This window comes from Helianthus annuus, chromosome 15, assembly GCF_002127325.2.
Source record: "Helianthus annuus cultivar XRQ/B chromosome 15, HanXRQr2.0-SUNRISE, whole genome shotgun sequence".
Classification (NCBI taxonomy): Eukaryota; Viridiplantae; Streptophyta; class Magnoliopsida; order Asterales; family Asteraceae; genus Helianthus; species Helianthus annuus.
Genome location: NC_035447.2, coordinates 45,993,551 through 46,065,639, shown reverse-complemented (window position 1 = coordinate 46,065,639; position 72,089 = coordinate 45,993,551). Strand labels below are relative to the sequence as shown.

The window sequence follows — 72,089 nt, the reverse complement described above, 5'->3', positions numbered from 1 at the left end:
ACGTACAAGAATATAGTATATAAGCAAGTCCATGTTTAAGTATGTGTGGGACCCATGCAAGCGAATCCCTCAGGTTACGCTCGCGTATAGGTACGAATGTATGAACCATGAGTAAGGATGAAAGTATGAGCATAAGTTTAAGTATGAATACGCATGTATGTATGAGCATAAACATAAAACGTGTAAGTAGTATGTGTATAAGCAGAAGCGTAAAACGTATAAGTAGTATGCGTATAAGTACAAGCATAAAACGTATGAACATAGGTGTAGTTATAAAAAAATAAATATTGCGTATATAGTGTACGTTGAGGCATTGCGGATTAGAAAGGCTAAGTATGTAGATACGAACGATATAAATGGTGTTATCGCGAGATATCGACTAAAACGTGTATGACGATGTGCATGTATAGTTGTTCCAACAAAACGTTGAGTTTATCGAATCAAAATTAGATTGAGCCTGGTTTGAAAGGTAGAATATAGTTTGTATATGTAAAGGAACATAAAGTACTCGTTGGTTATGCAAAACGTATTTTGTAACAAATAGAAATGCTAATTTTGTTTAAAAGGGTTTACGTAATCCGGAAAAAAATGGTCGGTCCCTATGAAGTCTTCTTGCGCACGTGTTTTGTAAATTGGTGTAGGAAAAAGGTTTTCGTTAAAAAGTAAGTTCGTTTCATCAAAGAAGAAATTATGAATTTAGGAGGTTCTTGTGAAAACTAGGATCCTTAGAAGAGAAATTTAGCAAAAGGACTTAGTGATTAAAAAAAATTAACAAATGATTTGTTGATGTTGAAAAGGGTATTTGGTAAAACAATCATATAACTTCTATAAGATCTTATAAGTATTTGAGAAAGGTTGGTTGGATTTTGATTAAAAGTAGAAGGTGAGCATGTTTTAGTGATTAAGTCGAATATGAAGTTCATGGGCAAGAGTTTCATTGAGCCGATTAAATTGATAGGTAGCATTTCGTAAGGTTTTGAAGTTCGAGCAATAAAACGTTTTAAGACATGATTATGAATTTCGCGTATATGAGTTGAGTGAAAATAGATTGTAGAATAAGAAGTACGTTTGATAAAACAATGCATTTTGAAATCGGTATGAGTGGGTATTTTGAATAATCATAAACAATTTGGGTATAAAATATGATCGAGTTTGCATAATAAGATATTTTTGAAGAGATGTTTTGGTAACGATCACCTAGGTAAGGGAATCACCCCTAACTCGTTGGTGAGGTCGTTTTAAGGGAAGAGGGGTGGAGTCAATCGTCAAGGTAAGGAAGTCACTCCAATCTCGATGATACCTCTCCACTAGTTGTTACAAGGAATATGAATTTAAATTATATGAAAATCATGCATATATAAATGTATCGAAAAGGTTCGATATGTTGTGCGTGTGAAAAGAGAAATCAAAGGTAAACTCGAGGTTGAAAGATTGCATCGTATAAAATGAACAATAGAAACACATGTTTGACCAAAGTTTGGAGTGTTCCAAATGGAACTTTGACTAACCAAAGTGGTCGAAAAGTCTTTTGAATTTGAGAAGCATGCTTTGGCCTAATAGGTAAAATACTCTCGCCGACAAGTCGGTTAACGGTATTTACCCTTCCGGTTACTACATGTCCCAAATCAATCGAAGTTTCGAGACTTGGCGGGATTTATAAAAGAAAAATACCAAGGAGTGGAACTAGTCGACAAGGTGCGGGTTTCACCCCTAACTTGACGATTTCGTATCCTAAGTGTGGTTGGTACTCGTCGGGTCAAAATTTAATTTCGACATGTTGACGAGGGTCCACTAGAATTTGAAATTTGAGTTTTACCATTAAGATGTGGATTTCACTCCTAGCTTAATGGCGATATCTCGTGTAAAAAAAGAATATGTAGATTGAGAGTCGTTCACCAAATTGTGGGTTTCACGCCTATTTTGGTGAATTCGTCTCGAGTGTTTACGGATTTAGAATAGTCGAGTAAAATGCATGAGGGAAAGAGTATGTTAAAGGAATAAACAACAAATATAAACTCACAATGAAGCATATTAAGAATAGCACATAATGAGTGGGACAATAAAACATGTATTAGCACATAATAAAGCAAGTATAACATGTCAAGTGTTAACACATAAGCGACATATATGCTTAAAAGATCAAAAGAGAATAAATAAGAGCAAATAAGGTAGCATGCAAGTAGTTTCAAGTAAAACATAAGAATAAGGCTCTAAAACTATAGACTAGGCTAAAGCATTCCTACTTTTCCTAATTCCCTATAGTTATGGCTCTGATACCAATCTGTCACACCCCAACCAATGGCGGAAACATCGGGATGAGACGAAGTGTGAAGATTGCTCGAGACATCATAACGCTATTTGTGACAATAATTTAATAATCCAAATTTCATTTCCAAAATAAATTGTCAAAACATTACAAGAAAAGCAAATAACAACATTGTTCAACATAACATAAACAAAATTGATACAACACTTTAAACCTAAACGTCTAAGTGAGTATCTAGGCATCTTTGCTATCCGTTTTCATTTCATCATCATCAACCTGTAACATGTTTAAAAATACAATTCAATGCAAAAGCAAAGGCGAGTATACAAGTTTGGTACGTACATAGCATAAGATAAAAAGTGTGAACAATTCCTCATGGCAAGCATATGATTCAAGATAACATTAAATATGGCATGTGTCTAACATATCAAACCAAGAAAACGCAATATGCTCAAGACATAACCTCAAGTTTACGGGCGGGTCGTTAATCCTATAGCTCTAAAATTCGCAAATGTTACACTTGTGTCCTTCTTTTTCGAGATATTCACTAAGTCGATTGTACCACATACGACTAGATTGTTTGAGAGCATATAAAGATCTCTGGAGCTTTATAGAACACATATCTCGAGGTGTTGATTTTAATGCTTCAGGCAATTTTAATCCTTTAGGGATTTTCATGTAGATGTCATTTTCAAGTGTCCCGTATAAGTATGCGGTGACGACATCCATTAGTCTCATATGAAGTCCTTCAGAGATTGTGAGGCTGATTAGGAACCTAAGGGTTATCGCATCCACTACAGGGGAATACGTTTCCTCATAATCAACTCTTGGGATTTGGGAAAACCCTTGTGCTACAAGTCGAGCCTTATATCGTACAATCTCATTCTTTTCATTTCTCTTTATTGCAAACACCCATTTATAAACCTACTGGTTTGACGTCTATGGGCGTTCGGACTACAGGTCCGAAAACATGTCGCTTTTCGAGCGAATTCAATTCGGCGTTTATGGCTTCTTGCCATCTTGGCCAATCATTTCTGTGCATGCACTCTTCTAAAGTTTTAGGTACGTAATCATTTTCTTTGATTACGTCCGTTGCTATAGCATATGCGAATATATCATCAACACGTGTTTTATTCCGGTTCCACATTGTACTATCTTGTACATAATTAATAGAGATCTCATTTTCGTTCGGTACCGGTGTTTCTTTTGAAATTTCATTTTCCTCTGGATTCATAGTTGTCTCTTCTGGGACATTTACCTTTACCGGGGTTTCACTTATAATCTTTTGTGAGTTTTCACCAACTGCGTTACTTTGCTCTTTTCGTTTTCGTGGGTTTTTGTCTTTGGAACCGATTGGTCTACCACGCTTTCGTTGTATAGTAATCGCTTCTGGGATTACTTCAATTCGAGCAGGTGCATTTGATGCTGGTACATGTGACTTTGTCACTCTATTCGTGTCTGTGAATGCATCTGGTAATTCATTCGCTATTCTTTGCAAATGTATGATCTTTTGGACTTCATATTCACATTGACCACTTCGGGGGTCAAGATTTGATAGCGATGATGCATTCCACGTTATTTCTTGTGTTACCAGTCTTTATTTGTCCTTATCTCCCCCTAAGACTGGGAACATTGTTTCATCAAAATGACAGTCAGCATACCGTGCTGTAAACATGTCTCCTGTCATTGGTTCTAAATATCTAATTATGGACGGGGAGTTAAAACCAATATAGATACCCAGTCTTCTTTGGGGACCCATTGTAGTACGTTGTGGTGGCGGTATTGGTACATATACCGCACAACCAAAAATTCTAAGGTGGGACAAACTTGGTTCTCATCTGGAGACCAGTTGCAATGGGGAGTATTCGTGATCAGCAGTTGGTCTCAATATAATCAGTGCAGCGGCATGCAGAATAGCATGACCCCATGCAGAAGATGATACTTTACATCTCATTAAGAGCGGTCTAGCGATTATTTGTAAATGTTTAATCAGAGATTCAACTAAACCGTTTTGTGTGTGAACATGAGGTACTGAATGTTCAACATTGATCCCAATTGACATACAATAGTCATTAAAAGCTTGAGATGTGAACTCTCCCACATTATCCATCCGGATGTTTTTAATTTGATTATCCGGGAAATTTGCTCTCAATTGTATGATTTGAGTAAAAGTCGGGCAAATGCTACATTTCGAGTAGGTAAAAGGCTCACGTGTGACCACCTTGAGGATGCGTCAATTAAGACCAAGAAATAGCGGAATGGTCCACATGGTGGATGAATGGTCCCACAAATATCCCCTTGGATTCTTTCTAAAAATGATGGGGTTTCATGTATCAATTTAGTTTGTGAGGGCCGAGTTATAAGTTTGCCGAGAGAGCATGCTGCACATGATAAGTCTTGTGGTAGCAAAACATTTAAGTTTTTGAGAGGGTGCCCGGTTGCACTTTTGATTATTTGTAACATTTGTGCTTGTAATCATTATGAACAGTTCTATTATCAATAAAACAATGTTATTTGATCCCAATGTTTGTTTGGTTGTGTTTTACATTTTTCATGTTTTGACTTTTGTTCAATTTCAAACTCTACATCACTTTCTGGAGAGTTATACGCAAACTGATGCGTAAACGTACTCAGTTTACTGCGACAAATGCTCCGGAACATCAACATATACTCAACATACCTTAAATAACCTTTACATAACTTAGAAATAAGTTTTGAAGACTTTGGTATAGAAAAAACAAGTTAAACCGCTTACAGGGACTAAACTTGGCAAACTGCGAAAGTATGCCAATTTGAACTGTAACGAACATTCCGGAACATGTCCATAAGTTAAACATACCATAAATATCCTTTACATAGCTTAGAAATAGGCTTTGAGGGGTTTGGTATGCTAAAATAAACTTTTGGATCATTCAGGAACTAAAAGTGTCAAAAAGTGCACAAGTTTGCACTTTGGCGCATAACTTAAGTTCTGAATACATCCAGACATCCAAAAATTTATGTAAGCATTATAATATTATGCCTTAGTGTATGGCATGAGAAAAATCCATTCGTCGCGTCATTTGGATCATTTTTCGCGCTTATGCGCATTCCGTCGTAATTAACCGAACATCGCGATCGTACGACCAAACGACCGACATCCGAGATATTTTTGAGCACATTTTAAGTTCCCTATACTTTAACTTCATTTTAGAGCTTTGAAATGGGGTTAACGGGGCTTAAACGTGTCAAAAATGCATCAAATACCAAGTTTTGGGGCTGCAGGGACCAAAACTGTAAATCTGCCAAACTAAGGGCTTACGGACCGTAAGCCATCACCCATACGGTCCGTAAGGCATCCCCAGTACAGCAGATTCAGCATTTAATGTTGTTGCCTCTTCATGAAGTGAAAGGCCAATCTTGCCCTTGTCTCTTCCAGCCAATAAGGGGCAAGATCAGATGTACCACAACAATTCGACAAGTGTACGGGCGAGATCGTGGCACGATATTCAAGAAACGATCCTAACGGCTCTACTTTTCCTATAAATACCCCCCCTTTTGTGTAAAATTCACAAGAATCTGATCTAAAATTCTAAGTTGGAGCCATTGCTTCATACCTGAGTTCCATGGATCGAGATTAGCATTCGGGGACCCTTTGTAAGTGTTCTTTCGTTCTTTATTCGCTTTTCGAGTCCGAAAGTCGAAGTTTTGTTTGACTTTCTGTGTGACCAGCCTATGGTTAACACGAAGTTCATGGAACTTCATAACGTGAGCGTGATCACGATGGTTATAGTCCGTAGTGACTATACCTACTGATTACCACGTTATCTAGGCTCAGTGACGAGTCGTAGTTTCGGCCAAAATGCGCATTCTTGCGTATTTTGTAACCAAACTACTCGTGAGCATCAAAGCCATTTGTTTTGATGCCAAACCTGTTTTCTAAACTTAGTTAAGCATGTTCTAACATGCTTAGCTCGTCACTTTTAATATAGTGCTTATATAGGGTCGTAAGGTAAGCGATCTAAACCATCGCTTATACTTTCGAACCCGACCCATTTGGTCGATCATTCGGATCCGACCAAACACATTAGGTAACCATAGCTATAACCTTCCGAGGTTATACCTTATGGCCACGATGTTAGGCGTTCCAAACGCGTTCTACGCGAACAACGCGTTAAGGTAGCATAAGCTACCTAAGCGGGTCGTAATGGATCGCAAGCACTTAGGTTAGGTTTCATCTTAGTATGTAGGCTTTGTTAAACCATATTTCACGAATCTCCATACTCGTTTGGTTTACGAACCCGCATACTATCCGATCCTTCCGATTTTGGTCCGGTATATTAATATAGCTACCTATTAGGTGTCGTTTGATATCCCGTGATCTCTAGCATTGTGTGATTTTTGCACAAGGAATTCAAAGCAATCTCAGGTGAGTACATTGAACCCCTCTTTTACTGTTTTCCAAACTGTTTTGGGGTGAAACACATGTGCCTACTTGTTACTTTCATGCTTTCCCTGTTTTCACATCATATGCCTGCTATATTCGTTAGTACATTATAGTACATTGTTTTACATTACATTTCATGCTATGTATGCCCATTGTGTGCGTACTTAGTACATTGCTTTACATTACATTTCATGCTATGTATGCCCATTGTGTGCGTACTTAGTACATTGCTTTACATCACATTTCATGCTATGTATGCCCATTGTGTGGTGGAGTGACTTGGGTTCTCCAATGGAGACCCAAGTTCAATTCCCATTAGTGCCACTTTGGTGGCCACCGACACCCGCTTTAAAGTCGGACCGAGGACACTCGAGGTCTCGGGTTCGAAACATGTTTCTTACCCCTCTTTGATGGCTATGGGTATTTGCCGCCAGGGATCCTTGTCGGGTGGTGAACTGGGAAGGGAGATCCCTTCCGCGGTCAGGGGTACCGTGCAACTACCCTTTTTTAGTACATTGCTTTACATCACATTTCATGCTATGTATGCCCATTGTGTGCATACTCAGTACAATGGTTCACATTACATTTCATGCTATATATGCCCATTGTGTGCATACTTAGTACAATTGCTTACATCACATGCTTTCATTTTGTTATGACATTTGGTTTGTTTAACATGGAACAATACATTCATTAACATTAGCTACGCCGTTCGTTAGTAGGTAGTGGTACCATAGGAATTGACAACTCCCGTTCCTGAAATCCTGGGTTTGTTTGGATTGGAAGGAATGACCGAATTCGATATACATAACTTAGATAAACCATTAATTTGTTTAAGGGTTTATCGCCACAGTCTCAAGGCTTGGATGTATGCATATTTCACAATACCGCATAAATGTTAATATCAGTAGATCATGCATTGTTCCACAAAACATAACGTTGATTTAAACCATGTTTTACTTCAACACCTTGTTTTGTGCATTTTACATATGGTTTAGTTGATACATCTCACTTACCATACAAGATATATTTTGGGTACACATTACATGATCTACATTAAATATAAACATTTTGACATTGATATACATACTTGGTGGTTTACATTGAACATAGACATTTCGATATGGTTTACACAATAACACTTGACAATTGATTTATACATGAACAATTTACATGGTGGTTGGTTTGGGTAAATGGTTGGAGTAACGTGGCGTATGTAATATGATACAAACATGGTGGATACGCCACTGGTACTTCCTATATATAAATGCTTGTATAATATTACATATCGTAGCGTTATCTAAGTCATTTCAGTTTAGACACATTACATTTTACACAAATAACACATTCTTCACAAGACGTTATTTTTACAAACAACTTATCTTATTCAACTCATTTTACTTGGTTACTCGTTTAACCTTACACTTATCTATACATATCATCTGATATTATCGTTTTTCAAATGGTTTACAAAGCAAGACAAATTACAAGGTTCATGACTGACTGTTATTAAACATTTCTTTAAACTCAAGTCATGAATCTCATTTTCACAAAACCTATGTATCTCACAGGCATTTTTATGCTGACGTACCTACTTTCACATGTGTTTTCAGGAGCTATTCCATAGGATGATGATCATGACACTAGGGCGGACCTGTGCCTTAGAGACTAAAAATGAAGATAGACTTAGTTAATTATGTTATAAACTCTTTGTTTTCCTGTTTAAGACAATGTATTACGCTTGTTTAATAAATAAAATGTAACTTTGATTTCCATGGTTATGAAACAATTAATTCTGTCCACAACACTCCCCGGCGTTTCCGCCGCGGTTGCACGTTACACGCGGCCGGGGTGTGACAGAAGAGTTGGTATCAGAGCCAATGGTTATAGGGAATTAGGTTATTAGTAATGCTTTGACCTAGACTATAACTTTCTAGAACCCTAACACAAGTTATCTTGTGTTTAGATTTTTAAAACATGCACTTCACCTATCCTTAGGTGATAACCACAACGGGAACTTCGATTCCGAATCCACTTTGAAAATTAATCATCTGTTCTAGGATGATTGATTACTAGGTTTTGAACCATCTGTTATAAGGTTTTGAACCCCTTTGGATTCTCAAAAATCTCGTCAAGGTTTTCGGGTTTTAATAGTGTGAACACGTGCGAACTGGAAGAGTGAATGCCTGTACCCTGAGTTTTCTGTCTAAGGCTAGAGTGTTTGTACAAATCCACATAATCGGACCAGTCACTCTTACCTGGGAACCCTTGGGGTGAGTGTTCACTTATAGGCGAACATGTCTTCGATACATTATTTTGACCCACTTACTTTGACTAGACATTTCGTGTCACTTGTTTGCTTTGCGATGCGTAACCACCATCTTTGCTTTTGTTGATTCTATTTCATCTCATTCTCTCATCCGATCATCTCACTCATTTTCCTTTCGGATCGAGCTGGCAGAAATTATTGCGCAGCAGATGGCTGCTCAATTCCCAAATCTCTTTGCTCAATGGGACCAAGCCAACAACAACAACAATGGCACATGCAATTTCAAGAATTTTAACTCGGCTAAACCACTCAAGTTTAGTGGTTCTGAGGGAGCAACTGGGCTTCTTCAATGGTTCGAGAGCATCGAGAATACTTTTCGCCACGTGCAGTGTCCGGATAATCGGAAGGTCGAGTTTTCTTCAAGTGTGTTTCAGAAGAGGGCTCTTACATGGTGGAATGGGGTAACGAGAGACCGTGGTGCAGAAGTTGCTCTAGCACAGACGTGGGCTGAACTAAGAGCTCTTATGATGAGGGAGTTTTGTCCTCGTCATGAACAACGAGCGTTGGAGAAGGAGTTTGATTATTTGAAACAAGATAGTGGCGAACACAGGGCATATACTGATAGGTTTAAGGAGTTGAGTCTGCTTTGCCCGACTATGGTTGCCCCACTCGACAAGGCTATCGAAAGGTACATCGACGGCCTGCCTGACTCGGTACAAGACATTATCACTGGTAGTAACCCTACCACACTCCGTCAGGCAATCGAGTTATCAGCGACACTGACTGAGTCGCAGATTCGGAAGAATAAATTACACAGGTAGGGTGACAAGGGAAAGAAACAGTCGTCTGATAAGGAAGATAGCAAGAAAGGTCAAAACAAAAATGGAAGGGATTCTGGTTCATCGAAAAGGGGAAAGAAGCGTAAGGCTTCCCAAAACTATGCTGTTACTGCCCAAGCTAACCAGGCAGCTCCCAACCAACCCGCACAGCCTCCAGCAAAGAAGCCCTATTCAGGAAGTGCACCTTTGTGCAATAGATGCAACAGTCACCATCAGCCGCAACATCAGTGCCGTTTCTGTACTAACTGTGGGAAGTCAGGTCATCTTGCCGATGTTTGTCGGTTTGCTCAAAATCGCGCAGTTCAGAACCCGGCTCAACCAGTTGCTCAGCCTCCTGCTCAGCAACAGGGTCAGGCTGCACGACCAAACTACCTACCAGGTGCTTGTTATAACTGTGGGGATCTGACCCACTACAGGAATCGGTGCCCAAGACTAGCCAACCGGAATCAGAATGCCAATCAGAATCAGGCTCAGGCTCGAGGTCGAGTCTTCAACATGAATGCACAAGAGGCACAAGCTGACAATGAAGTGGTGAACGATACGTTCTTTATTAATAATCAGCCAACATCTGTTCTTTTTTATTCGGGTGCCGACAAGAGTTTTGTGTCATTGTCTTTTGAGCCAATGCTTCGCGTGTCTAGAACGAAACTAGGTAAACCATTGACAGTAGAAGTGGCAAGCGGTGAACCCATTGTTCTTGATTCTGTTCTCCGCAACTGCCAGTTGAACCTTAACGACCATATTTTTCCTATTGACCTCACGCCAATGCAACTTGGAAGCTTCGACGTTATTGTGGGTATGGATTGGTTATCTAAGCATCGCGCAGAGATAGTTTGTTCTGAGAAGATTGTTCGTGTGCCGCTGTCGACAGGCGAGATCCTACAGGTTCGTGGTGAGAAGCCTGCCGGTGGTCTCAAACTCATGTCTTGTTTTAAAGCACGGAAGTATCTACGGAAGAACTATGTGACTTTCTTAGCACATGTTACACAAGATAAAGGCAAGGGTAAGACTATTTCAGATATTCCTGTCGTTCGGGATTATTCTGAAGTTTTCCCTGACGAGTTACCTGGTCTACCTCCAGCACGCCAAGTCGAGTTCTGTATTGATCTCGTACCTGGTGCAAATCCCATTGCAAGAGCTCCATACCGTCTTGCACCGTCTGAGATGCAAGAGTTATCTAAGCAGCTTCAGGAGCTCTCTGACAAAGGTTTTATCCGTCCTAGCTTTTCACCTTGGGGTGCTCCCGTTCTTTTTGTCAAAAAGAAGGATGGATCTTTCAGGATGTGTATCGATTATCGTGAGCTTAACAAGCTCACCATCAAGAATCGATATCCCCTACCTCGCATTGATGATCTCTTTGATCAATTGCAAGGCGCTTCTTATTTTTCAAAGATTGATCTACGATCTGGATATCATCAGCTTCGTATGCATGAAGAAGACATTCCCAAGACAGCGTTCCGCACTCGCTATGGGCATTATGAGTTTACAGTCATGCCATTCGGTTTGACTAATGCTCCTGTTGTTTTCATGGACTTGATGAATAGGGTCTGCAAGCCTTATTTAGATAAGTTCATCATCGTTTTCATTGATGACATTTTAATATATTCTAAGACGCGAGCTGATCATGAGCAACATCTCCGTCTTACTTTGGAACTCCTAAAGAAAGAGCAACTTTTCGCCAAATTCTCCAAGTGTGAATTCTGGCTTAAAGAGGTTCAATTCTTAGGACACATTGTCAACGAACAAGGTATTCACGTAGATCCCTCCAAGATCAGTGCGATCAAGGATTCGGATACGCCTACTACTCCTACTGAAGTTCGTTCTTTTCTTGGTCTGGCGGGTTATTACCGCCGCTTCATTGAAAACTTCTCAAAGATTGCAGTTCCGCTAACTGCTCTAACTCAGAAGAACAAACCCTTTGATTGGGGATTCAAGCAAGAGGAAGCTTTTCAACACTTGAAGTAGAAACTTTGTGACGCGCCTGTCCTAACTTTGCCCGAGGGCAATGATGATTTCGTCGTTTATTGCGACGCATCTAAATTAGGTCTTGGTTGCGTCCTGATGCAAAGAAACAAAGTCATAGCATACGCATCAAGGCAGTTGAAGATACATGAGAAGAACTACACCACTCATGATCTTGAGTTGGGCGCAGTTGTCTTCGCTCTTAAGATCTGGAGACACTATTTGTACGGTACAAAATGTGTGGTTTTCACGGACCACAAAAGTCTTCAGCATATCTTCAATCAGAAAGAGCTCAACATGAGGCAACGACGCTGGGCGGAGCTTCTAAACGACTATGACTGCAAAATTCGCTACCATCCTGGTAAGGCGAATGTCGTAGCCGATGCTTTGAGTCGCAAGGAACGTACTAAGCTTCATTGTGTACGTGTCCAATCTGTTATTCAAACCGATATCCAAGCATGTATTTCTCAGGCTCAACAATCTTGTGTTTCACAAGGTTTGATGGATAAGGAATTTCCTTATCACATAACTCCTGCTCTAGAACTGAAGGACAATGGATCATATTACTTCATGGACCGTTTGTGGGTCCCAAGCCAAGATAATCTTCGTACCTTGCTTATGGATGAAGCCCATAAGTCTCGTTATTCTATTCATCCTGGCTCAGATAAGATGTATAAGGATCTTCGTATTCAGTATTGGTGGCCTGGTATGAAGAAAGACATTGCCTTATACGTATCCAAATGCCTTACTTGTCTTAAGGTTAAGGCTGAACATCAGTGTCCTTCCGGATTATTGGAACAACCAGAGATCCCAGTTTGGAAATGGGAAAACATTACTATGGATCTCATTACCAAACTCCCGCGCACAAAGAAAGGTCACGATGCCATCTGGGTAGTCGTTGATCGTCTTACCAAGTCAGCGCATTTCTTGCCAATCCGTGAGTATTTTTCGGCTGACAAACTTGCTCAAATCTACGTGGATGAAATTGTAGCTCGACATGGTGTTCCTTTGAACATCATTTCTGACAGAGATGCTAGTTTCACTTCTCATTTTTGGAGAACCATGCAATCTGCTATGGGGTCCCAACTTAATCTGAGCACAGCTTATCATCCGCAAACGGATGGTCAATCTGAAAGAACAATCCAGACACTGGAGGATATGCTTAGAGCTTGTGTGATCGATTTTGGTGGTAGTTGGGATTCACATCTTCCATTGATTGAATTCTCCTACAACAATAGTTATCACTCCAGCATCAACATGGCTCCTTTCGAGGCTCTCTATGGTCGAAAATGTCGTTCACCAGTCTGCTGGAATGAGATCGGTGAGGCTCAGCTTACTGGACCTGCCCTCATTTTAGAGACAACAGATAAGGTAAAGAAAGTTCGTGATAACCTTCAGACAGCTAGAAGCCGTCAAAAGAGTTACGCGGACCTAAAACGCAAGCCCTTGGATTTTCAAGTCGGTGATCGTGTATTACTTAAGGTCTCACCTTGGAAAGGTGTGATCAGATTCGGAAAGAAAGGAAATCTTGCACCTAGATACGTTGGACCATTCAAGATCGTCGAAAGAATCGGTAAGGTAGCCTACAGACTTGAATTACCTCCTGAACTTGGAAATGTTCATCCAACTTTTCACGTGTCCAATCTCAAGAGGTGTTTAGCTGATGAGAACCTCCACATACCGCTTGACGAGATTCGTGTTGATAAAACACTGAAATTTGTTGAGAAACCGGTAGAAATCATGGAACGTGAAGTCAAGTGGCTTAAACGCAAGCGCATTCCTTTGGTCAAGGTTCGCTGGGAATCTAAACGTGGACCCGAGTTTACTTGGGAATGTGAAATCAAATGAAGGCGAAATATCCGCATCTGTTTCCACGAGTTTCCTCTAAATAAATTTCGGGATGAAATTTCCACAAGTAGGGGAGACTGTAACATTTGTGCTTGTAATCATTATGAATAGTTCTATTATCAATAAAACAATGTTATTTGATCCCAATGTTTGTTTGGTTGTGTTTAACATTTTTCATGTTTTGACTTTTGTTCAATTTCAAACTCTACATCACTTTCTGGAGAGTTATACGCAAACTGATGCGTAAACGTACTCAGTTTACTGCGAAAAATGCTCCGGAACATCAACATATACTCAACATACCTTAAATAACCTTTACATAACTTAGAAATAAGTTTTGAAGGCTTTGGTATAGCAAAAACAAGTTAAAGCGCTTACAGGGACTAAACTTGACAAACTGTGAAAGTATGCCAATTTGAACTGTAACGAACATTCCGGAACATGTCCATAAGTTAAACATATTAGAAATAGGCTTTGAGGGGTTTGGTATGCTAAAATAAACTTTTGGATCATTCAGGGACTAAAAGTGTCAAAAAGCGCACAAGTTTGCACTTTCATGCATAACTTACGTTCTGAATACATCCGGACATCCAAAAATTTATGTAAGCATTATAATATTATGCCTTAGTGTATGGCATGAGAAAAATCCATTCGTCGCGTTATTTGGATCATTTTTCGCGCTTATGCGCATTCCGTCGTAATTAACCGAACATCGCGACCGTATGGCCAAATGAACCGACATCCGAGATATTTTTGAGCACATTTTAAGTTCCCTATACTTTAACTTCATTTTAGAGCTTTGAAATGGGGTTAACGGGGCTTAAACGTGTCAAAAATGCATCAAATACCAAGTTTTGGGGCTGCAGGGACCAAAACTGTAAATCTGCCAAACTAAGGGCTTACGGACCGTAAGCCATCACCCATACGGTCCGTAAGGCATCCCCAGTACAGCAGATTCAGCATTTAATGTTGTTGCCTCTTCATGAAGTGAAAGGCCAATCTTGCCCTTGTCTCTTCCAGCCAATAAGGGGCAAGATCAGATGTACCACAACAATTCGACAAGTGTACGGGCGAGATCGTGGCACGATATTCAAGAAACGATCCTAACGGCTCTACTTTTCCTATAAATACCCCCCCCCCCTTTGTGTAAAACTCACAAGAATCTGATCTAAAACTCTAAGTTGGAGCCATTGCTTCATCCTGAGTTCCTTGGATCGAGATTAGCATTCGGGGACCCTTTGTAAGTGTTCTTTCGTTCTTTAGTCGCTTTTCGAGTCCGAAAGTCGAAGTTTTGTTTGACTTTCTGTGTGACCAGCCTATGGTTAACACGAAGTTCATGGAACTTCATAACGTGAGCGTGATCACGATGGTTATAGTCCGTAGTGACTATACCTACTGATTACCACGTTATCTAGGCTCAGTGACGAGTCGTAGTTTCGGCCAAAATGCGCATTCTTGCGTATTTTGTAACCAAACTACTCGTGAGCATCAAAGCCGTTTGTTTTGATGCCAAACCTGTTTTCTAAACTTAGTTAAGCATGTTCTAACATGCTTAGCTCGTCACTTTTAATATAGTGCTTATATAGGGTCGTAAGGTAAGCGATCTAAACCATCGCTTATACTTTCGAACCCAACCCATTTGGTCGATCATTCGGATCCGACCAAACACATTAGGTAACCATAGCTATAACCTTCCGAGGTTATACCTTATGGCCACGATGTTAGGCGTTCCAAACGCGTTCTACGCGAACGACGCGTTAAGGTAGCATAAGCTACCTAAGCGGGTCGTAATGGATCGCAAGCACTTAGGTTTGGTTTCATTTTAGTATGTAGGCTTTGTTAAACCATATTTCACGAGTCTCCATACTCTTTTGGTTTACGAACCCGCATACTATCCGATCCTTCCGATTTTGGTCCGGTATATTAATATAGCTACCTATTAGGTGCCGTTTGATATCCCGTGATCTCTAGCATTGTGTGATTTTTGCACAAGGAATTCAAAGCAATCTCAGGTGAGTACATTGAACCCCTCTTTTACTGTTTTCCAAACTGTTTTGGGGTGAAACACATGTGCCTACTTGTTACTTTCATGCTTTCCCTGTTTTCACATCATATGCCTGCTATGTTCGTTAGTACATTATAGTACATTGCTTTACATTACATTTCATGCTATGTATGCCCATTGTATGCGTACTTAGTACATTGCTTTACATTACATTTCATGCTATGTATGCCCATCGTGTGCGTACTTAGTACATTGCTTTACATCACATTTCATGCTATGTATGCCCATTGTGTGCGTACTTAGTACATTGGTTCACATCACATTTCATGCTATGTATGCCCATTGTGAGCGTACTTAGTACATTGCTTTACATCACATTTCATGCTATGTATGCCCATTGTGTGCATACTTAGTACATTGGTTCACATTACATTTCATGCTATTTATGCCCATTGTGTGCATACTTAGTACAATTGCTTACATCACATGCCTTCATTTTGTTATGACATTTGGTTTGTTTAACATGGAACAATACATTCATTAACATTAGCTACGCCGTTCGTTAGTAGGTAGTGGTACCATAGGAATTGACAACTCCCGTTCCTGAAATCCTGGGTTTGTTTGGATTGGAAGGAATGACCGAATTTGATATACATAACTTAGATCAACCATTAATTTGTTTAAGGGTTTATCGCCACAGTCTCAAGGCTTGGATGTATGCATATTTCACAATACCGCATAAATGTTAATATCAGTAGAGCATGCATTGTTCCACAAAACATAACGTTGATTTAAACCATGTTTTACTTCAACACCTTGTTTTGTGTATTTTACATATGGTTTAGTTGATACATCTCACTTACCATACAAGATATATTTTGGGTACACATTACATGATCTACATTAAACATAAACATTTTGACATTGATATACATACTTGGTGGTTTACATTGAACATAGACATTTCGATATGGTTTACACAATAACACTTGACAATTGATTTATACATGAACAATTTACATGGTGGTTGGTTTGGGTAAATGGTTGGAGTAACGTGGCGTATGTAATATGATACAAACATGGTGGATACGCCGCTGGTACTTCATATATATAAATGCTTGTATAATATTACATATCGTAGCGTTATCTAAGTCATTTCAGTTTAGACACATTACATTTTACACAAATAACACATTCTTCACAAGACATTATTTTTACAAACAACTTATCTTATTCAACTCATTTTACTTGGTTACTCGTTTAACCTTACACTTATCTATACATATCATCTGATATTATCGTTTTTCAAATGGTTTACAAAGCAAGACAAATTACAAGGTTCATGACTGACTGTTATTAAACATTTCTTTAAACTCAAGTCATGAATCTCATTTTCACAAAACCTATGTATCTCACAGGCATTTTTATACTGACGTACCTACTTTCACATGTGTTTTCAGGAGCTATTCCATAGGATGATGATCATGACACTAGGGCGGACCTGTGCCTTAGAGACTAAAAATGAAGATAGACTTAGTTAATTATGTTATAAACTCTTTGTTTTCCTGTTTAAGACAATGTATTACGCTTGTTTAATAAATAAAATGTAACTTTGATTTCCATGGTTATGAAACAATTAATTCTGTCCACAACACTCCCCGGCGTTTCCGCCGCGGTTGCACGTTACACGCGGCCGGGGTGTGACATTATTCGTCTCATCATTATGCTACCAGGGTGACCTAGACGGTCATGCCATATATTGAATGTGTCTTTATCTAACAGCTTTTGGTTACTCACCATGTATGATTCGATAGGATTGATATTAGTACAATATAATCCAGAGGATAAGGCTTCTAATTGTTCAACAATTGTATCTTTGCCATTTTTTGGAAGTAATTTGAAGATATTCAATATTATTTCCAGATATTGTTTTTAGGTGGTAACCGTTTTTTCGAATATCTTTAAAGCTAAGTAAAATTCTTCTGGATTTACAAGAATATAATGCATTATCAATAGTTAATTTGGTACCCGAGGATAATGTTATGTGTGCTCTGCCGGAGCCTTCGATAAGGTTACTGACACCAGATATAGTACTAATCGGTGTCTCTGCCGGAGACAACTCAGAGAAAAATTTCATATCTTTGAGAATAATATTAGTACTACCGCTATCTACCAGACATTCATCACCAATAATAGCTCTACTGGAGCTAGGATACATATTTCTTTAGGAAATAAAAATAAATAAAAGTTAATGCAAAGAAGTAAAATGAAACATTGCAATAGTTTCAAACCAAGCCAAATACAAAGGTCACAGTATGAAAAGTAAAGCATAAATGGTACATTATCCTCAATCAGATTAGTTTCAGTATTCTTTCATTTTTTCTTTCATTATGCGTTGAGATGCCTCTATGAGGTGTTTAAGGGTGCGGCATGTGCGGGACCAATGATTTGACATCCCACATTTATAACAAATGTTGCTTTGGTTCCCGCTACTTTTCCGTTTGAAGGTCGCCCCGTATTATGTCGACTCGATTCACCACTGCTATTTTTAGTGTTCTGGGACTCTCGATGCCATGTATATCCCCGTCGTCGACCACGACCTCCGCTGGGGCCGCGGCCTCTAACTCTACCTCGTCCGCTTTGAGAATTGGCCACATTTGCTTCGGGGAATGGGCTTGCACCGGCGGGTCACGATTGATGGTTTTGGAGTAGGAGCTTGTTGTTTTGCTCCGCGACCAGAAGACATGATATCAATTCAGAATATTTAGTAAATTTACGTTCCCGGTATTGCTACGACAGGAACATGTTTGAGGCATGGAACGTTGAGAAAAATTTTCAAGCATGTATTCATCGGGGTTTTTTTTTTCAACACATAATTTTAACTCAGAGGTAATGTGGAACAAGGCAGAATTATACTCACTGGCGGTCTTAAAATCCTGTAGTCGTAAATAAAGCCATTCATAGCCGGCTTTGGGGAGTAAGACCAACTTCTGGTGGTCAAAATGTTCTTTAATATTTTTTCATAGTTCAAGGGGGTCCTCAACAGTTAGATATTCCCGCTTTAGATCTTCGTGAAGATAATGGCGGAGGAATATCATAGCTTTCGCTTTATCTTGAGGTGAAGTTTGATTACCATCAATAATTGTCTCCCCCAAATTATTTGCCGTCAAATGAATTTTAGCAACAAGAGTCTACAGGGGTAGTTGTTACCCGAGATGTCAATAGCGGTGAATTCAAGCTTTGATAAGTTCGACATATTTTCTACAAAGGAAAGAAATGTATATTGTATGAGAACTTCGGGTTCTCTTTTGTTGGAACTGCAGGTTCTAAACTTTAAATATGTTTATAAAATAGAGAAGGGAAATAAACTCATTAATTGATTTTGTATCCAATATATTAAAATATGTATGAGACCCTTTAATGTGTAGAGTCATTCGATGGAATACGGCTATGATGCATAATAAATTATTTAAAGTATTTTGTTGAGTTTATAATGAATATATACTACGGATGGCGCCAGTGACTGAATTAAAATTACCGTATGAAGTTTGAGCTGCTAAGATACCCATTACAACAAAATAGCATCCATATTTCATTTATTTGCTGTTAGGCAACATCTTATTATGATTCACAAGAGCCTAGATGTCATGGAATATATATACGAGGTATATATTGATACACAGAGGATGCGAATTATAAAAAAAAAAAACATGCTGCTGCCTTTTAATTATTGAGTCCACATTGGGCCACAAAAGACTAGAAGTCCAGAGAGCTTACGTGAAAGTTGACTATAGGCCATGTGAATAAATTAATTTAACACTGTTATGGCTATAAAAGAAACCCTAACCTTGGACAAAAAGGAACTAGAGACATATATATTATACGGCTGGAAGGAGGACGCACAGAGACATTATTCTAATATCACCTGGGACGAATTTGGCTGAAGGATATCACTCGATACCGTGTATTCGATTACATGATATTATTTATTTTGTATTTCAAATAAATTAAATATTGAATTATTAAATAATAATAATAATAATAATATAGTAATGGGATATTACTCGATACTGTGTATTCTGTTAATGGATTGTGATATTTTCGATTTCGTTTCTGTCCTAAAACACAAAGACAGGGCAGTCCTAATTTGTTCTAAAGTTCAAAAGAAAAATTGTAGAAAAATTAATTGGGAAACATTGAACACTGAGTAGAGATTATGAATATGTATACCAGGATATGATGAACAAAAGTGCTGAATCTGTTGAATCTAACGTGTCTGATGGCCAGTAAATCCTAGTGGAGAATCAAAGTGCTGATAACGTGATAAAAACCAAAGAGAAAAAGAGATAAACTGAATTCTCATATTTCATTCTATTCAACATTACAATATATAGATAAACAAAACTATAAACCCTAAAGCCCATAAGTAATGGGTTGGGCCTAAAATGTCTAGTTTATAACATTTTTGATTTTTTTTTATTTTTTAAAAAAATACTCATTCTGACCTATACCTATCCTAACCCAAACCCATCTTGACCCATTACACATCTAACCCTTTTTTTTAAAACCCATCCTGACCTATACCTATCCTAACCCAAACTCATCTTGACCCATTACCCAAACCCATCCAACTTGCCCACTTTGCCCACTTTGCCACCCCTAATGTATACCCTTTTTATTTAATTTTTCAAGATTAGAAAATGAACTGTTCATATTAATTCTCATGGGTATGTTTTATGTGTGCGCATACGCATACGTGGGTGGACATCACTTGAACATTATTTGTGTGTTAACAACTGTGTAAACATTTGTGTGAAACACAAGTTGCATACAAACTACACCTTGTTTCACATGGACAAAGACAACTGGAATTTGTTACAACAAATAAGGATTCCAAAATGACAATCAAGACAACCAAAAACCATTTCAAACCACTTAATTAGCTCCTTCTAAATGTGACAAAAGTTGGTTACCCACAATTGCATCCATCAGAATTTTTTCCTTCTTTAACTAAAAATCCCGATTGCTACCGGGCCCCACCTCATCCGCTTTCCATAGTGTAACAGAAGACAGAAAAACAATAACATGGATCAGTTTTTTTTTTTTTTTTTTTTTTTTTGAAAGGAGCTTCAGCTTCATACGTCACGATGGAAGTTTACTGATTTGCACTTCAACACATCTTTGTTATTCAACTTAGCGCATCAATATTCATCATTTACATAGTGAGCAGCAATACAAACCAAGCACAACATGCATTATGCAAGTGAATACCTTGCTTTACTGACTGTTGGTAACTTGCTTCATCAAGCACTTGATTACAATTGTTCATTATCATCATTATTATATATTTATATTTAGGTGTCCACTTTAAGTGGCAATAATGCATTTTGAGTAACATGGGTTACAAATTATATCTAGGAGTCCCCTTTAAGTTGTGAGTAATGTGGGTACAACTAGAATACAGAAGTTAAATGTAATTTCCCGGCTTCTGGTCAAAAAGTCAACGGTCAGCAACAAACCGTAGCGGGCCAGATTTTACGGATGTATTTTGAGTTTCTGTTCTAAGATTGATATGTGTTTCTTACATTGGGTTTGTAATAAGTGGTGAACTGGTTGTAGGCCACATATAAGAAAATTATGAGAAATGTGTGTCTGTTGATCATTACTTGGGCCGGGTTTTTTACCCAATTGTCTTGGGCTCAAAGACTGAATAAGGAAAGGAAATCTAATATCTAAATTCTCATGAATTTGATTACCACATAATCAAATTTTAGGAACTTCTAAAGGCATCAACTCAAAACTACTTATAATAACCATTTTGAATATAACCACCACCACCAGTTTCATTTACAAACAGATTACCTTATTAGAATAACAAATTCAACAAAGATAAACGAATACGGTTGATATCATATCATATCATACCATATACGTCATCCCGACCTGTATGATATTCATGTGCGGAACCTTCATCGTTGCAGCCCCGCCCCTGCAGTTGTTCCTCAAGAACGAATAAAAGTAATTAATCACAAGTTTCTTCAAGAAAAACGAGTCCTTTTTAGCTCTAACATCACCATGTCCAAGCAAATACGTGAACCCACATTCAGTAGCTTCTCTAAGAGCTGAAAGCTCGTACTCTAAGCTCGGATCATCATCTATGCCACCCATCACACTCGATGGCAGCACTGGATCACTAGGCCCATCCGGTTGTATCAACGGCACGCTAAGCTCACCCGAATTGCTTCGTTGACCCACCGAAACACTCTCGAATTCTGCATCGTTTATTTCGCTCTCCAACGCCAGATCTAGAGCTTCTTTTCTCATGAATTTCTCCAAACTTTCGACCAGAAGCTGCTCAAAAGCGTGGTGATCTTCTTTCCGGACATCCTTGTATAGAATAACGAAAACCCGTAAAGTATTGTGTATTATTAATCAACTATATATAAATGACTAATGGTAATCTAAACTCTAATGGGCTTAATTACCCATATGGGCTAAACCCTAAATTAGGGGTGTGCAGACAACAGAAAACCGAATTAACTGACTCATAACCAAATTAACCGACAAAACCGAACCAAATAAAAAACCGATGGGTCGGTTAATGGTTTTCTCTGAAAACCGAAAGTAGCAGGTCGGTTATGGTTATCAACTCTTCCATACCCACCATAACCGAACTGAACCAACATGTAGTATAATCTTTGTTGGATTTTAGGATTTTCACCAGTTTTTCAATATTTGATGTTTTTTGTTGAACATTTGTTTGAATTTATGGATTATATCATATCATTTTATTTAAATATTCGGTGATAATTGGTGTTAATATTTTAGACTACATGTATTTTTAATGCTATATAATATACTAACATAGAAATACGTAATAACAATTTATTCTATGGTCAAGATTTTCAAGCCCGAATTTTCAGACCCATTTAATGCATAACTATATTGTTTTGAGCTAGGCTAAAATTCACGGTTAACCGACCCATAACCGACCCGCTATAAGCTTCAAAACCGAATAACCGAAAACGCCATAAACGAGCAGCTATGGTTATGATTATCCATTAACCGACATCTCGGTTATGGTTATGGTTTTGGGCCAAAACCGATCCATGCACACCCCTACCCTAAATTACATGCTATATGTATTACCTTGTACCCATATCTTGCTACACATTGAAACATATGGTAGTCTTTCGGGCAGATCCGTCGGAAAAGAAACCGTTCTTCTTGAGCAACCACCGGGACCGGGACATATTTAATGCATACAAACACGAGTGTCGAGTGGATCGCGGGCAGGTCTAGTAGGAACCGGCCCAAAACCGAGGGGACACCATGGACTAACTCATTGTAGAGCAGCCCGATTCCTGGGACCCGAACAGTTCCCAAGGTTGAGCCGAGGTCGTTCATGAAGTCCATTGAGATTTTATTATGGACTTCACTTTGGTATTTTAGTACACTCCCATAGTTCCAAATGTACATGACACAAAGAAAGAATGAAGCGAACACGAGCGGAAGCCAACCGCCCTCGGTGATTTTCGACAGAACTGCGGACATGTATAACAGCTCGATCGATCCGAAAAAGATGAGAAAACCGAATGCTAAGTATATGTTTGTTTGCCATATTAGAAGCATGACAAGAGTTACTAATGTTGTACTAACCATCATTACACCAACTTCTGCTATGCCTGCAAAAAGAACAACATTTTTAGACCAAACCGAAGAAAGTCAACCGATTTGACCAGTTTGAAATATGTACGGTCAGGTTCACCGTTCAGTTTTAACGACCATATAGCCCGGAAACTTTACTGAAAACTGGCCGAACCGGACCGTGAACACACCGCTAGTTAGAAAGATTGTGAAGAAGCCGAACCGTATGCGTTGGCAATGTCTGTTGTGCTTTGAAAAGTGGCTACAACGAGAACACACATGATCATCAAAAACCAGTTAATGACAGGGATGTAAATTTGACCCATGAATTTTCTCGATGTGTGAATGATTTTTAATCTCGGGAAGCATCCGAGCGCCATGGATTGTTTGATGCATGAGAAAGAAGCCGATATCATAGCTTGACTAGCAATTATAGCAGCAAATGTGGCTATCACGAAAACGGGCCAAAAGAGCCCATCTTTTCATATTGATACACAACAGCAAAGACTCAAATGATTAGTAACTACAATGGCGTAACGGTTTTTTTAATTAAACGGTTGATAGAAGTATTACCGGGAATGGAATCGTAGAATATTCTACTTGCGGAATCAGTGTGTGTCGTAAGATATGCAGCTTGACCCATGTAAGCCAAGAGAAGACATGGGAACACAACGAACGAGAAAGCAATCTACAACATGAAGATATGATCATGAACAAGTGAACTTAGATACAACTACTATACAGATTATTACTTATCAGGCAGCTAATATTTGAAAGAGTAACGTACACGGATGGTCCCTGTGGTTTATCAAAATTTTGGATTTGGTCCCTAGCTTTCTAAAAGTACACGGATAGTCCCTGTGGTTTGCATTTGTAAGACGTTTAGTTCCCAACTAGCAAATCTAAAGGTTTTAGCATGTCCAAGTTAGGGACTAAATGCGTTACAAATTGCAAACCACAGGGACCATCCATGTACTTTTAGAAAAAGCTAGGGACTAAATGCATTACAAAGTGCAAACCACAAGGACTATTTGTGTACTTTTAAAAAGCTAGGGACCAAATCCAAAATTTTGGTAAACCACAGGGATCATCCGTGTACTTTACTCTATTTAAAAAGTTTATTCGTTTGTATTTAGAATTGGTTAAAATGGGAACTGGTTGAACGATACCCATTATGGCAAACGGGTCAAATGGGTAAATTTTAAAAAGTTGACCCGTTTGTACTTAGATATGGTTAAAATGGAAACGGATTGAACGTTACCCATTTGACCCATTAAAAACTTAAAATGGAAACCGTTTGAAAGGGTGATATTTAAAGATATGTTTTGGGTTATACTTTGCCTCTAACGGGTCAAACAGGTAAGATATTAAAAATCATAAATTTTAATATAACTAAACCTGTAAATTTCAAGAAAAAAGAATTTTAAAGGAGTCGCTTATAAAATCTCGAACAGAGAAATGTATATGGGTCAGCCCAACCCTGTTTGATTGACCCATTTTAAAAACTACAGCTTTTGACCCATTACCCATCCCGCCTCATCAAGCCCATTTTTTCCACAGTTACTATTTATGTTAACAAAGACGAACCTGTATGGATGGTACAGAGAAATGGCCCAAATCCGCAAACATCGCTTCAGCTCCTGAAATGAAACGGCCACATAATCACGTTAATAGAGTACCAAGAAGAAAAAAGATCGTAACTTTACCACAAGATGTAGACGAATAAACTAACCAGTAATGCATAAAACACAACCACCAAGAGACGACCACGCCTTGAAAGAATTCTTTTTAAAGAACAAATATATATACAGAGGATTAATCGCCTTCACGACAGATACATTATATTTAATAAGGTTGTATAATCCGATAGACCCGAGACTAAAGAACCACAAAGCAAGACAAGGAGCAAATGTCATCCCCACTTTACTGGTTCCAAACCTCTGTATGCCAAACAATCCCACAAGAATGACAACTGATACAGTTACTAAAGCACCTGCAAAACACAAGTCAAACGTCAACAGATTTGACTTTCAACAGTCAACGGTAATCACTAGTTGTCCCGTTCACCTACCTGTGCCGAATCCTTGTATTTTACCTTCCAAACCACTCACAGCAGACATGACTGCAATAACATCAGAGTAAATATAATTGTATAAATGCAAATTTATATAATATAAAATGTTTGTTTTAAAAAAAAACATATGCATTGTACGGTTGAATAAATCTGTGTATACTAATAGAACAAATATAATGTAATTTGTTAACATGTACAGTTATCAAGATATGTATTTAAAAAATGAACATTGACGTGACAGTTATAAATTTTGTTAAGTTAATTTTTAAAATATTATTTCTTTCGGCTGGGTATTAACTATTAACTTTGATTTTTTAATGCCACCTATGTTATTATTATTATTATCATTATTATTATTATTATTATTATTATCATTATTATTATTATTATTATTATTATTATTATTATTATTATTATTATTATTATTTAACATATTTTACTTTTACCATTCTTACCATTCAATCACATTAAATATATGAAAATTTATAGAAATCACCCAAAAACAATTGTCATCATTATCCTTTGTTTTAACATTTTAACCAACAGAATTTTAAACTCGGTGAAGTTTTTAAGTAAAATACATAAGTTTATTCAAAAAATAATAATTAGTTTCATATTAAATTTATTTGGTTGATGATATAACAACTATCTTTAATTGAGTAGGACAGAGAGGCGGGAAAACCAAAAAGCGGATGCCTCCGATGGATGACACGTGTCCCCCATTGTTTTCTTTTATTATACAGTATAGATATAGATAAGCAAAATCGATTTAGTCAAAGTCAACCACTTACCTGATATAGCAGGGGTCAGAATACCGTCGCCGATGATCATAGAAGTTCCCATTAGAACGAGTAACAAAAGCAGAGTTTTATAAAAAGAATTGTGTTCTAATTTTTCTTTGATTTTCAGAGCCCTTTCAAGTTCTGGAGTCGGCAGTTTCAGCCGATAACTCGATATACGTTCATCGGCTTGTTGGCGATTTGGTAGAAGATTGATTTTTGCATATCTGCAGATCAATGAATACAACGCAAATGTTCCTCCTGCAACATTAGATCATGTATCAGCAACAAAATTATCTATCTTCAAAAGGGTCAAAGTCAAACCAAGTTCTTACAAAGTCAACGTGCATTGTATTATTGTAAATCTAATTGTTACCTTCACCATTGTCGTTTGCTTTTAGCACGATAAAAACGTATTTTGCTAAAGGTACGAGAGCAATGGTGTATATAACGAGTGATAAAGCGCCCAACACATCAACGTCTGACTCGATTTGGATCTTGCTGAAAACGTCGGTAAACACATACAAAGGACTTGTCCCCATATCGCCATATACAACTCCAAGTGTCTGAAAAGCCAATCCAAGAGTTTGCCAGATCGATGGATCCTGATATTTTTAAAGAAAAAAAGGTGGCGTTACCAATATGTTTTTTTATAACTGTTAGAACCCGTCACCGGAAAACTAACAGAATACCACCAATACCCTGCTGAACAATGGGATAAAATAAAACACAACTTGCGTTGGGCCCGTGGCCTTCGCGTGGTATTGAAGGTGCATAAAAGACGATTATTGGTCATATCTTTAACGACTAAGTGCATAAAAGAGTAACCTACGTCGGTCCAACATGTATTTTAACCCGGCATTGATACGATGTTGCGTGGATACGATGAGGTTATTCTCAAATGCATTTCAACTTAGTTATCCAACAAGAACCGCAATGTTACATCCATATTGGAAAACCGCATAATGCAATTACATACATATATAGATAACCAATTCAGCAAACTACATTGACCCACAATTATTAATTAGCAAATAACAACCAAATTTAAAAAAAAAATATGTGTGACGATAGAGCTAAAGTAGCTAACCTTGTTATGGTGACCATGGGAGCCAGAGATAGCCATGGCTTCAACATCAAAAGAGTCAACTCTCTTGGCTTTTTTGACCAACCTTCTTCTAGCATATCCATACCCTTCACTTCTATTTTCATCTTCATTAAGTAATGACCATGGTGGTGATTCTGAGTCCACTTCGCTACCATCGACCCATCGCGAACTCGAATCACCACCGCCGCTCCCCCTCCTCCTCAACAATCTAGCACTAATGCTACTAACCTCTTCTATACCATCATCATCCATCCCTAATTTCTTCAACAAAATTAACAATACCCAATAACCCTAATTTAAAATTTTTGACTCAAAGCATCAACTTTTGGAATCTTGAAACTTTTTAGAACCCATGTAGATAAAGGCACCCAATCCACTTAAGAATCAAGTTGGGAATCTTGAAAGAATCCACTTATGACGACTATATAAAGAAAAAGCACCAAACTTTAATGAACTTGAAACACTACTGAACCAACCCTTTAAAGACTGAACCAAATTCACTCAAAACCCCCCCCCCAAAAAAACATGAAAAATGTTAAATTGAAATCCTTAAAACTTGAAAACAATTAATCCCAAAAAAAAAAAAACAGACCACCCAACTATAATCCAGAAAGAATATCTTTTGATGGTTTCTTGCTGCTGTGAAGAAAGATAGTATTGATGCAAGATTCATGAGTGTCGTATGAGATAGCTGAAGGGGTGAATAATAATACTGAAGAGATTTTGTAATCACATGTATTGAGGCGCGTGAACGAGGATAACATGTACTGGTTGTTCAGGACAAAGATTCGTGTTTGGACCCTTGGAAAACGGACCGATGCATATAAACGGGAGCAGACTCATCACCATTGGTTTGGTGTGACACGATAAGGGATTGGTCCATTCTTCTGCAAATATAATAAAATTTAAGTAGCGTTTGGTTTTAGGGTGTAAGAGCATTCACATTCAATCCATCAAATTGTGTGTGTGAAGTTTTTATAATGTAAAGAATATAAAAAGTGGTTGTGAGTGGAGGAGAGAGAAAATGTTACTGTTCATCTGTATATTTGGGAGGACACTGTTCACCCCCTATAATTTTTTAATATATTTTGAAAGTGATTGTGAGTGAAGCAGAGAGAAAAAAGGTAATGATAAAGGTATAAAAAATATTATTTAATTGGAAAGGAGAGAGAAAATGTAGTGTTTTTTAGTGTAATTTAGGGTGAAAATATAGTGGAATGGATGTGAATGCTCTAAGGGGCACTCCCCTAAGAGGGGAGTCCCCTCTCTTACGCATAACCAATCCTCGTGTGCCACGTCAACTCCCCTCTTAAACTCCCCTAACACCCTAAATTGATGGCGGCACTCCCCTCTTAGGTGACTTGGTTTTTTATTAAAAAAAAAAGGAAATTTCTCATTGGTCCAACTCTTCCCTCTCTCCTCCCTCTCTTCGGTGAACTCCCACCGATTTTGGTCCCTCTCTCTACCTCACCGAGATGTTGGCGCCACCTCCCCTAATCGGTACCGGGGTCACCGCAGGTGCCCCGAGTACCCTTACGTATCGAAAGTGGAACTGGAATATATCAATTGTTCGTTTAAACAGAAGAAAGAATTGGAATTGAATCCAAATTGTTAGTTCACCTTCTTCTTACTAGATACATATTGAAACAATGTATATATGTTCCCGATCGGAACCCCCTCCACCTAGACTCCCCGACTGTGTTTCGATTCTACACCCCATCGTCTTATAGGGTTTCAAATTCCTTAAATTCCAATTTCATTACTTTTCACGAAACTAACAATTGCTTAAGTCTTTTAGTATAGATTTTGGGGAAAGTGAAAAAAGATTTACAAAACATATATAAAATATAAAAGAGTTAAATGTCATTTTAGTCCTTGTGATTTGGGTCATTTTGCCAGTTTAGTCCAAAGGTTTCATTTTTCGTTTGTGGGTCCAAAAAGGTTTCACCGTTGCCATTTTAGTTCACTTGGTTAACTTCATCCATTTTTTCTGTTAACGAGAAGGGCAATTCGGTCATTTTATATGGCCAAATTGCCTTTCTATTCTGTTAACTAGAAGGGCAATTTTGCCATATAAAATGACCAAATTGCCCTTCTCGTTAACAGAAAAAATGGATGAATTTAACCAAGTGGACTAAAATGGCAACGATGAAACATTTTTGGACCTGCAGGCAAAAATTAAAACCTTTGGACTAAACTGACAAAATGGTTCAAACCACAGGGACTAAAATCACATTTAACTCAATATAAAAACAAGTTGGAGTTATGTACGCAATCTTTTGGATTAAATAAAAATTCTGATTTAAGTAACAACATGATATTCTAGTTACATGAGAATATGATATTAAAAAATTCAATTATTTAAGGTTGATTTCAAGAATAGTTTAATGGTATAATTATTTAAACATTCATTGTCCCATCCCATAAGAGATAGAAGGGGCCCATGATGTATAATTATTTATGCAATCATTCACAGTTTTTCTTTATTTTATTCATTTCATGTTTGCATAGTCGAAGTAACCATGTGCTACTCGAAATTAGTACGAGTCAAGCCAAGAGTAACCGAGCTTGAGCTTCATACGCCGAGTTGGATTCAAGAGGCTAACTGCTGAATTTCTTTGTCGTCAAAGGGAAATCACAAGTGAAGTGCACGCTCGTTCAAGACTAAGTGGAATTTCAGCGCCAATTAACCTCAAGTTTAAAAGGCCAACACTTAGTAATCTCGGTATTCAACCGCTTAAATTTCAAGTTACTCGAGTTTATCAATTCAGGTTATTCGAATTTCAAATTCGATTTGATACAGCGGATTCTACTTTGGACCAAATTCAAAATTTGATTTGATTCCCAATTCGTAACAGTAAAAAGAAAAGATACGGTTCAATTTAAAAAACCCATATTGGTAAAATATATATAAATAAAATAAAAATAATTCGAAATCTAAATTCACATCGAATGCTAAAATTTGAAAACCGAATTTAAAATTGGAATTCGAATTTCGAGTTCGATTATAAGACCACCCGTAGTGGGGCGTGATTTTTAAAAAAAATTGAAAAAAAAAACGCCCCAAAACGCCCCTACCCCCACTACACCCGGCGTTAGCCGGCGTTATTTTTGAAAAGTTTTGTTGGTGGCGTTTTATTTAAAACGCTCAAATTGGTTTGTACCACCTTTTGACCCACCAATCAAATTGCTTTATGCCTCTGACAACTTTGATATAACCCTACTTTTGCAATAAAAAAATAATATGCACAGTGACCGAAATATGCACAGGGACATGCCCATTTTGTTTGTTTTTTTTCTAATTGGAAGGGGCGTTATTGGATAAGGCCCCACTACGCCACTTTTGCTATAATGCCCAACGATGACTAGGATGCCACGTGTCGGATAATGCCCCATGGTGGGGGCATTATGTTTGTTCACCACTACACATGGTCTAATAGTGAACACTCCTCAGTACTCATGGCATGGGTCTTGTCACTTGTGTGAATATTTGATTAATGTAGTTGAAAGCCATGAAACTTGCTTCTGATCAGTGGTTAGTAGAAACATCAGTAGAAAATGGTTCGTTAATATGAACGGTTTCATTAGTGGAAATGGATCACTGGTCCGTCGGTAGGAGCTATGCGATCAGTATTAACCATACGATCACTAGAAACTTGCATTAATGCTAGCAGCCAACCATCACCAAATGTGTTAGTTTGTTAAAACAAACACTTCAGCATCTATTTAACACTGAATTCCTAATTTTTACTTTTGTTACTACAATTTTCCTATTTCAGGAGGGAGGAGAAAGCCTTGTGAAAATTAGAGATGACCATTTATGAAACACCCCACTAACATGACATGATCCAACACGAAGTTAAATGGATTTGGGTCTGGAATAAACGGGTCAGGGTCACAAACAAATCGACACGTTAATGTCACAGTTAAACACATGCCTAAAAGGGTTCAACCCGTTCTTAACACGCATAAACCATTTATGTAATTGTGTTAAAAGGGTTAAGAGGTCGACACGACAAAATTAAGACACGGTCTTCATAACAACGTAGTTTATAGTTTTATAAATGCTTAAATATACTACTCAAACTATCTAACCCTAGCCGCATCTCCTTGCTAAAAGAATCGAATTGTAAATTTTGGTAGGTTTTATTTTAGTTACTTAGCTAAGTCTTAATATTTAGCAACCAAGTTAAACGAGTCATGTCAATAATCATATTAAATGTGATGTGTCATGCCATTCGTGTTATTGAATTGGTTAAATTTAATCCAGTTAAGTGTCATGTCGTGTAAACCATTTATTGAGCATGTTCTTGTTAGTGTTTAAGTAAATGACACCTTTAGTTAAACTTGCCGTGTCTGTGTTCAATAATTGTGCCAGACACGACCCGTTTAACATGACATCACACGTTTTGTTCTCATAACATTTACCATATACACTTCTCCCAATAGAAGAAATTTTGAGGGGTTGTCTGGGAGGTATTCAAACACAGGCAGGTGGTGGTGTCGTGTAATTCGGCCTGTACACGTGTAGATCTGAAAAGGGAAAAACTGCAGTATTTTTAGAGAGAGACGGTGGCGAAGAGGTGGATGCCACCAGAGAGAGAGGGAAGAGATACTTAAGAGAAAAAAAAGAGGTATGTAGCCTGATATAATAAATGATTGTATATATATGCGTCATACAATGAGATACAATACGGAATAAACAGACCAACAGGCAACAGCCTAAAACTCTAAGACCCGTTTGGATAATGACAAACTTACTACGGGTCGAACATAACTATACAATAGGATAACCTAGAAAACATATCTACATAACTTAATATGTTATTAAAGAAGGATACCTGTATATGATCTCCAGTTTAATACAGTAGCATTTTTGAAAGAATGAGATTTCTTTTCTTTTCTTTTCCCATTTGATATAATCACCCTCAAACATCAAGCTTTATGACGAGGAAAGTGTCATCTGCTCCTCGACGTCTTGAACGAGAGGGGCCTGTTCATCCTCTGTCTTTAAAACCGCCACAATCTTTTCATCTTTGGCTTTTCCCCACATCACACTATAAAACCCGATTACTACAACAATCGATCCCATCAAACTACACACAAATATAACACAGGGTTTCAATTTTCAAATTACTGAAGTGATGTGGAATAAAGGCAAACAAAAGCATCTTCACCTTCCAAGATAGAAACCGTCACCTAAGAAGATAACACCAATCAAAGTTGAAATCACAATTCCCACCGGATGAAACATAGCAACAAAAAACGGGCCCTTCCTTCGTACACACCATGCTTGAACCGTGACTTGAAAAGCAGACCCGAAAATTCCCTATATTTTTCCGCGAACAACACATCAATACAAACAAGTAACAACTCTCCAAGTCCACTAAGATTATGACATCGAACATATCTACTTACTGAGTAGAGGATAGAGAACAGCCTCTTCTTAGGTTGTAAACTATAACTACTCAAGTCATCTTCGACAATCAAAGAAGTTAAACCAGATAAAATGGTGCAGACAAAGCAGTATGCAAACATTACAATCATCTCCGCAGGGTATTTCTTAAGGACGAATGCCTGAAAACATTATAAAAAGATTAAAATGCCATTCTCGTCCCTGAGGTTTGACCAATTTTGCGACTTTCGTCTAAATGTTTGTTTTTCCGCATCTGGATCCAAAAGGTTTGAAATCTTGCCATTTTCTCCGGTAAGTCAGGGGTATTTCCGTCTTTTTTGTTAACTTAATGGGCAATTTGGTCTTTTTCACTTTATGTACAACCATTTAGCATAATGTACAAGTATTCAAAAAACTGAATTGCCCTTTAAGTTAACAAAAAAGACGGAAATACCTCTGACTTAACAGATGAAAATGGCAAGATTTCAAACCTTTTGGATCTAGATGAGAAAAAACAAACCTTTGGACGAAAGTCATAAAACTGGCCAAACCTCTAGGACGAAAATGGCATTTGTCTTAGAAAAAAAAACAAAGAGTTACTAGAATATGCTAATATGCAAATGATTATCAGCTATCGCGGTACCATATTACCTGTGCAATGATATACGCAGAAGAAAAGGCGGCGTCAATTGCTAAAAAGATTCCTCCAAGCACCCAGTTTGATGGTTGCCCGCTTAAATTCTTTACGATTTCTGATTTTAGCGGAGATGATAGGATCGCGGGGCCTTTATAAAGAGTCACCATTATAGCTCCTGCAACCGAGACTACAGTGCCAATGAATTTTGCCCGTGTGGCTGAGCTTCCAAGTTGGAATGTTTCCATCCTAAAACCACCAGGTTAAACCAATTTAAACTAGTTTTTAAGAATTGCATGTAGGGTTGTAAACGAACTAAACGTTCAGCGAACAGTTCGTGAACCGTTCGGCGGGAAGTTCATTTATGTTCGTTTGTTTAATAAATGAACAAACACAAACAAGAAATTTCATTTGATAAGTTAAACAAAGAAACACAAACAGGGGCTGCTTTCGTTCGTTTATGTGTGTGAACGTTCGTAATGTGTTCATTTATTTTCGCTCGTTTATGTTCATTCATTTAAAGGTTTTTTAATGTTATATTTTTATCTATTAGTTTTAGTTTTTAAACATCTGAAACCATAGTTATACTCATAGTTGTTAAAAGCCATCGCCTCTTGCGCCTAGGCCCATTTTTCAAGCGAGGCAAGGCAGTTGCGCTTTAAGTCGAGGAAATTGCGCTTTAATTCTCGAGTTGATGGTTCAGGCACACATTCTGGCCAAGTTCTCTAAATTCCGACAAGATTCTAGCCAGATTTCTACTTTTATCTAAGGAAAACTACTTGTCTACACTAATACACTAATATTTTAGAACTTTTGGTACTAAATAGATGATATAAAGTGTTATATTATAGATTTTTTTTAATTTTATTTGAAGAATAGTATTCTTTTTCTAATACATAATATATTTTTTATTTTTTTTTCATTATGCGCTTAATTTTTCACAGGCCCTCGCTTATTTTGCGCTTGGCGCCTAGGCCCCAGGTGAGGCCTATGCGCCTTAAGTGCGCTTAGCGCCTTTAATAACTATGGTTATACTATACGCCTCCGCTAACACCCCTTATTTGACCATATCAATTTCATTTTCTGTTAAAGCTTGACAAACTTCTTAATTTTCGTGTTAATTATGTTTATGATAAATATGTCAACTATGTTCGGATAATTATGTTAAGTACTTATTTATTTTGGTGGATTCTTTGTAATCAATCTTTCTGATGAAAACGCAGATTTTATTTTAAAATGTATATACAACGTTCGTTTGTGTGCATTTATGTTTATGAGCATTTGTTTGTGCTCGTTTGCATTCGGTAAGTGTTCATATACATGTTCATTTCTTTGATGAACGAACAAGAAATCTCGTTCGGTAAGCGCTCATGAACATGTTGGGGGGGGGGGGGGGGGGGTTATTGCGCTCATGAACATGTTCATTCCTTAATGAACGAAACACGAACAAGACCTTGTTCGTGTTTGTTCGGTTCGTTTGGTATAATTTTAGCAGTGTCATGAGGAGGCCGTACCTGCATATGATGGCGAGTATGAAAGTAAAACCCGGTATGAGGTTGAGCAATGTTGTTGCTAGAGTGGCAGAGGAGTATGAGATACCCGTATAACCAGTTACCTGGGCCAAGAAACTTCAGACATTAACCGGTCAGTGTGTTATGTTGTACAGAAAACTTCACATTATGCATAGAAACACAGTAGACGATGCCATCAAGAGCCTATGTGAAGTTAAAACATTTGTGCATATGCAGAAAGAGAACAATACAATCATCACTGCAGGCTATTTCTTAATTTCAAATGCCTGAAATTTTGAAAATCAACTAGCCTAGATTGCAATTTGTTCATATGCAATTGGTTAGTGAAGTAATCAATTGTTTGTGTTAGGTGTGTGTATGGAGGCTTCGGCGCAGTGGCGAATGCAGAAACTTTTGTTACGGGGGGCAAAATATGGGCCGGGTCCAAAATGGGTCGAGTAAGAGAACAATTTCATTTAATAGTCATTTTAACTTAGTTAAAAAAGTAAATAAAGAAAAATAAACACAAGAAAATAGTACTGATGGTAAACTAGTAAAACAGATTACCCATATTTTGTTATGTATATTATCTGTTGTGTTATTTCTTTTTTATTAAATTGAGACAAGGAAATTGTGTGTTTTAGGTTAGAGCTTTCAAGTTTTTGAAGTAAAAAAAGAAACTACCATTTGTTCTATTAATAGTGGTGCCCCTGCCCCTCACCAAATATGTGGTGCCCCTTAATCCCTTATTTCCAGCATATTTTTTTGAACAGTCAATACCCGAGTGAGTCTTCCTGAGACGGGATGTCAACCATCCATACTGATTTTGACGCTCCAATCACCAAGGAACACCATCAAGGAGGAAACCCACCACTGTGGGAAAACCCCCTTGAGTCAGTCACGTTTCGAACTTGAGACCTCTAGAGATCCCAAGCCTTAACCATCACCCCCCATGCCATTTGACCAGAAGGCCCTTGGCTTATGTCCAGCATATGGCCATGAATTACATAGCAAATGCTCTACAACTTGGGCTAAAATTGGAAAAGGCCATGGAAGATCTATGGGCCTCTGCGCCTTGGTTTTAAAAAGTGTGCCCTAGGCGCAACAAGGCGCAGGGCCTGGGGCTTTTTTGCTTCTTGCCTTGTGTAATTACAGGAAGCGACCAAAAGGCACATTTTTTATGTTTTTTTGTGGGCTTTTTGGCCTGAGGTGCGCGCCTCATGTAACTTAGGCGTTTTACAGCATAAAAATGTTGTACCTTGGGTTTTCTTGACTTGTACATGTAATTAAAATGGTATAAAAGCCTTATTGTAGCTATATTTTGGTTAAAGGAAGCTAAAAACCTATGGGATATGTATGGGATATATAAAAAAATTATATAAACATCTTTCGCCTCGGGTATGAAAAGCCCACCGCTTTTGCGCTTTGCGCCTCAATTTTAGACCTTGTCGCTTTTGTGCGCCTCTCGCTTTTTAAAACCAAGCTCTGCGCCCCCTACTAACACTCTAAATCCAACAATGCATTGGCCTAAAGCAAAAGGGCAGCCGACCCTGGTTCAATTCGCAAAAGAGTAATTTGGCAGGTTACCATATTTACATTATCTTGGTTAGGAAGTTAATCAAGTTATTAACCCTAATTCTAGACACGGGGCTAGCAAGGGGCTATATAATGACCTACCGGACCTCAAAAAGAACACCATTTAGCCCAATCAAATACAAACTCCAAAATACAGACCCACAGCACCAAAACTGGAAACAAACCAACACCAAAAAACAGCTATATAATGACCTACCGGACCTCAAAAGAACACCACTTAGCCCAATCTAACGTTTTCAGCTTGGACCCATTCTTTATCCACACTGACTTTATTCTGCAATGATTTTTGACGGGGATATAATCATCTGATTAAAAAGCTTTTCATTGCGCGCCTTCCAGATGCACCAACAAGAAATGAGAATAACCGAATTCACCGCTTGTTTTTTAGAGTTAGTAATAATATTGAGTCGCTAGTTGCAGCCGGGGGTCCTTAAGGGACGTGGTGTGGTGGTAATGTGTTTTCCCTCTATCCAAAAAAATAAGTTGTAGCCGTGTGGACGTAGGTCAATTTAGACCAAACCACGTAAAGATCCCGTCTTCTATGTGTTTGTGTGCTTCTGCTTTGAACTACAGCAGCCACAAACCGGTCAACCACTAGTCAAACAGCAGTAGCTACTGCATTTATGATCAGTTTTCTATTCAATTAACAGCCATGACACCCTAACAATTTGTGCATAAGTAGAAAATAATAGTCTCCAATTCATAAATTCACACTCTAATTCAATCAAACTAGATTCAAATACGACAAAAATAATAGTACAAACCTAGGGTTTCAAAATTTCAAACTATAATCATTGAACAACAACAACAACAACAAATAGATTCCGAATCACATACCCTAACATGCCAATAAGGAAGAAGCCACAAACAACGATGGTGCTAATTGCAGGACGATTCACAGATCTGCAACGAAAACATCATAACTAACTAAGCACACAATAATAGTGTCACATCGAGTGGAATTTGAAGAGATAACAACCTGTGGAAGATGAGAGAAAGCGGAAGAAGAACGAGTGAAGCGAGTAAGTTGGAGTAGAAGATGAATGAATAGTTTGACATTCCAGCTGCAATGGCGGATTTGCTCACTATCATTAGTAACACTTGTGCTGTTTGTGCTGCTACCATGCCTGCGTATTCCTTCATGTTTCTACACTGGTAATGGTGGAGCTGAAAAGTCAACGGTGTACAACAAAGAAAAAAATGGCGCCTTTTGCTTTTTGGTGGTTTTTAGATATAGCAGCCGCCAGTAGATAGATACTTGTGTGAACAACTATTGCTAGTGCGGCCACGGGTATTTAAGTTCTACCTATAGTGGGTCCGGATGAGTTTTTCTCTCTAGGTTCGAGTCTGGATGATAGGGGTTTTTCATTGAGGGGTTTAAATTAGGGATCTATTGTGCGAGGAGCTCTCTAGCGCGGACCCAGTTAAGACAACGTATGCTAGACCTCCCGACATTCGCAAATAACTCACACCTTTCAAAAAAAAATACTTGTGTGAACCTATCAAAAAACGATATCGTATTGATCCTGGCCCTTTTCGTCTCAACAATCAGATAGAAAAAGGGAGTTATTAAACTAACGTGTGTAAAGGTTGGTGGGATTACGACTCCTGCCCCTTCGAAGCCGATGTTCAGTTTCCTTCGGTAAATCCGCCTTGAGTCGAGTGTGGTTTTCTCTAGGTTTGTTAGTGTGGGGGATTGTTGGTGTCGAGTGGCTTTTGTGTGGCGGTGTCATAGGGCTTATGTGGAGGTTGGTGTGGGTTTTTTATGTGTCTTGTTGTGTTGTTTCTAGCTTCTTGCTAGTTTTGTTGGAATAAAATTTCTTTGGTTGTTCAAAAAAAATGTGGGGAAATAACGAAAATATACATGACTCACGTGAAAAACGAAAATAAACATTGATAGCGGCTTTACATAAAATGAGAGTATGCAAAAGTTGACATGTGGAGGAAAGGACTAGGTGTAGTCGGATCCGTAGTTATGGGAACCACCATTGCACCCATTCAATACATGTCAATTTTCTAAGATAGAGGATAGGTAGTCTCGAAGTTTGAAGTAGAGTCTTAGCCTAATCGTTATCTCTAGCTTTATCTTTGCTTTCTAGCCGTTTCACAGTAACGGCTAGGATTAGATGTACCCCAAACTCGGAGGATATGTAGCCTCTAGGTCTTAAAATATTGTCACCTATCTTATTTTTATCGGTTCGTCAAGTGGAAAATTATAACGTCTACCTTAGATGTTACACGTGTTCTAAAACGCATGGTTTTCCGTTAAGTCCCTAATTCCTGACGTTTTAAATGTTCATTTTCACTTTTTTGCTTTGGTCAATTCCGATTTTTGACTCGGTCTGGTACCACATGAAAAATCAATTTGATCTAAACTGGTGCCAACATGTAGGTTTGTATATATTGATTTGATATTTCATTAGTGAAACCGTTTTGACCCAAACCGATACCCAACTTGTAGGATTTGGGTACCAGATTGGGAGTGAACTGGTTTCAACCCAACCTTCAATAGACTTGAATATGGTTTAATTATTTTCCTATAAACTGGTTTATGTAGAACCACTTTCGCAAGGAAAACCAAAATGTACACCTCTAGCTCATGGCATGTTAGTTGATCCAAATAAATAAATGACTAATTTTTTTTTTTTTTGTTTTTTTGAAAGGCAAACTTCATACCAACAAAAGAGCTAGCAAGACGCTAGAACACACTACATACAAATCAAAAACTGAAATCTCTCCACTGTCGCTCCAACAAAGAAAAGGACTTGGAAGTTGGAACTATTTTTGATCCAGAGGAAACCGAGCGTTTGCACCTCCTCAATTATCCTCAGCTTTGTAGGCTTCTTGCTGACTTGCTGTTAAAAATACATTCATTCCGAGCTCTCCAAACCGCCCAACAAGTAATAAGAAAAACTGAGTAGACTAGGCGTTTAACCTTCTTACATCCGGTAATCGAATGGTGGAAAGAGAGCACATCCCGGATGGAGAAGAAGATCACAGGAGGGACGTGGCACCAGGCTGCAATTCCGGCCCATACCTCATGCGAAAATCTACATCTAGTAAATAATTGATCAGTATTTAATTTCGTATTTAATGTGTTTAGCTCATATTGAAAGTGGAATTGAATTTCATTCTCTCAAATTCCTGTGTAAAGGAATTTCTTCCAATACATGAAGAATTTCAACCAAATTTTATTGGAATATTCAACCAATCATCACATCAACCACCCACCTACACCGCCTCCTGGAACCACTGAGACCCCAACCAGCATCCCCAGCATCCGCATGCGACTTTCGGCAACCCATATCGGCCCCCAAATCAACGGTCATGGACGGACCTACCCTCGGCGCCGGGGGTGGCGGGGGCGCCCCTGAAAAAATGTTAATTATAGGCGAAAATCACAACCGCACCCCCAATTTTTTTTTTCATCCGCAACTGTCCCCCTAAAACTTTTGAAACCGACCCCTAAGAAAAATTATATTATAATTTTATGAAAAGATATTTTAAAAAGTTAATATAAATACTAGTTAATCAACTTGATTTATATAGGGTGGGAGTTGGCTACAAAGTCCATTTTTCCTACAAAGTATACAAAGTTATAAAACACTACAATTTCAGCTATAAAACACACTCAAAACCCACGAATAACAAAGTGGAGATTACTAAAACGCCATATTTGTGGGTTTTGTGTTGTGTTTTGGATGATAAGGCTTTGATTATCGAATGAGTAACATTAGTGTGTTTTATATTGATTATCATGTTGTGTTTTATATTCATAGTTCTACGATGGTGTGTTTGAAGTTTTTATGGACTGATAGGGTTTGGATATTGTGTTTTAGTGATCTTCACTTTGTTATTCGTGGGTTTTGAGTGTGTTTTATGGCTGAAATTGTGGTGTTTTATGACTTTGTACACTTTGTAGAAAAAATAGACTTTATAGCCGAACCCCACCCGATTTATATAAATTACGAATTAACCAAATTCATTGTCCAATTTCCAGTTAAACATGTTCAAGTCCAAGTCCATTACATTAGCCCAACCCACCATATTTTTAAACTCAGTTAAAAAATAGAGTAAACTGTCATTTTGGTCCCTGTGGTTTGGTCACTTTTGCCACTTTAGTCCAAAACTCAAACTTTTTTGCATCTGGGTCCCTGTGGTTTCAGTTTTATTACCATTTTGGTCCAAAAATGAAATCATGTCATATTTGTCTTATAAAATCCTGCTATTTTGTCATTTTCCGCAGGGACAAAATGATCATTTCTTTTTATAAATAAATACCATATTTTATAAAACAAATATGACCTGATTTGCCTCTAAGGAAAATGACAAAATTGCAGGATTTTATAAGACAAATACGATCTGATTTCATTTTTGGACCAAAATGGCAATAAAACTGAAACCACAGGGACCCAGATGCAATAAGTTTGAGTTTTGGACTAAAGTGACAAAAGTGACCAAACCACAGGGACCAAAATGACAGTTTACTCTAAAAAATATATGCACCTTTTGATATTCCAGTTCCTACGTCCCAATTCTCACCCAAACCCTTCTGGTCATGATTGCCCTGTAGCCAAGCCACCGCCCTACTCGCCAAATCCGACCACCCCTGCTCGCCCAGCCAAGCCATCACCCTTGTTCGCCAAGGTTTTATTTTTTTCACCCCAAGCCCATGTTGTTTTATTTTTTGTTTGATTTGATGATTATGGAAATAGGAAGATTTAGAGATTAGTTATTGTTTGAAGACTTTGTTTTTTTTTTATGTGATTAAAACTAAAAATAAAGCATTGTTTGAATAATTGTTTAAGTTGGTGGGTTTGACATTCAAAAAACACAAAGACTAGATGAGATGTGTCCATATGATTTCGATGAAACCGGTAAAAGAAGGCTTCCGGTTCAACTTGCGGCCTACATTGATCATGTGAAAAAGGATACAGAATTTGCCAACTTGGATGGTTTATCAAATCTCGTAGAGTTAATGGTTTCAACAAAGATTCACCTATCATTTACATTGGTGTATCGTTTATTGAAGTTTGTTCTCGTATTACCCATCACAACCGCAACCGTTAAAAGATGTTGTACCACCCCAACCCGGAAGGTCTGACATGTCACAATAGCAGTGGTTTCAGAAACAAAAGTCATAATTCCATTCATTTATTTGTCGAGGGTACAAGCCAAAAAGGCGAACAAAACTAAAGATAAAGTACAACTAACGCAGTCACAAGTTTAACTAACATTTTCTTGATTAAGTTCCTAAATGAATGCATTAAACGTGTCAAAACAGGTTGGTGGTCAACCTATTTGATTAAATAGGTCAACTTGAACATGACACATTTTTTATACAACAAACCAAAACTTGGTTATTTGGTGTTATTTAAGCAATCGTCACCTCTACCTGTAAACATGAAAGATTAGTTTTAAATCATGAGTGTTGTTCTATAGCCAAGAAAATATAAGGAATATAAAGATCAAAATGTCACACCCCGACTTTCCACGTGTCACCGGTGGGCCCGGTGGGGAGTATCATGACGTAGTTGATATCATCATAGTCAAGCAACACAATATATAAATGCACAGCGGAAGCAAAAGGTAAATATATTACAATCCGAATATAAAGTAATATCAAGTATTACAACGGAAAGTAATGGATCCACAGGCGGATCTTAAAATATAAATATTGATCAACAGACTTTAGACGCCTAGAACTTGCAAGATTCCTTATTAACGTCCTGAGCAGCTTCCAGCCTATTATGTCCTTGTACCTGTCACTTAGACTTTTGAAAATACGTCAGTTTTCACTGGTAAATACACTCAACCGACTCATTTGAAAATGTCTATGAAAATTGCTTTAGGTGCACCAGGCACAAAATATTTTGACACTTTGATTAAAATGCACCGAGGCAAAATTAATCTTTTATACTTGGGACAAACTATATTTCATGTTATCAGTTTTACATAACTTGCTCTACATATGGGGTCCGGTTCTATGCCGGTTCATGATTAACCGACACACCACTATTCTCTTATTGGGAATCCCTTATTGGGTATAATTAATTAATAAACATATGGCATCTGTCAGGTGTATGCCTACACCCCGTGCTTAAGTCGTGGCCATTGCATTTAATGAGTCAAGGATATCCAGGACACGGTCGCATTAATCCCCAATGTTTTAGTCAAGCAATACGAATTAAAAACAGGTTATTTGGATTTCCCGACTTATTGGTCTTTGAATCCCATACCTGACCATGCGGTATTTATATTACCGTATCCCAAGCCCGTAATAGGGAAAATAAGTTAAGAGTATTTACCTGAGCTAGCTCCTGTCTTAAGTAGCAAGAATTATAATAACTCAGTCGTATTCACTTAAGTAAGCGTAGGTACAATTTACCGGAAGGCTCTAATCTGAAATTATGGTATAAATAGCCAATTAGAATACTAACGGGTCTTTAATTAAGCCTAAGCTTAGACCGGTTAGTTTTGAAGAAGGATACGGTTCAAACGCACGACAGGGCGAAGACCGTTTTAGAATGTGGTTTTGACCCGGCAAGCTTGTATGCTTGTTTAATATGGGTAATCTAGACACATTCTGAATTTTGGGGTAAAACCGATAAGGTTTGACCCGTTTCGGCAAATTTATGTAAATTAGTTACATAAGCCGAACCGTACGCGCAAGAGGCGTAACGGGAAATTACAAGGGTCCTAACCAGGTTTCCTAAGTTAATATGCCTCAAATATGTTGTGATATCAGTAGGATACCTTCCCTTATGCCCAAAACGAATTTAAACACAAACTATGCCCCGTAGGGGTAATTTGGTCATTTATAATGTTATAAAAGAGTTTAAGTGTTAACCTGAGTTACAGGTCTGGTATAATCAACAAACATACTTAATTTAATAAGTCATAACAGTAGAGTAAAGTATATATGTGAAATTTATCAATTATAATCAAACTATGCACCGTAGGGGTATTTTGGTAATTTCACATAAGCCGAAAAGCTCAAAACTGAAGTCTGAGTTTAACAACCTTTGCTTACTGTTAAAATATTATAATTTGCCTAAAATATCAGTAGGTATCAACCCTTGTATGTTTAAAATAGTTCTAGTACATACTATGCGTTAAAAACGCTTAAAAAGGCGATTAGAAGCCATTTCCGGGTTCGATACATAAAGCTGATATTTTTATTATTCCAGAAGGCTTAAAATAATTTATTTATCATTTAAGATCAGTAGCAAAAGGTTTGGAGTCGATTAGATATGTAAAACTCATTTTATGGCCCGTAAGGGCAAAACCGACAATTACCGGATTAAGCCTACGACTACAAGTTATGCTCAGCCTAAAATTAAGTAAAAATCTTTAAAAATCCCAAAATAATATATTACATCAGTGGGTAATAAGTTTGATATCAAAAAGTAGGCTTAACTGGGCTATACGCTAATTACGCAGTTTAATTAACATAAAGCTTTCAATTTACGCTAATGAGCATAACTCTCAAACTACACCTCAAACTGATGTCAAACTTTGCATACAAGTTTATATATCAGTGACTAAGGTTTCTACTCTTTTACATTTGCAGAAATCACGTTTTAAGGTGAAAAGGGCATAATGGTCAACATATGAGCAATTAACGGAATCATGCGTATTAATTGGTTAACTAATGAACCATGGTGTATAATCACAGAGGGTTATACTAGCATGTAACCTGGTCCAAATAGAGCTCTAAGGTATTTCTAAATCATACCAAAATGGGTCAGAACTGAAGTCAAAGCAAAAGTCAAAGCCTTGCGACTTTCGGTTCCGAACCGGGTCTAAACAGTAAATTGTCGGGTTGAACATGTTTAGACATGTTCTTACATTAATTACCAAGTTATATTAATGATCAAATAGGTTTTATGTGTTCTACATTGCTAATCATGCATAAATTAGAAGTTAAGTATCCTGTTGACTTTTTATTAGCAAGTTTAACCCGACATTTGACCTAGTTAGAGTGGGAATCAGGGGGAACCCTTTTAAGGGTTTATTACCCATATAATTACCTACTTAAAGGTACTTTTAATTCGAGATTTTACTGAGCCATTATTAATTAATCTCGAAGTCAAATCGTAATTGCGACGGTTTGACTTTTAGCTAAATAAATAAGCTAAACTCAATTAAAGAAGGTTAAGTAAACTTACAAGAGTCCTATGAACGAATTATGACCACCTGAGTCTGCTTTGGAGCTCCAAGAATGATCAGAAGTGCAAGAGAAAGGTGTGAAGAATGAGTTGCAACTTAGAGGCCTTTATATAGTGGTTTAATCACCACAAAATGTTGACACACAAGTCTACCACTGACAATAACTCACTAACAAGTGTCCCTAGTGCTTAGGGGTCGTTTAGGGGCCAAGAAAGATGCGGAAAATCGGTTAAAAATCGAATACAAAGGCAAGGTCAGACAAGAAACAAGAAAAATCGTATCAGATAGGCCCTCGCGTGGCGCGAAGACCCCCCCCCCCCCCCTGGGGCTTCGCGTGGCGCGACACCCTTCTGCACAGAATCTGAATTTTTAGATTTATTGCGTTTTGATCCTTGGCTCTTCAAACTTCGATTAGACTTTTGTTTCTTGCACCTTGAACTATCCAAATTGATGTTTATGGGCTTCAAGACATTTACCCATTTTGTTTAGTCCTCGGTTAACTTTATTGTTACCCGAAAAGTCATAACTTTCAACGTTGACGCTTTTAACCCTTCGCATACGAATTTGATCATAACTTTCTCATACGATAATGAAACTTTATGAAATTTATATCGTGCATTCTAGTGAGCATAATTAACCATTACAAAGCTTCGGGTTTGTCAAAAGGTCACTCAGAGGTATAACTTAAACATGTTGACACATTTAACCCCTGCAGTTTGAAATTTCTCACTTTCTTTCATATTTAGCTTCGTATGAACCATGATTTATTCGTTTGAAGGTATGAGCATCATGTAGGGTTAATGTACAATATATTTATTCACTGTTGACATTTAGAACTCGTATATTCACATACTTTTCATGATTGTCAACTTTAGTCCTTTATAACATTCTTTCACATGTTCAAACATATGACACGTGTCTACACATTATAGGACGTGAATTTTCGAGGTGTTACATCTTCACCCCCTTAAAAGAAATCTCGACCTCGAGATTTGTTAAGGTAAAGGAAGTATTTTCTGCCTTATATTGGGCTTAATCTTCCCCAGTACCCTTGAGCCTCTAAGGCACTACAATTGACCTTTATAATAGGCACATGTATCTGTTCGGAGCTTCTAATCCTGTCGATCCCTAATCGACACAGTTTGCTCATATTATCATAGTTCTGCATATCATTACGTGATAGTGCTTTTCGACTTATTGGTGACACGTCGCTAAATCATTAGTGTGGGTCACATTGCGCGTTCCACCAAGCCCCTTAATTAGGTCTTAGCTCGTAAGCTATTTGATCTTGATACATTCGATTTCCTTCGAATGATTCTATATACTCGGAGCTTAACTAGCCTGATAATTTAACAAATTTAGCACACCCTTCCTGGGTGATATCTATTGTTGAACCTTATTCTTTAACAAGAATTTAGGAGGTTTGCTAACTTCATTAATCCTTGCTTTTCTGCCGAAATAATGGCAACTTATAGATAATTAGGGATTTGTATGATCTTATTCTTGTTTCTAATACAACTTTCAGATCCTGATAATTGGACTTACCAATTCTCTATTTAACAATAGATGTTTAACATTTCACCCATACAGGGTCTCCAAAGGAGTAGCCTTGGTACTTACATAATAATTGCTATAGAAAAACTTATTTTATGGTGAGATGGTCATTTCAACCACTGCTTAACTAACCTCAAAGAATAGCTAATCCTTATAGCTAGTCGAACCAATCGACGATCCTGGGCAGGTAATAGCGATTCTTAATTGTCGCCTAAATAGGGTTGCGGTAATCAATGCATAAGCAAGATGATCCGTCTTTCTTATTTATATAAATCGGAGTTCTTAGAACTTCGAATTTTTGGCTTTAGGAAATCTTCTCTAAAAATTTATCGATTTGGCTCTTAGTTCTTCCTATTCCGTTGGTACTAACAGATATAAGGCTTTTACAATAATTGTAGCCCTAAGCGGGATGTTTGTCCTAACATCCACTTGCCTCTCAGAAGGTAAACATGGTAATTCTTATAAAGAAGATAATTATGACACACCGAGATGTTAGAGATATCTGTATTCTCAAGCTTTGGTTCATCTATCGATGTCGGTGTCAGATAAATGACACATTCTCTTTACAAATGTAAGGATGCCCTAAGTAGAGATACTTACAAGGACATTTTATATTGGATATCTTCTTTGAATACTACTAGTCGACTTTAGCACAATATGACCATTGGGATATCTCAGGGGTCCATGCATTAAACCTCCATACTGATCAGGCATGGAAGTAATCTATGGGACACACTAGGATACGCCAATCCTCATATGACACTTTTATCAAACATAGTTTGGCATTCGCAGGTGATAGAAAACAATGGGAAAAATAATAAAATAAGGTAATATATATTGCCGTACTCTTTTTAGGGAAGAGTACTCCAGATTCTTATGGAAGGATTATCTCCGAGGATGGGAGAGAGGGTCATTAAAGATTCCATTGGTAAATTATACCTTATTTTTAATATCAGAAGTTCTTATGAATGTAACCAAAAGTTTGCTAAGTTTATGGTTTACTAAAGGTTTATTATCCCTTGCCTTAACGTAAAATACTTAGCAGATACAATCGATGCAAAAAGGTAAGGACGTACCTAATGCTATTATTGATATGCACTGTCTCTGGCATTCAACCGGTGGTTTAGGCGTTTCCTTTCTTATCCATCCCAGACTCAGTTGCTCCTTCCTTGGCAGCCTCAGGGCAGTTAGTACTGATGTGGCCTTTTTCGCCACAGCTGAAACAGTTTGCATTCTTTATGTCCCTACATTCGTGGGACTGGTGACCAGTTCTTTTGCAGATGCCACATTGCTTTATCTTTTGGTTTGATCGACACTGTCCCCAGTGTCTTCTTTTGCAGGTTTTGCATGTAGGCTTTTTGTTGGAATCCTGTTGGTTATCGTTGAACTCGGATTTGCTCTTCTTAGGATTCTGGGAGTTATCCTCCTCCCTTTTACGCTTCCCATCTTCAGAGGCCTTGGCAGCCTTGTTTCTAACCACATCGAGTGTGAGAGATAGCGACAGATCTGCCGCTGACCTGAATGTAGTAGGTCTCGATGCTTTCACACTTGCCTTTATTTCTGGGGCTAGACCCCCAATAAAGCGAGCTATTCGTTTTGGTTCCGGTGTGATCAAATAAGGAACCAATCGAGACTTGGTATTGAAACTTGTAAGGTATGCTTGACAATCTAAGTTCTCCATGACTAATGTCAAGAATTCAGTCTCGATCTTCTCAACTTCATGTTGAGGACAGTAATTTTCTTTGATAAGAGCAACGAACTGATCCCAAGTCATGTTGTACAAAGGGATCTTCCCGGTGGCTTGAATCAACGATCTCCACCAAGCTAAGGCCTCACCCTTAAATGATTGCGATACAAACTTGACCACATCCCTCTCAGCGCATCCGCTGATATCCACAACTGTATCCATCTCATCTAACCATGTCATACAATCTACAGCTCCCTCTTCCCCAGTGAAATCCCGGGGTTTACATGAAACAAAGTACTTGTAGGAGCAACCCTTAACACGGGGTCCTTGATTCAGTATGATCTGTTGAGGCGGATCACTGTGATGATTAGAAGAGTGACGCTCGTCATCTTCTTTCTTGGGTTCATCCTTCTTGGGAGGTGGCTTTGAGGGCGGTGAAGATAGGGTCCTACTACGAGTCCCACTATACTCTTCATACTGTCATTCTAAGGCCTTTGTAACTGCGTCGTCTACTAACGCTTTTAGTTCAGCACCCGTTAAATTAATTCGGGTGTTATCATTGTTCTCCACTGGGTGGCTATTAATTTCATCTAAGCCAGCCATTTAATTGAACTGTTACATAAAACAAGGACAATAGTTTACTTGGGAGTTTATTATGGAATTGTCTTTTATGGCAATTCATTAACCATGGTAACGGAGACCATATTTGGTTAATTTATTAATCATATTTATTTAGGATTTATATTATAACTTATCCTAATTATAAAAACAATAATAGTTTTACTAGTGGCACGAAAGGCCAAGTCACAAGGACATTTATAAATCTTAAGCTATGATTTCAGAGAATCAAAGCATTGAGGTTTGAATCATAGTTCATTACCTTTTTCTGGACAGAGAGGCAAAGGCTACTACTGTCTTTAGTCCCTTAGGACAATAAGTATGGCCCGTAGGCATATCAATTGACATTACAAAACGATGTTTTAAGAAAAAGAAAAATAATAATCATCGCACTGATGATAGTAGTCATGATAGTATTGATTATATTGACTATTTGGGCATAGCCCACCACCTTAGACAGGGAACCATAATGGTTACCACTGTCATTGTCGTATTGACAATATAATAAAGTATAGCCCGTAGGCACTTCATCACTAAGGATGTTAATAGTATGATCACCGTATTAGATGATATTAGTCATGATCACATTGATCATATAGACTAATAGGCTTGAGCATAGCTCACCACCATAGACAAGGAATCATAACGATTACAATGTCAATGTCTCAAATGGACAATACATTATAGCCCGTAGGCAAAACATCACTAAAGGATGATTATTTCAAATAAGGGAATTTAGATTAATCCCGGTGGCCTGTGTGACTTTAACGATTCACAGTTTGCCAAAAATGTTAACACACTTACAGATTTTAACAGGGATTGGGATCTTTTGGATAGATTTTACCGTCTTGGCCATGTCTGCAATGACATTTAGGCTAGGTTTTACCTTTAAGATTCTTTTAATATTTAACGCAGAGCAATCCTATTTTGAGATGTTAAATTATGGATCTGAACCTAATTATGGAACTACCATCTTGGCTCGGTCTTAAATGACACGTGGCTAGGTTTTTGTCCTTCCTAGATTTTGCCATTTTATTATAATGGTAGATCTTAAAAAGAATGTTATTTTTCATTTATTTCATATTTCATGTTTAGAATGAAAGTTTAAACTTAATCATTCTACCATATAAAAATAAAAGTATACAGTTGCCCTAAGCGGGACTTGAAAGGAATAATGTTGTCCTCGTAGGGACTGAAAGATAATTATGTCCTTATAAGGACTTATTAAGGAAACGATCTTTAGCAAGAGGAGTTTCTTCTTCATTCATTTCCTGAATGCTTTCTCCTTGGTTGCACGTTTCATCCTGGTCGCGGTACGAAGCTCAGCATTTCAAGGCTCCAGATGTGGAGAATTCTTATTACAGCTTCTTCGCTTGGCGACGTATCCAAAAAAACAATTGGAAGCAAAAATTTTCCAGATTAGGATTGAGAATAATCTTACGTTAAGTCTAGACTCAGAAGGTCAAGGAATGTGCTAATGTGTCATTGAGATTAAACAGAAAAAGGCTAGCGTTTAATTCACTCAATGTTGGCTCTGATACCAACCTGTCACACCCCGACTTTCCACGTGTCACCGGTGCGCCCGGTGGGGAGTATCGTGACGTAGTTGATATCATCATAGTCAAGCAACACAATATATAAATGCACAGCGGAAGCAAAAGGTAAATATATTACAATCCGAATATAAAGTAATATCAAGTATTACAACGGAAAGTAATGGATCCATAGGCGGATCTTAAAATATAAATATTGATCAACAGACTTTAGACGCCTAGAACTTGCAAGATTCCTTATTAACGTCCTGAGCAGCTTCCAGCCTATTACGTACTTGTACCTGTCACTTAGACTTTTGAAAATTCGCCAGTTTTCACTGGTAAATACACTCAACCGACTCATATGAAAATGTCTATGAAAATTGCTTTAGGTGCACCAGGCACAAAATATTTTGACACTTTGATTAAAATGCACCGAGGCAAAATTAATCTTTTATACTTGGGACAAACTATATTTCATGTTATCAGTTTTACATAACTTGCTCTACATATGGGGTCCGGTTCTATGCCGGTTCATGATTAACCGACACACCACTATTCTCTTATTGGGAATCCCTTATTGGGTATAATTAATTAATAAACATATGGCATCTGTCAGGTGTATGCCTACACCCCGTGCTTAGGTCGTGGCCATTGCATTTAATGAGTCAAGGATATCCAGGACACGGTCGCATTAATCCCCAATGTTTTAGTCAAGCAATACGAATTAAAAACAGGTTATTTGGATTTCCCGACTTATTGGTCTTTGAATCCCATACCTGACCATGCGGTATTTATATTACCGTATCCCAAGCCCGTAATAGGGAAAATAAGTTAAGAGTATTTACCTGAGCTAGCTCCTGTCTTAAGTAGCAAGAATTATAATAACTCAGCCGTATTCACTTAAGTAAGCGTAGGTACAATTTACCGGAAGGCTCTAATCTGGAATTATGGTATAAATAGCCAATTAGAATACTAACGGGTCTTTAATTAAGCCTAAGCTTAGACCGGTTAGTTTTGAAAAAAGATACGGTTCAAACGCACGACAGGGTGAAGACCGTTTTAGAATGTGGTTTTGACCCGGCAAGCTTGTATGCTTGTTTAATATGGGTAATCTAGACACATTCTAAATTTTGGGGTAAAACCGATAAGGTTTGACCCGTTTCGGCAAATTTATGTAAATTAGTTACATAAGCCGAACCGTACGCGCAAGAGGCGTAACGGGAAATTACAAGGGTCCTAACCAGGTTTCCTAAGTTAATATGCCTCAAATATGTTGTGATATCAGTAGGATACCTTCCCTTATGCCCAAAACGAATTTAAACACAAACTATGCCCCGTAGGGGTAATTTGATCATTTATAATGTTATAAAAGAGTTTAAGTGTTAACCTGAGTTACAGGTCTGGTATAATCAACAAACATACTTAATTTAATAAGTCATAACAGTAGAGTAAAGTATATATGTGAAATTTATCAATTATAATCAAACTATGCACCGTAGGGGCATTTTGGTAATTTCACATAAGCCGAAAAGCTCAAAACTGAAGTCTGAGTTTAACAACCTTTGCTTACTGTTAAAATATTATAATTTGCCTAAAATATCAGTAGGTATCAACCCTTGTATGTTTAAAATAGTTCTAGTACATACTATGCGTTAAAAACGCTTAAAAAGGCGATTAGAAGCCATTTCCGGGTTCGATACATAAAGCTGATATTTTTATTATTCCAGAAGGCTTAAAATAATTTATTTATCATTTAAGATCAGTAGCAAAAGATTTGGAGTCGATTAGATATGTAAAACTCATTTTATGGCCCGTTAGGGGAAAACCGACAATTACCGGATTAAGCCTACGACTACAAGCTATGCTCAGCCTAAAATTAAGTAAAAATCTTTAAAAATCCCAAAATAATATATTACATCAGTGGGTAATAAGTTTGATATCAAAAAGTAGGCTTAACTGGGCTATACGCTAATTACGCAGTTTAATTAACATAAAGCTTTCAATTTACGCTAATGAGCATAACTCTCAAACTACACCTCAAACTGATGTCAAACTTTGCATACAAGTTTATATATCAGTGACTAAGGTTTCTACTCTTTTACATTTTCAGAAATCATGTTTTAAGGTGAAAAGGGCATAATGGTCAACATATGAGCAATTAACGGAATCATGCGTATTAATTGGTTAACTAATGAACCATGGTGTATAATCACATAGGGTTATACTAGCATGTAACCTGTTCCAAATAGAGCTCCAAGGTATTTCTAAAACATACCAAAACGGGTCAGAACTGAAGTCAAAGCAAAAGTCAAAGCCTTGCGACTTTCGGTTCCGAACCGGGTCTAAACAGTAAATTGTTGGGTTGAACATGTTTAGACATGTTCTTACATTAATTATCAAGTTATATTAATGATCAAACAGGTTGTATGTGTTCTACATTGCTAATCATGCATAAATTAGAAGTTAAGTATCCTGTTGACTTTTTATTAGCAAGTTTGACCCGACATTTGACCTAGTTAGAGTGGGAATCAGGGGGAACCCTTTTAAGGGTTCATTACCCATATAATTACCTACCTAAAGGTACTTTTAATTCGAGATTTTACTGAGCCATTATTAATTAATCTCGAAGTCAAATCGTAATTGCGACTTTGACTTTTAGCTAAATAACTAAGCTAAACTCAATTAAAGAAGGTTAAGCAAACTTACAAGAGTCCTATGAGGAATTATGACCACCTGAGTCTGCTTTGGAGCTCCAAGAATGATCAGAAGTGCAAGAGAAAGGTGTGAAGAATGAGTTGCAACTTAGAGGCCTTTATATAGTGGTTTAATCACCACAAAATGTTGACACACAAGTCTACCACTGACCATAACTCACTAACAAGTGTCCCTAGTGCTTCGGGGTCGTTTAGGGGCCAAGAAAGATGTGGAAAATCGGTTAAAAATAGAATACAAAGGCAAGGGCAGACAAGAAACAAGAAAAATCGTATCAGATAGGCCCTCGCGTGGCGCGAAGATCCCCCCCCCCCCCCCCCCCGGGGCTTCGCGTGGCGCGACACCCTTCTGCACAGAATCTGAATTTTTAGATTAATTGCGTTTTGATCCTTGGCTCTTCAAACTTCGATTAGACTTTTGTTTCTTGCACCTTGAACCATCCAAATTGATGTTTAAGGGCTTCAAGACATTTACCCATTTTGTTTTGTCCTCGGTTAACTTTATTGTTACCCGAAAAGTCATAACTTTCAACGTTGACGCTTTTAACCCTTCGCATACGAATTTGATCATAACTTTCTCATACGATAACGAAACTTTATGAAATTTATATCGTGCATTCTAGTGAGCATAATTAACCATTACAAAGCTTCGGGTTTGTCAAAAGGTCACTCAGAGGTATAACTTAAACATGTTGACACATTTAACTCCTGCAGTTTGAAATTTCTCACTTTCTTTCATATTTAGCTTCGTATGATCCATGATTTATTCGTTTGAAGGTATGAGCATCATGTAGGGTTAATGTACAATATATTTATTCACTGTTGACATTTAGAACTCGTATATTCACATACTTTTCATGATTGTCACCTTTAGTCCTTTTATAACATTCTTTCACACGTTCAAACATATGACACGTGTCTACACATTATAGGACGTGAATTTTCGAGGTGTTACACAAAACCACACCAAATACATTATCTTAAAATCTCTATCTATACTAACACATAACTTGCCAACCAAGACTTCTAGTTCTAACCCAATAACCCTACTCTAATAAGAAAACAAATAATAACTAAATCTCTAACCATTATTTTATCTAAACACAAAAACTCAATATTATTTTTCCAATCTCCAGCCAATGTATCTCTTTCTTTCTTTTTTATTCTTAATATTTTCATTTTTTGACCAATTTCACCCTTCAACCCTTAAATTAGGATTAAATCCTTCACAACAGAAACATCAGAATTTTACAAAGGTGGGCCTCTACAACGCGTGGGTCTTTCTACTGATATCTCAGTAGAAATTTGAGAAAGAGACACCGTCATAGTCAAAACCAAGCTCCATAAGAGGAATTTTGGGTTCTTACATTGTTACCTTCCATATTTCAAGCCTCGTAACTCTAAACCAATCAAAAGTTATACTCGTTTAAGTTGAACCATTTTCTAGCCCACTTGTTTTTCTCTCTCTACCTACATCGATATTTTGGTAAATTACACTTTTCGTCCTTTATGTTTGTAGCTAGTTGCAATGGATGACCTTTACCTTTAATAATTACAGTCACAGTCCTTTATTTTAAAAACTTGTTACATCTTTCGTCCTTTAGCACTAACTTGGTTAAAATTTTCAATTAAATTTATTTACTTAAGGGCAATTTAGTCTTTCTCCTTAATTATTTATAGTATAAACAAAAAATAAAATCAAATATAAATACCTTTTTTTCTCCTTCACTCTCTCTCTCTCTCTCTCACTTTAAACACTCTCTCTCTAAACAAACAACACAGACATCTTGGTGAATCCCAATAACCCCCTCCTCTCATTAGGTTCTAAAATCAAGATCCAGATTTCAATCTTCTTTTTCTGCAACAAGTTTAACCTGCAGATCTTAGATGAGAAACAATCAGAAATACAAACACGAATAACAATCAACATCAACTATCATGAATCAGTCTATAAACAAGCAAAGATTTCTTCATTTCAGATCTGAAACGATTCCATATGACATCCTATTTGTCACACCGAAATTTATCAAAAATCAAACGAAATCGATCTGATTTCACCGAAACTCATTGAAAAACTAAAACGATACACCGAAAATCAATCTAAATACGTCGAAATCACACCGAAACAATCCGAAATCTATCTGGTTCGCACACGATTACAAATGAATCATCATAACATCATAAAATTAGGTCAGAATTGAATGAATATCAAAATCCAGATCAAATTATCGGAGACCACAACTAAAAAAACAAAACCAACCAAACAATCAGAGACCACAAATGCAAATCCAACAACAACTCACCTGATTAAACTCCAAAACCTCAGATTTAAACCTAACATGTTCGATCGGTTTCTCAGAGTAATCCATCGAATTTGTTGCCAAGATTTCAAGAAACAGAGTAGAAGATATTTTTGTAGATCTGCGATTTCTTATATCTGGGTTCTCATCACCCCCTCTAGCATCTCTCCACTGCTGCAATCGAGCAAGAAAAGAGGGATAAAGACGAAGAGATGAAGAATGTTAGACGGTGGAGGTGCTTACGACGGTGGCGGTGCTAGGGTGGTGGCGATGGTGAATGGTGATGCTAGGTAAAGAAGATGAAGTGACTTTATTTATATTCATGTTTTTTTATTTTTTGTTTTTAGGTTTTTGTTTTGTTTATAAATAAATATAAATATAATTAAGTAGAAAGACTAAATTGCCCTTAACTAAATAAATTTAACTGAAAATTTTAACCAAGTTAGTGTTAAAGGACGAAAGATGTAACACGTTTCAAAATAAAGGACTGTGGCTGTAATTATTAAAGGTAATGGTCATCCATTGCAACTAGCTACAAACATAAATGACGAAAAGTGTAATTTTTCCTATTATTAGTTTTCAAAATTGATGTGGTATACGTATTAGTTTTGATACTCTTAGATATAAAAAAATCGCTAGTAAGATTTAGACCATTTTTTTGAGACAGTAAGACCATTTTTCGTGACAGATACGAGTGGCAAAAAAATATGTCTATATACGCCGCCAAACAAAACAAACGGCTGGTTTTATTAATTTTAACTTTTCGAGCGACAAACGTCTCAGATTTAACTTATATAAGTTATTGTCCTCAAGGGGACATCCTGTCGGCCAAGTAGAGTGCTCTGTGACCAAAAAGTTAGGAGTTCAAATCATGTAAGATGCATACATTGGTGTATTTATTCTATAAAATCTAGAAATTATTGTTAAAAAATTATATCAGTTATTAATATTAATACCTTTTGATGTAAACTTCGATATTAATACCTTTTTGATGTAAAGTGCTTATGTTACGTTATTTGCTGACATGATACAATAAATTAGTTTATTTGCTGACATGATACAATAAATTAGTTACAATACATTGACCCTATATATTAAAAAGTGAACTCAATGAACAGTAGTAAATATTTAAAATAGTATTTAATTAAAAGTAATAAAAATAGAAATAAATGAATAGTATCGGGTATCAGTATCGGTATCAAAATGAGTGTATTTTCGGTATCCGTTCGGCACCGGTGTTCATTGGGTTTTACCCTCAAATATCGGTGCCGTAACAATACCAACCGTATCAAGCCGTACTTTACTAGGTATATTCGGTACCGGTACCCATTTTTGGTGATTTCAGTAATGGTATTTTCGGTACCGGTTGGTACTGAGCTCATCAAATCCTGTAGCAACGTAGCAATGCAGGTAATTGCACAGTTTAGATTACTTTTCATATACACAGTAAGTAAACTGTATTTCGTTTGAATGAGGTTTTATATACACAACAAGTTATTTTGTGATGTTTATAATACATCATCTTGTTAATATGATATACACTAATACAAGTCAATGAGATTGCCATGAGGTAATATTTTAAATTTTTTATATTAAGTTGAACTACATTTTATTTTTATTTGTAATTGAACTACAATTTTTCTGGACCCAAGCAACTGCAACATGCATATCATTCATTGGCTCATGATGATTGCATTTAAAAAATATGTATTATTTGTATTATGATATGTGTAAAATCAAGACAATATTCCTCAACATGGTATATTCAATTATTTTCCCCACCAACAATTATCAATACAAATGAAAGAAAAAAACACCAAAAATAGTACTTCCATTGTATTTTAAATACACTATATTTTTGGGAAAATTTGGACAACTTATTAACATTTTTTATTTCTCTAAAACCAATTTTAAACTATATCCATTACCAAACGCTACAAACTGGATTTATTTAGTCGATTAGTGCCCTTAGCTTGGTGTTGAACATTCCACTTCTTTAGCTTTATAGCTTAGAAATCATGATCATCAGTTTTAATTTAATGATTTATAGTTTGTATTTCTTTTATCATTACAATATATGATTTATCATTTTATTACCTTTATTTTGGGTTATTGGAAAACACGAAGACATATTTAACCATAAATGCAACCCAACCATGATAATCTGATTAATCTCGGGTTAAGTTCACCTTAAACACGACACGCGACCAGTTTTCCAAGATACAGATATAAATTCATCTCGTCATTTATATAATCAAAAACTCATTTTCTTCACATGTCCTTAGTTTTTTTAGAGAAATATGAAGCTATTCAACTTTCATTTTAATCAACGTATTTATGAGGCGTGATTGATACCGGTAGGTATAATTTTTTATTTACTTTTGGTAAAATAAAAACACTAGATTTGAATGGTCATATGTGATTTGGACGATTGAGAAAGAAACAAAGCTCATTTAATAGCAAGAGACAAGAAACCAACTCAAAAGAGGACCATGTCCCTTCAATTCTCTATTCTTTTGGTTACTAGTAAACCATAATGTTTTTGAAAACCTAACTTGTTTTGTCTAAAATGATTTATCGTAGTTTAGAAATATAACTTATATGTAACAAAAAACCAAATAAAAATTTAATAAATGAATCTTGTTATGTAAGTTAATACTAATGTTAGGATTGACAGTTGTCTTGAGTTAGCGAGTTGAATTAATAAAAATAAAGACAGACTAAAATCATGTTGCATTAAACATAAGTTGTCCGATTATGATATGATGGGAAAAGAATGAATGTGCCCTTATTTTCATCGTGTCTCAAAAACATAGCGGATCATGTTTTGTTGTATATGAAATGACCCTATCGGCATGTCTTTGATACAATGAAAAAAAGTTCGGTATAAGCATATTTGACCACATTAATGAAATAATAATCAAAGTTCCTATAAATACTAATATTTTATTTTATCATGTGTTTATGTATATTAAAATGTACCCGAAATTATTGCGGTTAGAACTGGTTTTGACCAAGCCTAGCTTAGTTGAAACCCTTTTGATCCAAACCCAATTTGCCTGACCCCGTTGTGACGCCTCACCAACCTGACCCAGTTGTTTTGTTTGGCTTATTCCCAAGGTATTGAAAACATATTCATATGTATTTTTCAATTTTGATAGAGACATCAAAACCAAACTCAAACACAAGACATTAAGAATGTCACCAGTACATTGTATCTTATTGGGAAACTTCATACTAGCTTATTTGATTATTTATCCTATCCTAAAACATTAAAAAAAAAAAACTAAAAACCCAAATCTTTAATGGTGGCATTGTTATATAAGGGGGAAGAATGTGTAGAAAACTATTTTAAAAGACAAAATTGATCAGATAAAAGGGACAATGTACCTACTTGGAAGACTATGTCTCTTAACTCCAATCTTGTTTGGTTGAGTGGTTTTAACAGGAACTTTAAATTATAAAGACTAGGCATGGACAATCAAGACCTAATTCATGTTGTCCCCACAAGGACAGAATATTTTCAAACACATATTTCTATAGAAGATTGAAGTGGGCCACTATGTTACACCTTAAGCCCTTAAACTTTGTACAGTACATCATGAAACCCTCTTGACACCAAATATCGAAGTTTGACATAGACTTAGAGGTGCACAACCAAACTTAGAGGTGCACAACTAAGCTAGATCCAGATTCGAATCCGGATCCGGATCTTAAACCAATCCAGAAAGCGGTTTGGGTGAACCTGGTCTGATCTGCCAAATTCAAATCAGTTTGAGTATATATACTTTGAATCTTGTTCTGAAATCGGTTTAGAACCACCACTAAGTATATTATACGTTGAATCCATACTGAAACTAATTCCAATCCAAGTCCGATTTGGTTTATTTTTCTTTAAAAAACTAATTTCAAGCCTATCTGGTTTTCAATTTCATTGACTTAATCCGAACAAGTTTTACAAGTGTTCTGGTATGGCCCAAAACCCGGTTTTTTGCACGTTTACATAGACTGATTATTTGGTAAAAGAATCAAAGAAATTTATGGTTGTCAAGGAGCCCAAGTTGACACTAACACACCCAACCACTTGTTCCGTTGTTAAGCTTGAATTTATAGTTAGTAAAGAGGTATTGGAGCACAATAAATGTCTGATACTTTATACATCAAATTTATGTGGTTAGGTATGTTACGAAAGTTCCAGTATACAAAGAATTCTTCAACGCAATAAGTAAAGAATACCCTTAGGTAGTTTTTTCTTGTAGCTATGACATCACTTGACCTCGATTTTGGATAGGTTGTAATTCTTTTTACCTTCACTTACACGATTATATTGATAACCAAAAATTGGTTAAAATATAAACTTTCACGTCTATATAACCACTTTTTTCATCTCTAAACTCGTTTGATGTCATAGTTGAATCTCATATACCGTCTTTCATCCCTTATCATTTGATGTCATGATTGAATCTCATATACCATCGAATGATATAGATGTCTTTATTTCTTCGGGTCTACAAAAACCCTAATTTGTGTCCACATTTAATATCTTCATTCCAAGGAAGTAATTGGGATCTATGAATAAAGGGCCTTGGAGTAAATGTGTGTTGCATCTTGGACCACCATTTTGTTTTTATTATTTGAAATATAACTTGAAAAAGAAAAGGTGTTATAATGAATATTTCAAATTTTTGGGAGTAAAGTGCAATTCATATGTATAATATAATTAATTTGCACATTCCATGGTTGTAATAAGTGAAGGATTTCATACATTTGTCCCACAAGGGTACAAAACATTAACTAAAATAATAATATTATTATATTAGAGAAGGAAAAGGAAAATGCATATGGATGATTGTCTTCTTTCATGACCATATGTAACAAGGGTCACAAGAAAAAGTAGCCATATAGGGTTATATCACAATTTAAATAAAATTGTTGATTTTTTAACTACATATAACACAATTTAATTAAAATTGTTTATTTCATGTTCATTTATGATAATTACATAATCGAAATACCCTCGCTTCCAAAATAACCGGACTCTTCAACTTTGTCCTAGCATCACTGTGACTCGATCTATATCTTGGCTTTCTCTTCCCTGTGTTAGCATGCCTTCATTCCATCTCTCTCGTTGGTGCATGGTATCTAAACGCTCCTTCTTATCTCACATTCTCTTTCATCTCCTGTTCTCTAATCGACAAAGTTGCCATCTATCTTTATCGCAATCCAAACCAACTGGGCGAGGCCGGATTGATTGCATATGGGGTAGACTTGTAGATATAGATGGGGTTTGTGAGTCCCCCCGCCATGATTTTTTATTTTTTGCAAAATGATAGGTGTGTGGGTATGGCTTGATTTTTGCATTATTGTATTTTTTTAGTCATGGTTTCTTATTGTTGGACAAGAGATATTTTTTTCATGTAAATTTCCTTCTCTTGTTTAAAGTGTGAATAATTGTAAACGAAATTGAGAAAAAAAAAACAATGAAGAAACTATTCACATTGAGAACAAAATATAGCAAGAAATCATAAAGTGACGTATTACTGACCATTAGGTGGGAAATAAAGAAGTATTTAAGAAGATGAAAGAAAAAAAAAATATATGATAGTTGTGGCTATTTCTGCTCTCTTTCTTGTTGTATTTTTTTTAATAAAAATCTATATATATGATATATGTAAGTCTTTTTTATGTACACAAATGAGAAAAAAAACTTTAGTTCCTTTATCTTTCCCTTTATCCAGGCACAATTAGTAACCATTATACTAACTAACTATGTTGATAAAAGAGTTCATTTGATGATCATTAGTTAACTTTTAATGATATTATAGAGGCTAGGATATAAGAAGTTATTAAGACATATCTTAATACAATTACTAAACCAAAGTACCTTGAATGGTTGATCTATGCATAAACCGTAAAATATTTAGTTACAAACATCTCAGGCATATTAATACGAACAAATTAGTTAAGGTTTAATTTAATTTAATGTGTAAATGTTATTTAAAGTCAAGGCCGGCCCTGAGAATTCAGGTGACCTGTCCGAGCTCGAAAAAATATGCCCCTTGGACCTTAACGAAATATAACGCCAAAAAACACATGACTAACTGAAAATTAACGCCAAATAACACGCAAATAATCGACAATCATACGCCACATAACACCTAACTAATCATACCTAGTTAGTGCCATGGAGCCTTGCGAGGTGCGAGTCGCCGGGTCGGAGTTGTGTGGAGAGCAAGAAGATGACAGTGGGATGTGAGTGGATTGCGAATTCTATGACCCTGCCTTCGTGTCCATGCGTCTAGAGAAGCCAAAGGATTGCCGGAATTTCAATCAGAAGGGACGCACTAGGTATATGCGTGGTGGTCTGTTGGCTTGTTGTTCAAGGATTTGCGAGTGCGTGTCGGTTCAATCTCCAGGTGTTTGCCAATCTCCGCCCAAACAAAAGGATATTTGCTTTATTACTATTATTTTTTTAAATCAAATGGGTAATGAGATAAACCTAATAAGCTAACTTATATAATTCAAGATAGATTTGTAAATGGGCCTATCCCTTGGAAAACACGGGTCCTGGCCGGTGGTCCTCCTCGCCCACCCCTAGGGCCGCCCCTGTTTAAAGTTAATTTTTTACATTTTTTTAATGTAATTTGTTATAATTATATTTATAAATATATCTAATATATAAGACGAATTTACATTAGTTATAAATTACTTATAATCCAATTAAGTTTTTATTTGTTTTTTTATTATACTCTTCTAATCTAAATAACTAACATAAATACTTAAAACTTTGATTATTCGATACTACAAGAGTCAAAGATTTCATACAGTTTGTTGATACTCTTGTTTGTCATCTAGGGTTCATTAGTCATGGTTTTTCTAGGAACCATCACAAATTAGACTTCCTAGAAACCTATTTCCTTGACTATTTTTGTTAAACAGTATACAAATATTATAGTATCGGGGTTAGACAAATTTGTTTATTTAGTTTTATAGGTGGGTTTGAGATTAAATATGTATCAAAATATATTTTCTAATAAGATAAAAATTTATTTTCTAATTAAACGGTATAGTTGGTACACTTTTGGAACTTTTAACCCCCAACCCAATGTTATATTAGTTTTTAAAACTAAATATTCTTTTTATTATTTGTTGATAATGTAGAATGCGAATTGGTCAATGCCATCTCACTAAACAAAACCAAAAACATGTTTTTGCCAAATGAACAATTTGATGTTAGAACTTTCTTTATTTGCTATATGTGAACATGTATCACGAACTTAAAAAAGTTGCTTAATCTATAATAGAAGATCGGAGTTTGGAATGATAACCAAATCATAAATGGAATAATCAAACTAACTGAGAAGCTAATAGTTCGGTCTTATTCTTTTATAGCCGATTTTTGTGACGTTGTTATGGTTATATATATATTAGTAGTTGAATTAACTGAAACGATAATAAAACCAATATTTATATTTTTTATTATAATAAATATTGTTATATTGGAAAACTTTTGTACAGTTGAACCTATCAAGCTAGTAGAAACTCCGATTATGATGAATCGTGGTCTCTACAATGACCCAAAACATAGCTAACTAACGAAGAATGATGCACCGTTATTTTAACAAAGAGAAACTTGATGAAAGAACTATTACCATACCATTTGTTAGATTAAAGCATCAATTAGTTGTTGCACTAATCAAAACAATATGTAGACAGACTTTTCATGATTAAATTGTTTTTTTTTTTTTTTTCATTCCTATACTTGGTATCACACTCAAATATCCATCTTAAATGTTTTGGGTTCAAGCATTCCCGTTACAATCTCTATTAACAACTTGATGATTGAAATTATTTTTAACAATTAATAAATTAGATTGATAGATTTTAACGTCGGCCTAAATTTAATAGACGAAAATCACTCTAATACCTTCGCCTTAGACATAACTAGCAAACAATAAATCAAGTTTCATAATATACAAAACAACATTTCAATCTATAATCTTAGCCTCTCTACCTTGTTCATAGAGTAATTTACTTGTTCAATTTATCAAATTTTCATCCACGAAGATTCAACAAACAATATTTATCTTTATTTTTGAACACCTTACTCACATACATATTAAGCATACTCCTAAATCTAGAGCTATGTACACAACAAGACTTGAAACCTCAACCACATAAAGAGGAACACCAAAGACATGTGACGTAATCACACCAAGGCATGTAGGAAGGGTCTTTCTCCATATGTTCAAGTCCCATCGTGAACATATATTTAGATATATGAGTATAATTGGATGATTTATGACTTAGCATTTAAAATAAAATAAAAATATAATGATAATAATACGGAAACACATTACTGACCCACTAAACTACTTGGTATGAATATTTGTATTATTATTATCTTAAGTAAATATACTATAGATTCATTATCAATACGTAATAGCCATTAGAATATAATGCGTGCAGATGAACATTAACAAAGATTTAATAACTCACACAACATATTTTTGTTGAATTTAACCAAGATTTATTAATATAAAAAATTAGTAAATAATTTGGTTCAAAAGGGTAAATATTGACTCCGTCGACAACGCCGACCAAGTCCGTCCAAAACACTGCCACCATCTACGGCCCTTGCCGGCCGGCACTTTACGTCATGTCTAATAAGTCTTCCCCCATAATTAAAATATTATTATATGTAATAACGGTGTCATTATTATAATTATTATTATTCTGATTTGATTTATTATGGCTATTTTACTTCAAATCAATCAAAATAAATAAGGATATGGGTTTCATAATAAAATATAGTTTATTAAATAATAAACGACACACTTAACTAATTCGTTAATACATCTACTTTTAAGCTCACATTTTGTGTATTAATTGTAGTTTATAGTGCACGTTTGACAAAAGCAAGATATTAGAAGTAAAAACCGAATTTTCTTAAAGAACACCTAAATTACATTATATTTCTTTTAGTTTTTTCGAAATAAAAAACAAACGATACATTATATAAATTTTACATAATGTAAATACTATATTATGATCATGGTTGTAAAACAAGGTCTCCAAGGCCGAGTACACCCCGAGTAGTCGTTACAAGGTAGGCTGCCGAGGCGACTTTCTTTAACTCCGACTAATTACTCGGAATCGATCAAATGCGGTCAACCTTGGCCAAAATTGGATCTAGTAGGTCAACTCGGGCCGAGTTTGACTTAAAATAAAATAAAGAATAATTTCTATGCCTATCATATTAAAGAATGAATATTAATTTCACGTATTTTGTTATAAATATTAGTAAATTTATGTTATTTGACATATATTCAATTTCCGAAAACTAATTTCTTTATAATTTGGCATCTCCGAGTACTCCCCGTGTACTCTCCGCCTAGGCCGAGTACTCTCAACTCCCCGATCGACCGACTAGGGAGCGCCTAACGACTTTTACAACCATGATTATGATGTCATCGTGTTTTTAAATCCGCTTCAACACGTCCTACCAACGAACCAATAGTAGTGTTGCTTCGATGACTGGTCTAGTTTTCAAAACACTTCACCTCTAACTTGGTGAATTTTCACGTACACATCTATTAACTCAAGTCCAAAGTGTAATATGTATTTAAGAAACAATTTGACATACTCTCAAAACTTGTAAAATACTATACTTGCACAATATTTTAAAAGCATTTGTAAATCATGCATTAAAAAAATACTTATGCATTTAAGAAATAAGAGGGAATATATGTATATTAAAAAAGCAGTCTTGTGACAAGAACAGATGGGTATTATATAAGGGTGGGGATGTCAAAGGGGTAGTAGAAAGAAACCATTCTTTCCTTATCATCTTCTTCTTCAACCAACAATCCTCCATCTTTGTTCTTAAACATAAGATTAAAAATGGGGAATTGTCAAGCAGTAGATGCAGCAGCTTTAGTGATACAACACCCATCAGGAAAGATTGAAAGGATGTATTGGTCCGTAACCGCGGGTGAGATCATGAAGATGAATCCTGGACATTATGTTTCTCTCATCATTCCATTACCAGGTGCAGAAAACCATGATGGTTCTGGTAATAAAACTGTTCGGTTTACACGCGTTAAGCTTCTTAGGCCTTCCGACACGCTTGTTCTTGGTCGTGCTTATCGCCTTGTTACCTCTCATGGTCAGTTTTTTAGTAGTTTTTATGTTTTTAAGTGGTTTGTCAAATGTCAATCAATCAATTGTTGTTAAGTTGTTGGATGGTTTTGTTTTACAGAAGTTATGAAGGTGTTGCGAGCAAAGCGACAAGCGAAGATGAATAAGGAACAGTCGGAAACAATGGTGGAAAAGGAAAATGATGGTGACAAATTGGAGAGTTCGAGCCGGGTGAGTCATCTTCATCTAATTAATATTTACTAATCACTAATTAGCAATATAAATATATCTTTGACTTTAAAAGTCAAAGATGAAGATTATGCAGCATCTTATATACTTTGTTCTAAATTATCAGGTGTTGGCACATGATAGAACAAGCAGGCAACGGTCCGGATCGTTTTCAAAGTCAAAAACATGGAGACCGTCGTTGCAGAGTATCTCCGAGGCTGCAACTGCTAGCCGATAGAATTTCAATATAATGGTCTGATCAAAGAAGATTAAATGATACATTTGTATAGTTAATAATAACAAAGGACGCGCAACAACAACACGGACAAATTTTGAAGGAATATGTGTTAAGTCTGGAGTCGAAAGTTGCCTCCTTTTTGTTTTCTATAATGGACTAATGTCATAAATATGTGTAAACAAGAAGTATGAATCTTAGCATGAGTATTGTTAGGATGATTTGGAGTTCCAAATATCCCAATCGCGATCGAGATAATTTTGAGCCCATAATAGCGATGCCCGGGCTGCCAAGTTGGCTCCGGGAAGCTTCTTTTGCTTGAGTTCAATTAACATGTTAGTGAATGGCTCCACCAATAATGTTCCTGGTCCTCCATATTCATTGTGTAGAAACTCACTGAATAACTGGTTAATTTCACAAAAATTTAAATAAAAAACAAAACAAAAAAGTTGTCATGGGCAGTGCAGTTTTTTAACACTAGACACTAGGGGTGTTCAGAATTCGTTTTGATTATCAAACATTCGAATTCGATACAATTCGATCCAGCAAATCGAATACGAATTTATAATTATAAATTTGATTCGAATTGAAATTCGAATTAAAATTATACATATTTATTTATTATTTTTATATATAATACATATATAACTTTTATTGGCTATAGTATAAATTAATCTCTAAATTTATTCTAAGTGGTAAAATAGCCTATTACTAAACCCATTACAAAAAGCCCAAACGAATTTATTACATATTTTAACTGAATTTGAATTAAAACGAATTTATTCGAATTTATCCGAATTCGAATTTTTAATTGAATTAGAATCGAATTTGAATTAGGATTTTAATTCAAATTCGAATCAAATACGAATTCTAGCAAAAATATCTGAAAAATTCGATTCGAGCAATTCAAAAATTTCATACTCGATTCGATGAACACCCCTACTAGACATAGATGCTCATGTGCACAGTACAACCCGACCCGACCCAACCTGCTAAGCAATTTCGACTATATTCTGGAAACCAGGCCCATATATAAATTACCATAAAAACATAAACAAGGTTGCTGGTTTGAGCTTTGATCAAAGCATTGGGCAAAAGCCCCAACTGGTTGTATAGGGGTGTGAATTTTTAATACGACATGAACCTAACACGAAATTCGTGGCTTTGAATTTTGTAGAAACACGTTATAGTCAGCTTCGGGTCAAACTTAGTGCCAAGCTGGCGGGTTGACTTGTTTAACTCATTTGTTTTTTACATTATTTTATACAAATTTGTTGATGTTATGTATTATAATGATTGGGTACTTTATGCCAAAATTTAAAATTTTAAAGAGAAATTGGCATAAAACTCTCCAAATGGAAATTACACAGAAAACAAAAAAAAAAGGGTTGCACGGGTCATGTTCGTGTGAACCCGCGAACATTAGTGTCTTGTTCGGGTTCACGTATCAAACACCATTTTCAGGTTTGAGTCCTGTTCAGGTTTGGACCTGCCAACCCATGAACACGGACGTTTCGCACCAGCATAGAACCCTTATCAGTTATCAGTTAAGCATATCATCAAACACCTTGTGCTCATTTAAAAAATCCCTCAACATTCACACTGTAGCAAAGCAAACTGTCTCTACCAACCAATTGTTAATTAACATAAAAGGTAATTAGTTGCAAAAATCTTATCCAAATGAACTGCAATCAGACTCCACATTTTCGAGCAGCACAAGATACGAATTCAAGAATTACCTCCGTACAAGTATCAAGAACTCTATCAAGATCATCTCCAAACATCTCTCTTTCCGCGTACAGTTTCTTCTTGAGTTCTTCCCGAAACTTCTTCGTCTCCTATCACAAAGAAAATATAATATGTTAGTCATTAGTGTGTGTGTTTTATGGTTGTAAAATGTATGAAGATTAAAGATGGTACGTGAAGGGCGAAGTCTGGAATTGGGTCAGGATAGATGTATTTCTGAAGTGGGATTGCTCTAAGACGGAAGAATTGTGAGGGTTTTGACGGAGAATGTCTGATAAAGCAGCCGGAGGTTGGTACGGTGGTGGCGAAATTTAGGGTTTTGGCCGTGGTGGGAGCTAGAGAAGTTACGAGTCCGGTGGAAGATAGGGTGTGAAAAACCGCCATCTTTGGTTTTTGGAGAGAGGGTTTGAGTCTGTTGACATTTGTGAAGCATTTTTGTACTTTTTTTTTTGAATAATCAGAAAAAAAAAATTGAAAAGTTTGAAAATTCTTGATTTTGACTTTCTGTTAGTTATGAAAACAAGGGTGTTCATGATTCGGTTCTATGGATTTTGATGAAAACTAGCTATAGATTTTGAAACGAGTGACTGAACTGGTCAAAGTTAAGTTGGTTGGTTGGATCAGTCGGTTTTAATGGTTTGAGCTAACTCTATTTTGTTTTCTGAAATCATTAGTTTGTATTAAAGTTTAAAATGATAAAATGGTTTAATCGTTACAATACATATAGACAACTTTTATTTTTGAAAAGCGGAAAACGTAGTATATTAAACAAGGAACTTCTATTTTTTAGTGTATAACTTTCATCAAAAAATCATAGGCAAAAACCTCTTATGTCTTCATTGTGACATCTTTTGCTTGAAAAAAACTAAACCTCTAAAAACATAGGCAAAAACAACTACAAATCAAATATGTACAAAGGATACAAACACCATTCTCTCCATTTACTTAAACCTATACATGAGCCATAAAAAGCCCACAAACGTGATCGTATCGATTATGTCTTCATTGTGACACCTTTTGCTTGAAAAAAACCTTTTCATTCCTAGCTTTCCAGATGCCCCAACATGCAATAATAATAATAATCCCATGAATCACTCGAGACTCCTTCCTTCCCAACCTCGAGACTTTATGGTAATCCGTTAAATCTCTAAAAGAAAAAGCATACATGTGAGGCAACTTACATGAAACATTCCAAGCAACCATCGCCGCCATAAAAGAAAAAAAAAAGTATGATCAACTGATTCCGGGGCACAAAACAACCGCAATATTCCTCCCGACCTAGGATAAACGAGTAGGAAGCCGGTTCAACTTTGCTCTCCAAGCAAATATATTGCATTTCGACAGAATCCATTTGCTCCATTCCAAAACATAATTATGACTATAATCCTCATCACTAACTAACAGCCTTTTAACCAAACCATATCGTCCGCTAACCAAACCCAAGAGTCTTTTAGACCTGAGAAGTAAACCAATGTCAAGAGATCATTGCACGCTTGCCAACATTCTGAGCAACATTCTGCTCTATAGACGCGATTGTAGCTCTCTTTCCAACGTCATTTCTACGCAACATTCTGCTCTATAGACTCAATACAATCTATAATTCTGCAGCTTTTTTTCACCTTGCACAGTTGCACTAGCAAGGAGCTAGAACGGTAGAACCAAACAAGTACAAAGCCTCTGCATGCGGGAATTACATTTGAGACGTTAAAAGAAACGCATCTGGACCTAAACTTTTAAGGTTCTTATTTTTTACTCATAAAAATCCCTTCACCTTCATATAATCTATCTACCGTTTTGAACACAGAAACTGGCTAGTTTTTCTTTTAATTCTTTCATTTCTCCCCGCCATAAATACCAACAACTCAACAAGTAGTCAAGAATATTACATAGATTAATCTATATTAAGAAACTGGGAGCAGCAACCGCCAACCGGTTCAGTTTACACAGTCGGTTTCATACTATAAACCATTAGAACTACCAAAGGCCAAACAGCCAAAACCGAACTGTTTGTAAATATTAAACCGACCTAGTTTCTTTTGGTTCGATTGTTTCTACGATCCATAAAATTTCTACCAACAACTTGGCACCCAAGTCCATTTTTTTCATACTAACATTCATAGGTTCAAAAACATACAAGCAGTAACTAGAAAGAATAATAAACAAACATTCCAAAACTCAAAAAGACTTTCAAAATTATAAGCTCTCATTTCTTGGATGTCACCAGCAGCATTCATCCAGACTATGATCATCACTGGTCAGCATGTCCTGAAAAAAGTCAAATGAAAACCAGATGTCAAATGAAGTTATGCAAATAAGAACCAACCAATCACCTATAAGTATTACAACACTTGCCTCAAATTTAAGGTTCGACACCATCATCAACGCCTTGTGGTCTTCCCGTTGGAACGTTTGCCAGAATACAAATGTTTCGGTTTTAAATTAGGAATAACTCTATCACCCTCACCCTTTCTAGCATCTTTGTTCCTCTTCTGAACAGACTTCTTACCCATTTTAAACGCCTTAATCTTTTGAGCCGAATCTTTAAATCCCTCACCAGGAACCAACTCACTTGTCGGTGGTCTCGACCTTGACCGTGACCTCGACAACGACCTCGCCCTCATCTTCTTATTCGAACCGTCATCATCCACATCCATGTCATGATCAGCCGACCTCTCCCGTTTACGACCTCTAGACTTGCTTCGAACCCGTTCAATCGCTTTAGACGGGTCAAGCCCCAATGATGACAGCTGACGACCCATTCGTTCAGAAGTGAACCTTTTGTCTTTATCGAACTTTCTTGGTACAATGGGTCGGCTTTCCGCGGTGCTTTTCTTGATTCTATGTTCTCGGATGAGTATGCTTTTCTTTCTCCTGATTTCCGCTAGTTCCTTTTGCTGTTGCGGGGTCAAATCCTCGACATCCATCTCCTCCTCATCGTCATCTTGTTCCTGTAAAAGCCCTTCTTCTTTCTCTAACTCCTCGAGCCGTTGTAAAATATCGGGATCGACGAAATCGTACACATTATGCCCGTCAAGGATTTCCGGCATGTTATCTTCTTTCCATTCATCGTTCGCAAGAAGATAATGTTTCTTCAAGCTAGCGGAATACACACCCGCACCTCCGTTTTCTTCTTCAAGATCCCTTTCGAGCTTCTTCTTTTCTTTTTCCGCTTCTTTAGCTTTCGCTTCAAGAACAGCCTGTGGTATGCACGCGGGTCGTTCTTTCTGGTCACGCGGTTTCGGAACAGCAACATGGAAACGGTTTAAACAATCATTTATCTTTTTCGACTTCATTTTAACCTCAACTCTTTGATCTAACAACCGTTCACAAGCAGCGTTTTTAACCGCAATCACACCCTGTTCGGTCAAAGTGCTCATCGTCAAAAGCACTTCCGCACCCTCTCGAGGCTCGCCACCTTGACCGATTAACGTCTTCATTGCTTCCGATTTCATTTCCTCAACCAACTTCTTGTCGTCTTCAGATATCCCTTCCAGTGACTGCAAATCAGTCTTGTTGCAGACTATAATCAAAGGTTTGTTCATAAACAAAGACTTGATACTGTGAAAAAGTGCCGATTGTTGGGAGATAGTGTACCCACAAGAACCGGAGATATCAAGAAAGAACAACACAGCGGCTCTTAGATGCGCCAACGCGGTTATACTACACATTTCGATAATATTACGGTCTTCAAACGGCCTGTCTAAAATCCCTGGAGTATCAATCACTTGATATCTCAAGTATTTATAATCCGTATGACCAACGAATAACGACTTTGTGGTGAAAGCATACGGCTGGACGTCAACGTCAGCCCTGGTAATTTTGTTAATAAACGAACTTTTCCCGACATTGGGATACCCGCATATCAATATCGTCCTCGTGTTGGGGTCAATTGACGGCAGTCTCGCCATGTGTTGTCGAATTTGATCGAGATACGCCAAACTCGGCCCGATTCTTTTGGTGACCGTACACATTCGACCAAGAGCGGCAACCTTCAAAGCCTTGCATCGATAGAGCGAGTCGCCGTATTTCAATAACTTCACGTAATCTTTGGCGATTTTACTAATAAGGTTTCTTGCGGTGTTGATTTGACCGAGGGCGAGTTTGTAATGATCTTTGTTGTATAAAACATGAAGAAGATCGCCATAGAAAGGATGGATGTCATCGAGCCTCGGGAACTCTTCGATGATGGTGGAAAGTTTTTCGTGAAAGTTCGTTTGTGTGAACTTTACTTTTCGCATGTAAAATTGACGGATGCGATTGATAGCATAGCCCTTGTGGACAACAGTAGGTGTTTGCCTCTGGGTCCTGCTGAGTACGATATCGACAAAATCTTTCCCCGTAGGTACTTTGGTGATTTTCTTGAAATTGTACTGCACCATGTTTGATAGCTTATGCCAAAACTCTGCAGTATATAAGTTACAGATTTTATAATCTCGAAAGACAAATGTATTAAGTGAAACATGACATAACAGAAAACCAAATAAGCAATTACAAAAGGCATAATAACATCCAAGTGATGACTATATAAACACCCCTTGAAAGCTATCAACACCGTTTATACCGTACAATTCACAGTTTAATAAAAAAAAGCGTAACAGTATGATAAACCGTTTGGAACTCGAAACCGGTCGTATACCTTTATTGTTAATATTAAAAAATATTCATTTTTGCAATATGTAGTTACTCATGTGTATAATATCAATGAGCCATGTTTATCATTCTTAATACTTATTACAAACCAACCATTAAAATTAAAAATACATTTAAAAACAGTTTCATACCGCCAAACAAAACGATTTTAGCT

The 72,089-nt window shown here is 36.8% G+C and overlaps 5 protein-coding genes across 5 annotated transcripts in view; 1 reads left to right on the top strand and 4 right to left on the bottom strand.

The window, feature by feature from the left end:
• Nucleotides 1–21,404: 21,404 nt before the first annotated feature.
• On the bottom strand, nucleotides 21,405–28,100 carry LOC110911397 (putative potassium transporter 12). Its single transcript, XM_022156004.2, has 10 exons — nucleotides 27,206–28,100; nucleotides 26,492–26,720; nucleotides 26,128–26,376; nucleotides 25,334–25,384; nucleotides 24,995–25,255; nucleotides 24,850–24,902; nucleotides 23,836–23,950; nucleotides 23,486–23,740; nucleotides 22,765–23,300; nucleotides 21,405–22,002 (listed from the first exon to the last, which is right to left on the bottom strand). The coding sequence occupies exons 1-10, from the start codon at nucleotides 27,473–27,475 to the stop codon at nucleotides 21,535–21,537; spliced, it is 2,487 nt and encodes an 828-aa protein (XP_022011696.1). The 5' UTR covers nucleotides 27,476–28,100; the 3' UTR covers nucleotides 21,405–21,534.
• Nucleotides 28,101–31,845: 3,745 nt separating this feature from the next.
• Nucleotides 31,846–37,622, bottom strand: LOC110911396 (WAT1-related protein At5g40230). The gene is made up of 7 exons (XM_022156003.2): nucleotides 37,339–37,622; nucleotides 37,197–37,262; nucleotides 34,767–34,880; nucleotides 33,270–33,501; nucleotides 32,642–32,800; nucleotides 32,401–32,552; nucleotides 31,846–32,319 (listed from the first exon to the last, which is right to left on the bottom strand). Exons 1-7 carry the CDS (start codon nucleotides 37,500–37,502, stop codon nucleotides 32,166–32,168), a joined length of 1,041 nt encoding a protein of 346 aa, XP_022011695.1. The 5' UTR covers nucleotides 37,503–37,622; the 3' UTR covers nucleotides 31,846–32,165.
• A 27,095-nt stretch (nucleotides 37,623–64,717) lies between these two features.
• Nucleotides 64,718–65,769, top strand: LOC110911395. The gene is made up of 3 exons (XM_022156001.2): nucleotides 64,718–65,104; nucleotides 65,198–65,307; nucleotides 65,432–65,769. The coding sequence occupies exons 1-3, from the start codon at nucleotides 64,840–64,842 to the stop codon at nucleotides 65,540–65,542; spliced, it is 486 nt and encodes a 161-aa protein (XP_022011693.1). The 5' UTR covers nucleotides 64,718–64,839; the 3' UTR covers nucleotides 65,543–65,769.
• LOC110911394 (protein PLASTID REDOX INSENSITIVE 2, chloroplastic) lies at nucleotides 65,633–68,199 on the bottom strand. Its single transcript, XM_022156000.2, has 3 exons — nucleotides 67,460–68,199; nucleotides 67,279–67,377; nucleotides 65,633–65,943 (listed from the first exon to the last, which is right to left on the bottom strand). The coding sequence occupies exons 1-3, from the start codon at nucleotides 67,667–67,669 to the stop codon at nucleotides 65,752–65,754; spliced, it is 501 nt and encodes a 166-aa protein (XP_022011692.1). The 5' UTR covers nucleotides 67,670–68,199; the 3' UTR covers nucleotides 65,633–65,751.
• Nucleotides 68,200–69,293: 1,094 nt separating this feature from the next.
• LOC110911393 (nucleolar GTP-binding protein 1) overlaps nucleotides 69,294–72,089 on the bottom strand; it is a 3,449-nt gene continuing 653 nt past the window's right edge. The window contains exons 2-3 of the mRNA XM_022155999.2: nucleotides 69,638–71,687; nucleotides 69,294–69,550 (exon numbers count right to left, since the gene is read on the bottom strand). Coding sequence (XP_022011691.1) covers nucleotides 69,664–71,664 — 2,001 coding nt within the window. The 5' untranslated portion in view covers nucleotides 71,665–71,687 and the 3' untranslated portion in view covers nucleotides 69,294–69,550; nucleotides 69,638–69,663. The remainder of the gene's footprint in view (nucleotides 69,551–69,637; nucleotides 71,688–72,089) is intronic.

What these genes read in the sequence shown, in the direction of transcription:
- LOC110911395 (XM_022156001.2), top strand. Translation starts at nt 64,840, where the DNA reads ATGGGGAATTGTCAAGCAGTAGATGCAGCAGCTTTAGTGATACAACAC. An exon ending in TCGCCTTGTTACCTCTCATG is followed by an intron (nt 65,105 to 65,197) that starts GTCAGTTTTTTA and finishes TTTGTTTTACAG; the next exon opens with AAGTTATGAAGGTGTTGCGA. An exon ending in AATTGGAGAGTTCGAGCCGG is followed by an intron (nt 65,308 to 65,431) that starts GTGAGTCATCTT and finishes CTAAATTATCAG; the next exon opens with GTGTTGGCACATGATAGAAC.
- LOC110911397 (XM_022156004.2), bottom strand. Translation starts at nt 27,475, where the DNA reads ATGGATGATGATGGTATAGAAGAGGTTAGTAGCATTAGTGCTAGATTG. An exon ending in AGCAAACGACAATGGTGAAG is followed by an intron (nt 26,377 to 26,491) that starts GTAACAATTAGA and finishes CTAATGTTGCAG; the next exon opens with GAGGAACATTTGCGTTGTAT. An exon ending in TTGTGTTTTATGCATTACTG is followed by an intron (nt 24,903 to 24,994) that starts GTTAGTTTATTC and finishes GTTTCATTTCAG; the next exon opens with GAGCTGAAGCGATGTTTGCG.
- LOC110911396 (XM_022156003.2), bottom strand. Translation starts at nt 37,502, where the DNA reads ATGAAGGAATACGCAGGCATGGTAGCAGCACAAACAGCACAAGTGTTA. An exon ending in TTCCTTATTGGCATGTTAGG is followed by an intron (nt 34,881 to 37,196) that starts GTATGTGATTCG and finishes TAATGTCTGAAG; the next exon opens with TTTCTTGGCCCAGGTAACTG. An exon ending in ATACTCGCCATCATATGCAG is followed by an intron (nt 33,502 to 34,766) that starts GTACGGCCTCCT and finishes TGGTGGTTTTAG; the next exon opens with GATGGAAACATTCCAACTTG.
- LOC110911394 (XM_022156000.2), bottom strand. Translation starts at nt 67,669, where the DNA reads ATGGCGGTTTTTCACACCCTATCTTCCACCGGACTCGTAACTTCTCTA. An exon ending in TTCCAGACTTCGCCCTTCAC is followed by an intron (nt 67,378 to 67,459) that starts GTACCATCTTTA and finishes TCTTTGTGATAG; the next exon opens with GAGACGAAGAAGTTTCGGGA. An exon ending in TTCTTGATACTTGTACGGAG is followed by an intron (nt 65,944 to 67,278) that starts GTAATTCTTGAA and finishes GAAATTAACCAG; the next exon opens with TTATTCAGTGAGTTTCTACA.